Genomic DNA, 72,089 nt, shown 5'->3' on the forward strand with positions numbered 1-72,089 from the left:
TTAGGGGTAGGTTTAAGGCAGAGGAGGAGGGACTACATTTCCTGGAGAGTGGTGAATCTATGGAATTCTTTGCCCAAGGAAGCAATAGAAGCAGGCATATTCAAGACACAGTTCGATGGGATTTTGGATTGTAGGTGAATGTAGAGTAGTCAGGATAATGCTGGTAAGAGGAGCTGAGATGATGGATAGATCAGCCATGATCTTAAAGAATGGCGGAGTAGGCTCGATATCCAAATGGCCTCTTTCTGCACTGCAGGGATTTTATGATTGCTTCATATGGTGTATATCTGATATTCGCTGTTGTACAAGCTGCATGGCTATGATTTTTCACCTTCTAATATAGTAATGGAATTACATCCTGTATTTCTTGTATTCATTTTTATTTAGCAGGTCAGCAGGAAATCTTTCAGCAACTTTACTGGCTTTCTTTCCTGAAGCAGCCTTGACATTTCATTTTCATTTCCTTGATTCAAATCCATTTCCAGCAACTTTGTAGGAAGGTTGTTCCAGGTCATTGTCACCTGAATGAAGTTTTCCTCTTTATATACTTAATGCTATCTGGCTGAATGAGGGTTTTCAGGTTTCTGTGTCATGGATAATATATGATCAGCAGGTATCTGGCAATCTAAGGAATTGTCACCGATGTTATGTTCATTTGACTGTACTGACTGTGACTTATTTCGTGATTTTATTTGCAGGAAGACATGGGGAAAGAAATCTGAAACCAAAAGATACATCAGCTTCTGACAGAGTCACTTGATTCATTGGGACTTGAATTCCAGTCGAGAAGAAATGTTTGCTTTTGTCTGCTTGGACACTGGTGTGGCAGGAAGAATACTGATACACCCGAATGAGGGAGATTCAGTGTGGTTCCGTGAAAAGTACAGTACTTCACACCCTTTACTCAGCTTGGAGGATCAAAGAGGCCGTTCACTCGCTCTCTGTGCGGGAAGGGCTTCACCCGCTCCTCCCACCTGCAGAGACATCAGTGAGTTCACCTCCCATCGTAGGGGGATTGAAGGAGCTTTGGCCGAGTGCCATTCTCGACTGCATTAATAATCCAGTTCTGGGGACTCCCGGGTTTGAATCTCACCATAGCAGATGGCGGATTTGGAGTTCAGTCAGAAATCTGGAGTTCAGAATCTCATTATGAAACCATTTTCGGGAAAACAAACACCCCAATCTGATTCACTCATGCTTTAGGGGAGGAAACTGCCGTTGTGGGAAAGGATTCACTCAGTCGTCCCAGCTGCATCCTTTCCCTGGTCTGGCCTATATGTGACTCTAGACCACAACAGTGTGGTTGACTCTTGACAGCCCCTCTGCAAATGCGCGGGGGGAATCTTACTCGCATACAGGCTATGGGTTGCAATTGCTGAGTGAAGCAATACTTCCTCCAGGCTGAGGCTGCACCAAGGATAGAATTACAAAGGGACAACTCAGCTGACCAATAGTGAAGAAAGTGGGATGCAGGGGAGTGTGTGTGTGTGTGTTTAAAAAAAAAGCTACTTTTTGTGCACCTTTTTGCTGGGACGATCTGAAGCTGCAACAAAGTTGGGTCCCAACAAAAGTTACCTGAACTTCCCGTCGGACTCAGACATTGAAGGCTATGAGATTCAACAGGTTTTTCTTTTAAAGCTGCTAATTTCTTTCAATCTCCGGCGCGAGGTTTCCAATATCTTATATCAGAAGGAGCAGTGAATGTGTAGCTCGTATTATTAGAATTGTACATTTTTCAGGACTGATGGTTTATTGTTTCCTCAGCATTGTAAAGTTTACTGGCAGCAATGGGAGGGTGGGCTGTTTTCACTGGAAACATAGTTAAAAATCCAGTTATAGTCCAACAGGTTTATTTGGAAGCACTATCTTTCGGAATGTTGCTCCTTCGTGCAGCAGGATCATAAGACACAGAATTTGTAGCAAAATGATATATTGAACAAACCTCGACTGCTTTTAAGTTTTTCATCTTTAGAATGGGTTGCAGGTTTCAGTTCATTAGTATGTAAATCCCAAAACTTCTTTTAAGTTACAGTCTCGAGATAACTTCAGGTTTTACAAAGAGGTGCCATCTCAGCTCAGCCAATGCATGAAAGATATGAGGTTCGAGTCTGTCTTGAGTCAGACTGATTCTGTTTCCAAAGTAGGAATTTAGAAAATATTACATGGATTGACTGTCTGCAGATTGTGCACTTTTTGAGCAAAATAGAATGAATCTACAAACATAATTCTGCAAATGCAAATTCACCCCATAGTCTTATCTATGTGTGCATGCATGAGAGTGAGTGAGTGTGTGCATACACGTGAGTCTGGCTGAGAGAGTGTGTGTTTGCGTGTGTGCATGCTTGGTAAAGTGAGAGTGTGCAGGAGTATAAGTCTGTGAGAGGATCTGTGTGTGGGTGAGAGTGTGGGTGGGTACATGTGTTGTGCATCTGGGAGAGCGCGTATACCTGAGAGAGTGCCTGCGTGAGTATGTGAGAATGTATGGCTGTGTGTGAGAGACAGAGAGACAGAATGTGTACAGTGTAGGGGGTCACCTGTAATGTAACATGAACCCAAGGTCCTGGTGGAGGCCATCCTCATGGGTTCCAAACTTGCCTATCAGTCTCTGCTCGGCCACTGTAAATGATTAAGCAGTACACAATCGCTTCTCGGCCTTTTGGCTCGGAATATGTGTAGTTCCTGAGGACCAGAGGAAGAGATTCTGCTCGAGTGCTGTCGGTTCGACGCAGCAGACGTGTGCTGGCAGGGGAGAAACCGCGGGGATCGTGCTGCGAGCCGTTGGAGCTGCTGGAGACCATCGCTGGATCATGATTGGCCGTTGGAGGATTGTTGGGTTGTGCTTACCTGCTCTTGGTGGATCTTTATGCTGGCTTCGGCCTAACGCCAATTCAGGTACCAGCCAACCTCTGAGCTATGGCCTCAGCAGCCGCTCGCAGCCCAGGCCAGGGCATTCGCAACACAGTCAGGTTGACTGTGAAGAAGGTGAAGGAGCGCACACCGGTCGATCGGACGGTGTTTGTGAAGAAGATTTTGCTGGAGTGCTGTGGGTTCGAAGCAGCGGACGTGTACTGCCTGCAGGATTTCCCTGCGGTAGGCTATTTCAATGTGACCTTCAGGAGCGTGAAGAATTGCGAGCAGCTCCTGAAGGTCTTCAAGGAGAAGGAAGGGGAACCTCTGTTCTCCATCTTGTCGGCGGTCCCTTTGTGTGTGCTTCCTGCGCAGAGTCGGGTTGTAACAATCCAGATGTACAACCCTCACGTCCCAGCAGCAGATGTCCTGACCTTCTTGAGGAGATACGTCCAGGTCGAGAGAGAGAGTACCGATGTGGTCGATCCTTTCGGGATCTGGACCAGCAAACGACAGGTCAGGGTAACCCTGAGGGTCGATGCCAGTGGGAACATCCTCCACCCACCCTCCAGCTTTGCCATCGGAGGAAGCAGAGGTTACCTGACATACGCAGGGCAGCCAAAAGTGTGCCGAACCTGCGGGAGGTCAGTCCACATGGCGGCGGATTGCAAGGTGACCGTCTGCCGAAATTGCAAGCAGGAAGGTCACCTGACCAAGGAATGTAAGGAGGCCAAGAACTGTAATCTGTGCGGAGAGGCGGGCCACATGTACAAGGCCTGCCCAAGACGAGGGGCCGCCACCTACGCACAGATGGCCGGAGGTGGCAACACGAGCTGTGGACCGCCCAAGACCAGCAAGGTACCACAAAACAGCACGGGAATGGTGTCTGGAGGCAACCAGAAGGAAGGGCGGGCTGTAGCAGAGCAGACGGCAGACAGCGGGGAGGTGCAGCAGCCGATCCAAGCTCCTGCAAGACAGACGGAGGAAATGGAAGAGAAGGGACCAAAGGAAGCAGAGGATTGGATTACTGTGAAAAGCAGGAAGAGGAAACCTCCCAAAGCCACCCAGCGAGGGGGGAAGCGACACCTACGCGACGAGGACACATGCAGCTCTTCCGACGGTGAGGATGGGCGCAAGGCGGGTCGTCACCAGAGGAAGAGACAGAGCGCCGCTGGGAAAAAGGATGGCAGCACCGCCCAAGCAGGAAAAGACAATCCCTCTGAGGGGACGGGCAAAGGCCTCCCCCCACCCAGTGAGAACCAAGAGGTACCCACCGGCCCACAGCTCCAGGTAACTGGGAGCAGTGGTCCTGTGACAGCCCCGCTGTCAGATGGAGAACTGGACCATGCGGACCCTGGGCCCGACCCGAAGACACCAGAGCGGGGAAATGGCTCCAGCGTGGAGCCAGACAGCTACCTCAGCACTGGGATGGTCCAGCAGTTTGCCGTCACCATGGGAATGCACACAGCTACCCCAGAGAGGCAAGACCAGCAGCAAATGGACACTGTTAACCTTGTAAACTGTTAAAATGGGGATAAGAGTTGCCAGCATCAATGTGCGTAGCATCAAATCGGCTACGCGATGTGTTTCTACGATGGCCTTCCTGGCCAACGTTAAAGCTGACGTCCTGTTCCTGCAGGAGTGTGGGATACTGCACCTCAGCAGCTATAGGAGATGGTCGAGCTTATGGGCCCATGGGCCGTCAGTTTGGTCGGGGGGCAACAATAGCCGTGTCTCCGGCCTGGGTATCCTGTTGAGAGGAGGCGACTTCACCATCTCCGAGGTTAAGGAGGTGGTGGGCGGGCGCCTCCTCGTCGCCGACATCATGTACAGGAATGCTCCCCTGAGACTGATTAATGTGTACGCCCCAGTGGGTAAGAGTGAACGGTTGGCCGTCCCGCAGCAGCTTCCACTGTTGCTGGCTACGTCCAGGCCGGTCATTCTGACCGGAGACTTCAACTGTATCATTGATGCAGATGGACGATCCGGCGGAGGGGACAGTAAACTGGACACCACGTCCAGAGCCCTGATGGACACGGTAAAAGATGCCAAGCTGCACGACGTCTTCAGCGCCCCTGCAGACGGAGCGCAGCGTAGATACACCTTGTCACGGGCAGACGGGTCTATCCGCTCAAGGATAGATTACCTGTTTGTGTCCCGAACACTCTCGGTCAGATCCACCGACGTCAAGCCAGTGTTCTTCTCCGACCACTGCCTCCTGCTGGCCGACTGTCACCTACAGGATGAGCAGCGGGCTGGTAAGGGAACGTGGAAGCTGAACACCAAGCTGTTGACCCCGGGAAACATTGAGGAGCTCAAGAGGGACTACGCAGGTTGGAGAACCGTGAAGCCCCTCTTTTAGTCCCCAGCAGACTGGTGGGAAACAGTAAAAGGGAACATCAAGAGGTTCTTCATCCTCAAAGGTGTTCAGGAGGCGAGAGAGAGGCGGGGAAAACTGTCCCAGCTCCAAGAAAGTATGCAGAACCTGCTCCTGCTACAGACCATGGGGGTGGATGTCACGGAGGACCTCAAGGAGGTGAAGGGCCAGTAAGCCTCGCTCTTTGCTTTGGAGGCCTCCAAGATAATCTTCCGGTCCAGGGTCCCCTCGGTGGAGCAGGACGAAAACGTGCTCACGTTTCTTCTTCCAGAAGGTGCACAAAGAGAGCTCTGTGCTCAGCAGCCTGAAGGAAGAAGATGGCTCGCTAACGTCATCTCAGGCTGACGTCATGAGGATCAGTAAATCCTTCTACGCCAGTCTGTATGACGCGAAGCCGACCGACAGCGCAGCCTCCCAGTCGTTCCTGTCCTCGATCACGGAGGTCTTAGACGACAGAACACGGGAGAGGCTGGACCAGCCGCTATCTCTGGACGAGCTGACCAAGGCTCTTGAGTCCTTCGAAAAGAATAAAACTCCCGGAAGCGACGGCTTACCGGTCGAGCTCTATTCCGCTCTGTGGGACTTGATTGGCCAGGACCTGCTGGAGGTGTATGTCAGTATGCTTCGGGCAGGTACCATGAGTGAATCCATGAGGAAAGGCATCATCACCCTCGTCTACAAGCGGAAGGGGGAGAGGGAGGAACTCAAAAATTGGAGACCAATCTCACTGTTGAATGCAGATTACAAAATTCTGTCAAAGGTAATCGCCAACCGGGTCAGGTCTGCTCTCGGGTCGGTGATTCACCCTGACCAAACCTGTGCTGTGCCGGGCAGGAAGATCGCTGAGAGTCTCGCACTCTTCAGGGATACGATCACCTACGTGCAGGACAGAGGGGTGGACACCTGCCTGATCAGCCTGGACCAGGAGAAAGCCTTTGACAGGATATCACACAGGTATATGAGAGATGTTCTCTCCAAAATGGGCTTTGGGGAGGGAATCTGCAATTGGATCAGACTGCTCTACACCAACATTGTCAGTGCAGTCTCAATCAACGGGTGGGAATCAGATAGCTTCCCAGTCAGATCTGGAGTCAGGCAGGGCTGCCCCCTCTCTCCTGCCTTGTTTGTGTGTTGCATAGAGCCATTTGCCGAGTCCATCAGGAAGGATGCGAGCCTGAGAGGTGTGGACTATTCCTGGCAGCGGGGGCCTACAGGTTAAGGCCTCCCTGTACATGGATGACGTCGCTGTTTTCTGCTAGGATTCGCTGTCCGTGCGCAGACTCATGTGCATTTGTGACCAGTTCGAACGGGCCTCGGGAGCCAAGGTAAACCGAGGCAAGAGAGAGGCCATGCTCTTCGGGAACTGGGCCGACCAATCCTCGATCCCCTTCACCGTCAGGACCGACCACCTGAAGGTGCTGGGTATTTGGTTCGGAGGGGCTGGGGCGTGCACCAAGTCTTGGGAGGAGCGTATCAGCAAAGTGAGGCAGAAACTGGGCAGGTGGAAGCAACGGTCGCTCTCCATCGTGGGAAAAAACCTGGTCATCAGGTGTGAGGCACTGTCATTGCTATTATACGTGGCACAGGTCTGGCCTATTCCCAGAACCTGTGCCGCTGCAGTCACCCGGGCCATCTTCCAGTTTATATGGAGGTCAAAGATGGACCAGGTCCGAAGGGACTCACTGTATAAAGATCTGGGCAACGGAGGAAAAAATACACCCAATGCCACCCTCACCCTGATGGCTACCTTTGTGTGTGGCTGCATCAAGCTGTGCGTGGATCCCCGGTACGCAAACACCAAGTGTCACTACGTACTGAGGTTCTACCTGTCCCCGGTGTTGCGAAGGATGGGCCTGGCCTCGCTGCCGCGGAACGCTCCGAGTAGTTGGACCGTTCCGTATCACCTGTCCTTCGTGGAGAAGTTTATAAAGGAAAACACCTTTGACCACAAGTCCATCAGGAAATGGTCAGCACGTAGTGTCCTTGAGACCCTTCGGGAAAAGGAGAGGGCGGATCCTATCGAGCGGTTCCCTGAGCAGACTGTCAAAGCAATTTGGCAGAATGCCTCATCGCCAGAACTTTCCAACAAGCACCAAGACATGGCTTGGCTGGTGGTGAGAAGGGCTCGGCCTGTGAGATCCTTTATGCACGCCCGGACTCTCAGCCGCACCGCATGCTGCCCTCGAAGCGGCTGCGGGGGGGACGAGACTGTCACACACCTCCTTCTGGAATGTGCCTATGCAGAGGAAGTCTGGAGAGGAATGCAGTGGTGTTTGTCGAGGTTCGTCCCGAGCAGCGCCGTGACGCGGGACTCCGTGCTCTACGACCTGTTCCCAGGGACACACACCGAGACGAACATCAACTGTGCCTGGAGGATCATCAACTCGGTGAAGGACGCTCTCTGGGTGGTCCGAAACCTGCTGATCTTCCAGCTGAAGGAGTTGACCCCGACTGAGTGTTGCAGACTGGCACATTCCATGGTCCAGGACTACGTGTTGAGGGACGCGCTGAAGCTTGGGGCAGCTGCCGCCAAGACGCGGTGGGGAAAGACCACAGTGTAAAGTCTGCCTGCCTAACGAAGAACAGGGGGCCCATGCAGTCATTTGGGCTCTGCTGACGCCTCAGCTAATCATATGGGCATATGATTGAAAAATGTACAGACCTGTATAAAAATGATAAATTCTGATCTCTGTATGTACATGTTTACATATGTATGGCATGACCAATTGTACAGACCATCAAATTATTTTATGAATAAAGTATATTTTTGAAATAAAAAAAAGGAGAACCAGACTCCTTTCGGGTCCTCCAGGGTTTGCAATTGGTCAGTCGCCAAGTATGGTTCATTCTTTGTGCGACGTTCGGGCCGTTGGCCAAAAGGACTTGGAACACAGCGACATCACCGGTCGGCGCTGCGATTTCTATGGCTCCTTCACGACGCCCCGCCCTCCATCGTGAACGTCACAACGCGGGACGAGGCCAGTTTCAGAGGGAAACTCCCTCCCTCTGGGTAACATCTGGGAGCAAATCAATGTCCCCCCTTTCCATTCCTCATCCTGGTTTGGAGATGGGGAGTGAGAGGGGGAGGGGTAAAACCATTCAGTTATAGCAGCTGGATAAAGAGGAAGTGAATCAAATGGAAAGGGTTTCAGATTCTCTCTGTCTCTCAAGGCTTTCAGGTCCGCAAGGCATTTATCAGGACTGGTACTTGAGAAGGGACAGAGATCTATCTAGTGTTATTAAATGGTTATATATTCAATATGCTAGTCTCCGAGATTCAAATACAATTATATGTTGTATTTTTGTCCTTTAGCTATGTTATATACTTCCAATTATAGAATTATTGAATGGAACAGTAAGTGACCATTGGACAGAGACCTCCCAATTCATATACTCAATACTCTGACCAATATAGGGCTACTTTCTCTGGAGTGTCAGAGGGTGAGGGGTGACATTATACAGGTTTATAAAATCATGAGGGGCATGGATAGGGGAAATAGACAAGGTTTTTTTTCCTGGAGTGGGGGAGTCCAGAACTAGCAGGCATAAGTTTACGGTGAGAAAAGGGACCTCAGGGACAACTTTTTCACGCAGAGGGTGGCATGTGTATGGAATGCGCTATTAAAGGAAGTGGTGGAGGCTGCTACAGTGACAACATTCAAAAAGGCATCTGGATGGGTATATGAATAGGAAGGGTTTGAGGGATATGGGCCAAGTGCTGGCAAATGGGACTAGTTTAGGTCTGGATGTCTAGTCAGCATGGACAATTTGGAATGAATGGTCTGTTTCCATATGTACATCTCCATGATTCTAAGACTCTATGACTCTCCCTAGAGCTCAAACCCTCCAAGCCTGGCAACATCCTTGTACATCTTTTCTGAGCCCTTTCAACTTTAACATCCTTTGATAGCAAGAAGGCCAGAATTGAACACAATATTTCAGAAGTGGCCTCACCAATTTGGGATAACTGGTCAGCATGTATGAGTTGGACGGAAAGATTTGTTTCCATGCGGTCAGGTTCTATGACTCTATGGTAGGGATATAACCCATGTCTGCATTCCCTTCTCCATCCTGCCAATTGTGGTGTGGCTCAGACTCTGGGAACATCAGTGGGTCACACAGACCATGACAATTTCAAAAATACCTCCAAAAGCCACCAGAATTGTAAGACATTATCAGAAACTCTAATTTTTCCAATTTGTCCAACCTTCAGTACTGGACAAGCATTCTCTGTTTCCCATGTTATCGTCCTGACAGCCTCCTGGGGAAGGGACAAACTGGAGCCAATCTTTCCATGGGATAGACTTTTTCACAGAATAAAACATGACAGGTATACATCTACCGACTCCACTGCATGTTCCAAATCAGTAAGTGTGTCTTAATAGGTGCTCAACTGACAAGTGAATGTAAGCACTCTTGAGTACTAATAGTCGAGAGTGCGCTGCTGGAAAAGGACAGCAGGTCAGACAGCATCCCAGGAGCAGGAGAATCGATGTTTTGGGCATAAGCCGTTCATCAGGATCGATGTTCAGGCAGAAGCCCTTCATCAAAATCAGCTATTCCTCAGAACTGCCTATGGAACCATCTGATCTCAGATGGACCCCGGACCACATTCAGCCCAACACAGTTTGAACCTGAACAGGATACCCAGTACACACTACAAATTCGAAACTTTCAGCAACAATTCTCTTTCTGGATCCTCTGCTCCATGCTATCAGCCATGCACCGCCACCTACTCTACCTGCAGTCTGTCCCGCCTCAGCAATACTACCCTTCCTCTTGAATACGAATACAAGTCACACCCATAAAGAATCCAAACATGCTCTACTTGACTGGATTGGTGTCTGAGCAGATGGGATGACTGACTAAATCCCTTTCCGCACACGGAGCAGGTGAAAGGCCTTTCCCCAGTGTGAACCCGCTGGTGTCTCTGCAGCTGGAATAATCTGTGAATCCCTTACCATACACAGACCAGGAGAACGGTCTATCCTCAGTGTGGATGCGCCTGTGCGCCAGCAGGATGGATGAATGGCTAAACCCTTTCCCGCAGACGAAGCAGGTGAACAGCCTCTCCCTGGTGTGAATGTGCAGGTTTGTCTGCAGGTCAGAGGAGTTAATGGATCCCTTCCCACACTCGGACCAAGTGAATGACCTCTCCCCGGTGTGAACCTGCTGGTGGGTCACCAGGGTGGATAAATGAAAAAACGCCTTCCTGCACATGGAGCAGGAGAACAGTCTCTCCCTGGTGTGAACCCGAAGGTGCATAAGCAGGGCAGACAAATTAATGAATACCTTCATGCAGACAGAGCAGGAGGATGGTCTCTTCCCTCGTATGGACCTATTGGTGGATCAGCAAGGCAAATGACTGGGTGAATCCGTTCATGCACTTAGAGCAGGTGAACGGCCTCTCTCTGGTGTGAGCCGGCTGGTCGGTCACCAGGGTGATAAATAAATGAACTCCTTCCCACACAAAGCAGATGAAAGACCTCTTCCCCGTGAAACTCTGCCGGTGGATCACTATTTTAGATAAATGAATGAAGCCCTTGCTGCACATGGAGCAGGCGAACGGCCGCTCCCCGCTGTGACCGTGGCAATGACGTTCAAGCAAAGATGGAATTTTGAATTCCTTCCCACAGTCCTCACATTTCCACGGTTTCACTATGATGTGGGAATCCATGTCTCTGTCCAGCTTCAACAACTGTTTGAAGGATCACTCACACATGGAACGTGTTAAATCTCTTGCCACTGCCATTCATCAGGCTTACTTTCCAATTAAGAAGATCATGCATGTCCTGCTGTGGCCTTAACTTCATTTGCTAACTGTACTCAATAACCTTTCATTCCCTGTCTCTCAAAATTCAGTTTAATTCAGCCTTGAATACATTCAAAGAGCCAGTCTCTATTACTCTCTGTGTGGGAGCATTGCAATAAAGAAGAGAGAATAAATTCCTCATTCTGCCTGATATGGGAAAGCCCTTATTTATAATCTGCGTCATTGAGTTCTAGATTCTCTGACAAGGAAGCATTTTATCGGCATCTACACTGACAAGCTTCCCCCCCTCCCCCCAGAAAGTGCCGTACTCACATGTTGGACAATGGAAGGAAGTTGCCGTCTGGAGTGAAGCTCTATCTTCATTCAGTTTCAGTGTAAAACTCCCTCCTCTAGGCAACATCGAGGAGCAACGCAATGTCTCCCCTTTTCCATTCTTCATCTTGGGAGGGAGAGATGGGGGAAAACTGTTCACTTATGGCAACTGCAGTGAATCTAGGGAGGGACAAGACTCTGCAAAGGTGCTCAGATGCTCTCTGTCCCTCTTAAATGTATTTTCACTTTTTTCCTTAATTTGACACATTCATTTGAATACAATTTGCATCCTAGAAATGGATTGCTTCTTTCCTCAGGTACACAATTAAAAGTGTAGTTTCTCATAGAACTGAGCAGCATTTAAGGGATTAGCACATTGATATAAAAAGTACATATGTGTTGCTTCATTTTGTGTATATCTAATATTATTCACTGTTGTAAAACTTTCATGGCTAATATGTTTCACCTAATAACATTCTATATTTATTGTCATCTTTTTCATTTAATAGGATAGAAGGAAGTCATTCAGCAACTTAAATGGCTTTCTTTTCTCAAGCGGCCTTGATATTTCATTTTCATGTCCTTGATTCAGCTCCATTTGCAGCATCTTTGACAGCATCTTGTTCCAGGTCATTGTGTATGGAGGAAAGCTTCACTTAGGTGATTCTTAAGGCTGGCTGGCTGGCTGCATGACAGTTTTCAGGTTTTGGTGTCCTGGATAACATGTGATCAGAAGGCATCTGGCAGTTTGCAAGAATTTGGTGCCTATGCTATGTTAATTTAACAGTACACTTACTTTGTTAATTTTTCTGAAGGATATCAAGTGGAAGACATGCAGAAAGGAATCTGAAATCAAGTGTAATACCAACTTCTGACAGAGACACGTGATTTATTAGAACTTGAATATCAGCAGTCATTTAAATCAAGAATGAATGTTTGTTTCTGTGTGCTTCCGAGATCTTGGACACTGGTGTGGCAGGAAGAACATAGTGGAATAGATACCCAAGTGAGGGAGATTCTGGGCATTGACTGAAAAGCGCTTTACCGAATTACTCAGCTTGGGGTATCAACATCACACCACTAGAGACTGTGTATCTGTTCTGTTTGCTATTGCAGCTGGCCGGCAAACCCAGAGCAACGCCAGGAGAACCCAAGCTCAAAAATGAAAAACAAACTATGGAAATGTGGGGACGTTAGGAAAGGATTCCCTTCCCTTTCGGCACTTGAAATCCACAGATGCTTTCACAACGGGGAGTGGCCCTTCACCTGCTCTGTGTGCGGGTAGAGATTCATTGATTCTTCCACCCAACTGACGCACCAGGGGGTTCATACCAGAGAGAGGCTGTTCACCTGCCCTGTGTGCGTGAAAGGCTTCAGTCAGGTGTGCAACCTGTGAACACTCCAGCGGGTCCACTTGGGGGGAGAGGGCATTCACAGCCCTGCGTGTGGGAGGTGGTTTGCTCAATTAGCTGCTCTGCTGATCCACCAGCAGGTCCACACTAAGGACAGGCCATTCACCTGTTTTCAGTGTGGGAAAGAGTTCATTGACTCCTCCTACCTGCGCAAGCATTGGTGAGTTCGTGTGTCATCGCAGAGGGATTGAAGTAGCGACAGTCTCGTGCTATTATTGGCTGGATGATTAACCCAGTTCTGGGGACTCCCGGGTTCGAATCGCGCTGTGGCACATGGTGGAATTTTAATCCGGTCAGAGGTCTGAAGCTTAGAATCTAACGATGAAATCACTTTCGGGGGGGAAAGGCCATCTGATTCACTAATGTCTTTTATCGGGAAGGTAAATGTCATCCTTTACCTGGTCTGCCCCACACATGACTCCAGACCCGCAGCAGTGAGTTTAACTTTTTACAGTCCTCGCTCCCGCCGGGCAAGAAATGCTGGTCTAACCAGTGACACCCTAATCCCACAGAGTCATGGGGTTGCACAGCACTGAAACAGATCCTTCGGTCCAACTTGTCCGTACTGACCAGATATGCTAACCCAATCAAGTCCCATTTGCGAGAATTTGGCGGCGTAAAATTTCCAAAGGGTTTACGACGCATGCTCCTCGGTGTCAGCAAGCACTACGCATGTGTATTTGTGCCAGCAAAGTATCGCGCATGCGCATAGTTCTCCGCGGAAGAGCCGCGCGACTATCTTTTACGGACCAATGGAGAACCCTGGAGGACCGGAAGGAGTCTGGTCCTCCTGCCAATTAGAGCCCCGCTATTGTCGAAATGTGGAAGTTGGACGATGAGATTCTGAGGGTAAAAACAATGACAGCAGTTGCTGGAAACCAGATTCTGGATTAGTGGTGCTGGAAGAGCACAGCAATTCAGGCAGGATCCGAGGAGCAGCAAAATCGACGTCTCGGGCAAAAGCCCTTCGTCAGGAATAAAGGCAGAGAGCCTGAAGCGTGGAGAGATAAGCTCGAGGAGTGTGGGGGTGAGGAGAAAGTAGCATAGAGTACAATGGGTGAGTGGGGGAGGGGATGAAGGTGATAGGTCGGAGGTGGGGAGGAGGGTGGAGTGGATAAGTGGAAAAGAAGATAGGCAGGTAGGACAAGTCATGGGGACAGTGCTGAGCTGGAAGTTTGGAACTCGGGTGAGGTGGGGGAAGGGGAAATGAGGAAACTTTTGAAGTCCACATTGATGCCTTGGGGTTGAAGTGTTCTGAGGCGGAAGATGAGGCGTTCTTCCTCCAGGCGTCTGGTGGTGAGGGAGCAGTGGTGAAGGAGTCCCAGGACCTCCATGTCCTCGGCAGAGTGGGAGGGGGAGTTGAAATGCTGGGCCACAGGGCGATGTGGTTGATTGGTGCGGGTGTCCCGGATATGTTCCCTAAAGCGCTCTGCTAGGAGGCGTCCAGTCTCCCCAATGTAGAGGAGACCGCATTGGGAGCAACGGATGCAATAAATGATATTAGTGGATGTGCAGGTAAAACTTTGATGGATGTGGAAGGCTCCTTTAGGTCCTTGGATGGAGGTGAGGGAGGAGGTGTGGGTGTAGGTTTTGCAATTCCTGCAGTGGCAGGGGAAGGTACCAGGATGGGAGGGTGGGTTGTAGGGGAGCGTGGACCTGACCAGGTAGTCACGGAGGGAACGGTCTTTGCGGAAGGCGGAAAGGGGTGGGGAGGGAAATATATCCCTGGTGGTGGGGTCTTTTTGGAGGTGGTGGAAATGTCGGTGGATGATTTGGTTTATGCGAAGGTTGGTAGGGTGGAAGATGAGCACCAGGGGCGTTCTGTCCTTGTTACGGTTGGAGGGGTGGGGTCTGAGGACGGAGGTGCGGGATGTGGACAAGATGTGTTGGAGGGCATCTTTAACCCCGTGGGAGGGCATATTTAACGACATGGGTCTCCAAAGAAAGAGGCCATCTGGTGTGCCCGGTTCTACCTCTTTCCCAAGATCCACAAGCCTGACCACCCTGGCCAACCCATTGTCTCAGCATGCTCCTGCCCCACTGAACTCATCTCTACCTACCTCAACACTGTCCATATCCACCCTAGTCCAAGAACTCCCCACAAACGTTCGAGATACCACCCACGCCCTCCACCTCCTCCAAGACTTCCATTTCCACGGCCCCCAACGCCTCATCTTCACCATGGATATCCAATCCCTCTACACCTTCATCTGCCATGACCAGGGCCTCCAAGCCCTCCGTTTTTTCCTCTCCCGACGTCCCCAACAGTACCATTCCACCGACACTCTTATTCGTTTGGCCGAACTGGTCCTCACCCTTAACAATTTCTCCTTCGAATCCTCCCACTTCCTCCAGACCAAAGGGGTAGCCATAGGCACACGTATGCGCCCCAGCTATGCCTGTCTCTTTGTTGGCTACATAGAACAATCGATCTTTTGTAATTACACCGGCACCACTCCCCACCTCTTCTTCTGCAACATTGAAGACTGCATTGGCACCACCTCATGCTCCCGCAAGGAGGTTGAGCAATTCATCAACTTCACCAACACATTCAACCCTGACTTTAAATTTACCTGGACCATCTCTGACACATCCCTCCCCTTCCTGGACCTCTCCATCTCCATTAATGACGACCGACTTGACACTGACATTTTTTACAAACCCACTGACTCCCACTGCTACCTGGATTACACCTCTTCCCACCCTACCTCTTGCAAAAATGGCATCCAGTATTCCCAAATCCTCCACCTCCGCCATATCTGCTCCCAGGAGGACCAGTTCCACCACAGAACCACACCAGATGGCCTTCTTCTTTAGAGATCGCAATTTCCCTTCCCACATGGTTAAAGATGCCCTCTAACGCAACTCGTCCACATCCCGCACCTCTGCCCTCAGACCCCACCGCTCCAACCATAACAAGGACAGAACGCCCCTGGTCCTCACCTTCCACCCTACCAACCTTCGTATAAACCAAATCAACCGCCGACATTTCCCCACCTCCAAAAAGACCTCACCACCAGGGATATATTTCCCTCCCCACCCCTTTCCGCCTTCCGCAAAGACCGTTCCCTCCGTGACTACCTGGTCAGGTCCACGCCCCCCCTACAACCCATCCTCCCAACCAGGCACCTTCCCCTGCCACCGCATGAACTGCAAAACCGATGCCCACACCTCCTCCCTCACTTTCATCCAAGGACCTAAAGGAGCCTTCCACATCCATCAAAGTTTTACCTGCACATCCACTAATCTCATTTATTGCATCAGTTGCTCCCAATGTGGTCTCCTCTACATGGGGAGACTGGACGCCTCCTAGCAGAGCGCTTTAGGGAACATCTCCGGGACACCCGCACCAATCAACCACATCGCCCTGTGGCCCAGCATTTCAACTCCCCCTCCCACTCTGCCGAGGACATGGAGGTCCTGGGCCTCCTTCACCGCTGCACGTCTGGAGAAGAACGCCTCATCTTCCGCCTCAGAACACTTCAACCCCAAGGCATCAATGTGGTCTTTAACAGTTTCCTCATTTCCCCTTTCCCCATCTCACCCTAGTTCCAAACTTCCAGCTCAGCACTGTCCCCATGACTTGTCCTACCTGCCTATCTTCTTTTACCACCTATCCACTCCACCCTCCTCCCCGCCTCCGAACTATCACCTTCATCCCCTCCCCCACTCACCTATTGTACTCTATGCAACTTTCTCCCCATCCCCACCCTCCTCTAGCTTATCTCTCCACGCTTCAGGCTCTCTGCCTTTATTCCTGATGAAGGGCTTTTGCCTGGAGCGTCGATTTTGCTGCTTCCCGGATGCTGCCTGAAATGCTGTGCTCTTCCAGCACCACTAATCCAAAATTATGAGATTCTGAACTTGTTGGTGTTGCTTCTATTTCTGAATGAAGATTGAGCTTTACCCCAGACTGCAACTTCCTTCCTCTATCGAACATCTATGAGTAAAGCACTCTCTTTTCTCACCCCTTTTTATACTTTTTTTCATTCTGGGCTTTAGTTGTTTATTTGCAGCAACTGCATGGAAAGGTAGTGAATCCAGGGAGGGGGCAGATTCTGGAAAATTTGGTACAAGTCAGTGTCTCAATCGGCAAACACGTGCCAAATTCTGTACCACAATGAGAAGTTATACCCTTTGCATTGAAAAAAGGATAGAAAGTGAGGGAAGAGAGGAGTGGGAGTTGTATTTTTGATAAGGTATAGTATTCCTGCTGTAGTCTGGAAGGATATTCCTGGGAGTACATCCAGGAAGGTGATTTGGGTGAAGCCTGGAGATAAAAAAGGTATGATCACATTGGGATTGTATTATAGACCATGTAATAGTCAGCAGGAACTGCAAGAAGTATCTGCAAGAATAATAGGGTGGCTATGGTAGGGAATTTTAACTTTCCAAACATCGACTAGGACTGCTTTGTGTGAAAGGTTTAGATGGAGCGAGTATTGTTAGAAAGGAATTTAAGGGGCAACTTTTTCACGCAGAAGGTGGTGCATGCAAGGAAAGAGATGGCAGAGGAAGTGGTGGATGCTGGTCCAATTACATTTAAAAGACATCTGGATGGGTCTGTGATTAGGAAGGGTTGATAGGGATGTGGGCCCAATGCTGACCAAATGGGATTAGATTAGATTAGATATCTGGTTGGCATGGACAAGCTGGACTGAAGGGGCTGTTTCTGTGCTCTGACTCTGGCTTGCCATTAACATTTGCCATATGTAGGTGTCAATACCTTGAGGTCTCATTCCAACCACCACCACCACCACCACCCCCCCCCCCCCTCCACACACACACCTCCCTATCCCAGATTGACAGTGATGAATATTGTGGTGTCTTAGAGTATTTGAAAATCTGAAGACGGAAGTTTCAAAATAAACAGATGAAGGGCTTATGCCTGAAACATTGGCTCTCCTGCTCCTTGGATGCTGTGTGACCTGCTGAGCTTTTCAAGCACCGCCACTCTTCGACTCTGACTCTCCAGCGTCTGCAGTCCTTACTTTCACATCAATGTCTGACAGTCACTTAATGCATCGGGATCACAACAATTTTCGAATGTGATTCTGTGAGAAGGAGCAAAGTTTTTTGGTTCTTGTTTCAGTACATTTTCAGCATTTATGGGACTGGATGAGAGACCCTACTGTTGCAGCACACTGAGTGTGGAGTCTGAAACAAGTTATACGGCCTGGGAAGAGGAATCACGGTGGTGAGGGGGCTGTACGCACCTTTTGTGTATGGCTGAATCTTTTGCCACGGAGAAACATGAGGAATCCCGCCCCATGGAGAAACCATGGAAGTGTGGCGACTGCGGGAAAGGCTTCCGTGTCCCATCTGCCCTGGAGACTCATCGACACAGTCACACTGGGGAGAGGCCCTTCGGCTGCCTGGAGTGCGGGAATGGCTTCACCCGCTTCTGCAACCTACTGGTCCACTGGCGGGTCCACACTGGGGAGAGGCCATTCAGCTGCCCTGAGTGCGGGAAGAGGTTCACTAGCTCCTCCCACCTGCTGACCCACCAGCGGATCCACATCGGTGAGAGGCCATTCCCCTGCCCCGAGTGCAGGAAGGCCTTCAGTGAACCCTCATAAAGCACAGGCGGGTCCACACAGGGGAGAGGCCCTTCAGATGCCCCGAGTGCGAGAAGGCCTTCAGCCATTCCTCCGACTTGCTGGCCCACCGGCGAATTCACACGGGCGAGAGGCCATTTGCCTGCCCAGGGTGTGGGTGGAGGTTCACGGTGTCCTGCAACTTGCGGGGGCACCAGCGTTCTCAACAATTGGATTCCGCCGGTGATCCTGCTGTGGGTCACCCCCAGGACTGAACCTCCTGCCTGTTCTGACAGTGGGTGCGGTGGTAGAGTCAGTGGGCTTTTTTTGTTCGTTTTGTGCTGGACTGCATTCCCCCCCGCTCCCCCCCCACCCCCCCCGTTGGATTTTGGAATCCAAAGTCGGCAAGCAGTCGGCTGGGAAAACACAGCAAGCCAGACAGCACCAGAAGATGGAGGAATGAGCATTAGCCCTTCTTCTACCAAAACGTTGACTTCTCTCTCAGACATGATTTACCAGGATGTTGCTGGGGGTTGGAGGATTTGAGCTGCAGGGAGAGGCTGAATAGACTGGGGCTGTTTTCCCTGGAGTGTCAGACGTGGAGGGGTGACCTTATAAAGGATTACAAAATTATGAGGGGCATGGATAGGGTAAATAGACAATGTCTTTTCCCTGGAGGTGGGGAAGGAGCAGTGCTCCAAAAGCTTGTGTCTTCAGATAAACCTGTTAGACTCTCACCTGATGACATGTGACTTCTGACCTTGATCCAGCCCGATCCAACACCAGCACCTCTGCATCAGCGTTGACGAATGAGATCGGATTTTATTTGGCATGATTTAGTGAGATGCTCATCTGGAAACTCAACTGTCAGAGCAACAAAGAGACACGAGTCATAGAGTCTGACAGCACAGTGACAGGCCCTTTAGCCCAAACTGGTCCACGCCAACCAAAACGTCCATCAACACGAATCCCATTTCCCTACTCTTGGCCCATACCCTTCTAAACCTTTCCTATCCATGTATTTGTCCAAATTCTTTTTAAATGTAGTTAATATACCCGCCTCAACCACTTTCACTGGCAGCTCATTCCATATGCACACCACACTGCGTTTAAAAAAAAAGTTACCCCTCAGGTTACCTGTTATTCTTTCCCCTCTAACCATAACCTGATGTCCTCTAGTCCTCGTTTCCCAACTCCAGGAAAAAGACTGAGTGCATTCACACTATCCATGCCTCTCATGATCTTGGACACTTGTATAAGGTTCCCCCCTCAGTCTCCTATGCTCTAAAGAAGGAAGTCCTAACTTGTCAAACCTCGCCCTATAACTCAAACCCTTGAGTCCTAGCAATATCCTTGTAAATTTCTTCTGCAATCTTTCCAGTTTAATACCATCCTTGTTATAGTAAGGTGACCAAAACTGAACACAATACTCCAAGTGTGGCCTCATCGATGTCTTTGATAACTGCAACGTAGCTTCCCAACTGTTATACTCAGTGCCCTGACTGATGAAGGCCAGTATGCCAAAAGTCTTCTTCACTGTCCTGTCTACCTATGTTGTCAGAAATATAGGACTTGCTCCAAACTGTATTCACAATCCAACTGATGGGACAGGAAACTGCTTCCTTTCTTGAGACTAGTCTCCCAGTGGGAACTTGCTGGCTGACTGTCTGATGTACAGAACCTTACAGTGCTCCATTGCCCTCAGTTATCTGGAAGGGGTCCACACGCAAGCGCCCAAGGTGATGCTCGAAACCTTTATCATCTCTTTGGGATTAATCACCATTCGATGCTCTTTAATCATACAGTACGGAAACAGTATGACTCCAACCAGTCCATGATGCCCCATTAAACTAGTACCACCTACTTGCTCCAGGCCTGTATCCAGTAGTAATAGTCAGAGATGCACAGCACAGAAACAGATCCTTCAATCCAACTTGTCCATGCTGATCAGATATGCTAACCCCATTTTGTCTCAGTGTATTTTGAGATTTGTAGCTCGGGTTGAGGTTCTGGATGTAGGTTTGCTCACTGAGCTGCGAGGTTCATTTCCAGACGTTTCGTCACCCTACTAGGTAACATCTTCAGTGGGACTCATGTACATTGCTTCACCTGAGGCCCAGTGACGATGTTACCTAGTAGGGTTACGAAATTTAGATTAGATTAGATTACATGAGATTACATTACAGTGTGGAAACAGGCCTTTCAGCCCAACAAGTCCACACCGACCCGCCGAAGCGCAACCCACCCATACCCTCTACATTTACCCCTTACCTAACACTACGGGCAATTTAGCATGGCCAATTCACCTGACCTGCACATCTTTGGACTGTGGGAGGAAACCGGAGCACCCGGAGGAAACCCACGCAGACACGGGGAGAATGTGCAAACTCCACACAGTCAGTCGCCTGAGGCAGGAATTGAACCCGGGTCTCTGGTGCTGTGAGGCAGCAGTGCTAACAACTGTGCCACCGTGCCGCCCATTTCTGGAAATAAACCTCCCAGCTCAGCGAGCAAACCTACATCCAGCTCATTTTGACCCATTTACATAGAAAAATACAGCACAGTACAGGCCCTTTGGCCCTCGATGTTGCGCCGATCCAAGCCCACCTAACCTACACTAGCCCACTATCCTCCATATGCCTATCCAATGCCCGTTTAAATGCCCATAAAGAGGGAGAGTCCACCACTGCTACTGGCAGGGCATTCCATGAACTCACGACTCGTTGAGTAAAGAATCTACCCCTAACATCTGTCCTATACCTACCACCCCTTAATTTAAAGCTATGCCCCTCGTAGTAGCTGACTCCATACTTGGAAAAGGTTCTCATGGTCAACCCTATGTAAACCCCTAATCATCTTGTACACCTCTATCAAGTCACCTCTAAACCTTCTTTTCTCCAATGAAAACAGCCCCAAGTGCCTCAGCCTTTCCTCATAAGATCTTCCTACCATACCAGGCAACATCCTGGTAAACCTCCTCTGCACCCGTTCCAATGTCTCTACATTCTTCCTATAGTATGGCGACCAAAACTGCACACAATACTCCAGATGCGGCCGCAGCAGAGTCTTTATATCTCTCTAAACTCTTTATATACTTACACACATGAGCATGCCTTTTACATGTTGACATTGTACCAGCCCTTCACCGCTTTCATTGGCAGCTCATTCTGTACACACATCACCTTCTGTGAAAAGGTTGCTCCTCAGGTCCCTTTCGCCTCTCACTTAAAACCTGTTCCCTCTTTTTCTGGACTCCCCCAAACCCAAGAAATGTCCTTGACTTTTTACCCTATCCGTGTCCTTCATGGTTTTATAAACCTCTATAAGGCAAACCCTCAGCTGCTGACACCCCAGGGTAGACAACCTCAGCCTATTCAGCCTCTCCCTTTCCCTCCAAACCTTTGCTATTCACGTACTTATCCAAATGTTGTAATTGTACCCATGTCCACCACTTCTGTGTAAAAGAATTGCCCCATGTCTGTTTTTCAATCTCTCTCGTCTCTGTGAGAAACTTACCACTTTGAGATCCCTTTTAAACTTTTCTCCTTTCACCCTAAAACTGCGCCTTCTCGTTCTAAACTCTCCCACCTTGAGGAAACTACCTTGCCTATTTACGCTATCAACGCCCTTTGTGGATTTTATAAACCTCTATAAGCTTAGCCCTCAGCAACCAATGCTCCAGGGAAAATAATCCCAGCCTATTCAGCCTCTTCCTCCCTCAAACACTCCAACACTGGCAACATCATTGCAAATGTTTTTTGAACCCTTTCAAGTTTCACAACTTGTTACAAACATGTCGACTTTACTCGTCTGATGCGGGAGAACTTTCTGCACAATGTGGTCTGTCTGAAAGCACACTCCCCTGTGCTACAACAGAGCTACAGTGACTCTCAAAATCCTGACAAACTCAGTTATCAGTCAAAGATTCATCCGGAGAAGCCTCTCAATCACATCTGTAAATGGAGAAAGTGTGTTTAATAATGAGTTGTGAATAAAGACTGCATTAATCTTTTATTGTGAGTTTTACTCCTCCATTCAAAACATATCTTACAAATCTGGTCACAAGTAGCTTATGCCATTCGTTTTAAGATGAGGTGAACTTAAGAGGCATTGTTTACAATTGAGAGCTCCTTGACACACAAAGAGCTGAAATCATCTCTGCGCCACTATTATCAAATTGGAATTAAGGCTGGATCGGCTGGGATATTTTTCTGCCAGAGCAGAGAAGGTTGAGAGGCGATGTTTATAAAACCACGAGGTGAATAGATAGGGTTAATGATAGTTGCCTCTTCCCAAGGATGGAGGATTTCAAGATCAGGGGACACATTTTTACAGTGAGAGGAGAGAGAGTTTGAAAAACAGACATGGGGCAAATTTTTTACACAAAGGTGGTTCGTGTGTGGCATGAACTTCCAGAGGAAGTGTTGGAGGCTGGTACAATTACAACATTTTAAAAGTATCTGGATGGGTTTATGAGCCAAATGCTGACACATGAGACGAGATTAATTTTGGATTTCTGGTCAGTATAGACGAGTTGGACTGAGGGGTCTGTTTCCCTGCTGAGTATGTCTCCGCCTCTATAACAAGACACATAAGGCCCTCGGGTTCACACACAAATAAACTGTCAGTAACATTGAGTCTCGGAGTTAGGTTGAGTCAATGTGGTAATTTTTGAGGCATACAAATGTACCTCAGGGAGACACACCCTCAGAGGAAAGGGGCGGAGACACGCCGCGATTGCGAACCTCTCCACCAATCACAAAACTTGCAGTCCGTGCAGCATGTAAGGGGCGTGTCTCCGAAAGTCGGCCGCCATTGGTCAGGTGAAGTAAGGTGCGCTCTGATTGGAGGGAGCGCGGAGACGGAAAGAAGAAGAAAAACAAAGATGGCGGCGCGAGGCTGCGGTTTTCTCATCGACTCAGCGGGCGGTTTCTGACGGAGAGAGGGGGGCAGACAGGCATCGTTTACCTCAGAAAATACCTTTAAAATACATTTCAAATTAAAGCCGGAACTTTTCAAACAAAAGTTGTGAAGAAAAGGAGACAGTCCCCGGTGGGGTTTATTGTTTATTTTTGTATAATTCCCGGGGCCCGGGAAGGGGGAGGTGACGGTTACCGGGTGAACGAGAAAACAAATTAAAAATGTCGGCGGTGGAGGAGAGAGAGCCGGCGCCCGCGGCTTCTTCGGCGGCGGCCGGAGCCCAGGAGCTCAACAATCCCCCGGAGCTGGAGGAAGGTCCGAGCTCCAAAAAGCGGGGGGTCCGGCTGGAGGCTGGATTTGCTCAAGGCTTGTATCTATTAACTTATTTAAATGGTACCTACTGTATGGGGCTATGGTTTACATTAAAACCGGAGGATCATGTCAGAGTGTTTGCTTATATTGAGCAGTTGTAGTTGGTAAAATACACTCCGTGGAGGAGCACCTTCTATGATGCTGCATTTCTTGCCTTCTGCCCTTCCCCCATTTGTTATCTCCCATTTGATTTTACATTTTATTTGGTCAAATTTAATTTCACAATAATCGGACATGGTATTCACTGTGTGCTATCAATTTGTTTGTTGGAATATTGTAAGACAAAATTAATGGTGTAATTTCATTTCTGATGTCAGAGTTTGACATTGAATGTGCAGATGTGAATACCAGTAAGTTGTGAAAATAAATCAAGAACTCATGCTTTCAACAAATGCAGTTCACTGATATTAATGGCTTTGTCTCATTTCGGGGTGCTGATTCAAGTCTGACCAACAGACTCTTTCATCCCGTCATCCAACTTAATTAAAGTCTGATAGAAAATAACTCTGGCAGGCTAAAATTTATACAATTATTTATAAGATTTATTTACGTGTCCGTTGTGCTTGACGTGGTCTCCTTTGCATTAGGGAGACTGGACTTGCAGAACGTTTCGGAGAACACCTCTGGGACAAGCGAAGTAAATGATCCACTGTCCTGTGGCTGAACACTTTAACTACCCCTCCCACTCAGGTAAGGCATGTGTGTCCTGGGCTGCCTCCATCGCCAAACTCTAGCCACCTGACACCTGGAGGAAGAACACTTCATCTTCCATTATGGGATCATCCAACAATTGGGATCAGTCTAGATTTCACCAGTTTCCTCAATTCCACCCTCCCCCTCCCCCTTAACAAGCTTTATGGGATAGTTAAGTATGGGATCAGAAAAAAAAATGCATTTTCATCTTATACTTTGGTAAACATGGTAACTAGACTTAGTCTACAATAATCTATAAAGAGAAAAGGATCATAAGTCACGGTAATGGAAAAATTGATAAGGAATGAAAGGGGGAATGCTAGCTAAGATACAGTGGAAATGGGGGGAATTTCATGCAAAACTAATTTAGAGGTATGTGGGAAAATATAGACACTGCAGTACTGAACATGACAGCAAACTGTCCTTTTCAGAAAGGTGCATTTGCAAGACGTCAGACAGACATGCATAAAATTCCTACAGTGCAGAAAGAGGCCATTTGTCACATTGAGTCTGCACTGACCCACCAAAGAGCATCCCATTCAGAATCACCCCTTGCCCCTGCATTTACCATGGCTAATCCACCTAGCCTTCACATCATGGAGCAATTTAGCCTGGTCAGTCCACCCACCCTCCATATCTTTGGACTGTGGGATGAAACGCCTGTAGACAGGGAGAACATCCAAACTCCACACAGTCGGTCACCTGAAGTTGGAATTGAACCTGGGTCCCTGGCGTTGTGAGGTAGCAGTGCTAAGCACCGTACTACCCCAATATGTTATAAAATTTGAATAAACCCACTAAGTTGTAAATTTGTTCGTATGAAGAAATTACTGCAAATGATTGGAAGCAATAGTCCAAATGAAATCTTTTTGAGTGTGATCCAAAACGTAATTCTAATCTAATGATTGAAAATGCTTCGACCTCTGGAATGGTCTGCGAGAGTATGTGTTGGAATTAGATTCAATTATGGCATTCAAAAGAGAGTTGGATCATTAAACTGAAAAGTAAAGTAATTGCAGTGTTCGGTGAAGAGAAGTACTAGGTTCTGTGGTGATTATAATGTCAGTTAGGTGGATCGCACAGAATATGAGTTCCTTGATTGGGGCTGTTAACCTGGTCCAATCGGGGAGCCCTGGCTGACAGAAACAGCCATGTCAGAGGTTCTTTTCACTCTGAGCAAACTGGACCAGTGTCAAGGTTTCTGCACATGTAAATAAAGGGTAACATGGTGACACGCCTCTGTGGGGTTGTTTCAGGTACAATCCCCATATTTCCAGGCTGGCTGTCTCCCATTGGATAGTTGACATGTGAATCTCCTGGTCAAGGAGGCGCATGTCTGGGGATTGACCAATAGGAAGCCCAGAAGGACTGGAAGGTGCCTGCTCCTCCTACCAATCAGAGTTCCCCACCCCCTCCCCATGTCTAAAAGCAGAAGTTGGACCATGAGCTTCTGAAGCTGCTGCTGCTCCTCTCTCAATGAAGATTGATCTTCACCTCAAAGTGCAACTTTCTCCCTCTGTCCAATATTTGTTGGTACAACACTTTTTTTTCGAAGGATGCCATCTTTTCTGATCATCACAGTTAAAGGGGTATTTTCCATTTGATATTCAAAGGGACGGTCAGTGAGGAAGGCAGGGTCATGTCTTGTGTTATTGTGTGGTATGTGTGAAAGCTGCAACAAGACATCTCAACTGCGATGCTCAGTGCTCTGACTGATGAAAGCAAGCGGGCCAAAAGCCTTTCCTGTCTACCTGTGACTCCACTTTCTAGGAGCTATGAACCTGCACCCTAGATCTCTCGGTTTGAATACTGCATGTGAAACAGATTCGATGCTTATTGGTAGACATTATTAGTTGGTGCTTATCTCGACTATTTCAGTACCTTATCTCGATACATAATTCCTGGCTCTCTAATCGTATACTTTTGTTATTCTTTTCTGCCTTTAATATAGCACTGAATCTATTTCACATGCAGTGTCTCCAACCAAAAACTTCGAGACACTGCATGTGACACTGCAGTGTCTCGAAGAAGTCCTAGAAAGTGGAGTCATGGGTAGACAGGGAGGTGAAGAAGACTTTCAGCATGCTTGCTTTCATTGGTCAGAGCATCGAGTATAGGAGTTGGGACATCTTGTTGCAGCTGTACAAGATGTTGGTAAGGAGTACAGCATGCAATTCTAGTCACCCTACTGTTGGAAGGATATTACTAAGTAGAAAGGATGCAGAAAAGATTTACTGGGATGCTACTTGGCTGGAAGGTTGTTATAAGGAGAGGCTGGATAGGCGAGGACTTCTTTTTTCCCCAGGAGCACAGGGGACTGAGACGTGATATAAAATCACGAGAGGCATAGATAAGGTTGACAGCCAAAGCTTTTTCCCCATGTGGGGGTCTAAACTTAGAGGACATAAGTTTAAGGTGAGTGGAGGAGAGATATAAATGGGTCCAGAGGGGCAAACGTTTACACGGAGAGAGTGGAGAATGTCTCGAACAGATTGGCAGAGGTGGTGGTGGAAGCGAATACAATTCTGTCGTAGAGTCATGGAAACAGACCCTTTGGTCCAACCCGTCCATGCTGACCAGATATCCCAATCCAATCTAGTCCCACTTGCCAGCACCGGGCCCATATCACTCCCAACCCTTCCTATTCATATACCCATCCAAATGCCTCTTAAATGTTGCAATTGTACCAGCTTCCATCACATCCTCTGGTAGCTCATTTCATACACGTACCACTCTCTGCGTGAAAAAGTTGCCCCTTAGGTCTCTTTTATATCTTTCCCCTCTCACCCTAAACCTATGCCCTCTAGTTCTGGACTCTCCGACGCTAGGGAAAAGACTTTGCCTATTTATCCTACCCATGCCCCTCATAATTTTGTAAACCTCTATAAGGTCACCCCTCAGCCTCCGACGCTCCAGGGAAAACAGCCCCAGCCTGTTCAGCCTCTCCCTGTAGCTTAGATCCTCCAATCCTGGCAACATCCTTGTAAATCTTTTCTGAACCCTTTCAAGTTTCACAACATCTTTCCGATAGGAAGGAGATCAGAATTGCATGCAATATTCCAACAGTGGCCTAACCAATGTCATGTACAGCCGCAACATGACCTCCCAACTCCTGTACTCAATACTCTGACCAATAAAGGAAAGCATACCAAACGCCGCCTTCACTATCCTATCTACCTGCGACTCCACTTTCAAGGAACTATGAACCTGCACTCCAAGGTCTCTTTGTTCAGCAACATTCCCTAGGATCTTACCATTAAGTGTATAAGTCCTGCAAAGATTTGCTTTCCCAAATTGCAGCACCTCGCATTTATCTGAATTAAACTCCATCTGCCACGTCACAGCCCATTGGCCCATCTGGTCCAGATCCTGTTGTAATCTGAGGTCACCCTCTTTGCTGTCCACTACACCTCCAATTTTGATGTCATCTGCAAACTTACGAACTGTACCTCTCATGCTCGCATCCAAATCATTTATGTAAATGACAAAAAGTAGAGGGCCCAGCACCGATCCTTGTGGCACTCCACTGGTCACAGGCCTCCAGTCTGAAAAACAACCCTCCACCACCACCCTCTGTCTTCTACTTTTGAGCCAGTTCTTATCCAAATGGCTAGTTCGCCTTATATTCCATGAGATCTAACCTTGCTAATCAGTCTCCCATGGGGAACCTTGTCGAACGCATTATTGAAGTCCATATAGACCACATCTACTGCTCTGCCCTCATCAATCTTCTTTGTTACTTCTTCAAAAAACTCAATCAAATTTGTGAGACTTGATTTCCCAAGCACAAAGCCATGTTGACTATCCCGAATCAGTATTTGCCGTTCCAAATACATGTACTTCCTGTCCCTTAGGATTCCTTCCAACAACTTGCCCACCACCGAGGTCAGGCTCACCAGTCTATAGTTCCCTGGTTTGTCTTTACCCCCCTTCTTAAACAGTGGCACCACGTTTGCCAACCTCTTGTCTTCTGGCACCTCACCTGTGACTATCGATGATACAAATATCCCAGCAAAAGGCCCAGGAATCACTTCTCTAGCTTCCCACAGAGTTCTTGGGTACACCTGATCAGGTCCTGGGGATTTATCCACTTTTAACCGTTTCAAGGCATCCAGCATTTCCTCTTCTGTAATCGGGTCATTTTGCAAGATGTCACCATCTATTTCCCTACAGTTTATATCTCCCCCATTTTTTGTGGCTCCACACAAACGCCCCCTTGCTGTTCTTTGAGGGGCCCTATTCTCTCCCTAGTTACCATTTTGTCCTTAATATATTTGTAAAAACCTTTTGGATTCTCCTTAATTCTATTTGCCAAAGGTATCTCGTGTCCCCTTTTTGTCCTCCTGATTTCCCTTTTAAGTATACTGCTACTGCCTTTATACTCTTCTAAGGATTCACTCTATCTATCCCTGACATATCTTTCCTTCTTTTTCTTTATCAAACCCTCAATTTCTTTAGTCATCCAGCATTCTCTGTACCTACCAGCCTTCCCTTTCACCCTGACAGGAGTATACTTTCACTGGATTCCCATTTTCCAGCCGTCCCTTTACCTGCGAACATCTGCCTCCAATGAGCTTTCGAAAGTTCTTGCCTAATACCGTCAAAATTGGCATTTCTCCAATTTAGAACTTCAACTTTTAGATCTGGTCTATCCTCTTCCATCACTATTTTAAAACAAATAGAATTATGGTTGGTGGCCCCAAAATGCTCCCCCACTGAAACCTCAGTCACCTTCCCTGCCTTATTTCCCAAGAGTAGGTCAAGTTTTCCACCTCCTCTAGTAGGTACATCCACATACTGAATTAGAAAATTGTCTTGTACACAATTAAGAAATTCCTCTCCATATAAACCTTTAACACTATGGCAGTCCCAGTCGATGTTTGGAAAGTTAAAATCCCCTACCATAACTACCCTATTATTCTTACAGATAGCTGAGATCTCCTTACAAGTTTGTTTCTCAATTTCCCTCTGACTATTGGGGGCTGTATAATACAATCCCAATAAGGTGATCATCCCTTTCTTATTTCTCAGTTCCACCCAAATAACTTCCCTGGATGTATTTCCAGGAATATCCTCCCTCAGCACAGCTGTAATGCTATCCCTTATCAAAAACACCACTCCCCCTCCTCTCGCCTCCCTTTCTATCCTTCCTGTAGCATTTGTATCCTGGAACATTAAGCTGCCAGTCCTGCCCATTCATGAGCCATGTTTCTGTAATTGCTATGATATCCCAGTCCCATGTTCCTAACCATGCCCTGAGTTCATCTGCCTTCCCTGTTCGGCCCCTTGCATTGAAATAAATGCAGTTTAATTTATTAGTCCGACCTTGTCCCTGCTTGCCCTGACTGTTGACTCACTTCTGTTCTCAGCTGTACCCGTCTCAGATCGATCTCTTTCCTCACTATCTCCTTGGGTCCCCCCCCCCCCTCCCTCCCTCACCTTGCTAGTTTAAATCCTCCCAAGCAGTTCTCGCAAATTACCCTGCCAGTATATTAGTCCCCTTCCAATTTAGGTGCAATCCGTCCTTCTTGTACAGCTCACTTCTACCCCAAAAGAGATTCCAATGATCCAAAAATGTGAATCCTTCTCCCATACACCAGCTCCTCAGCCATGCATTAATCTGCTCTATCCTCCTATTCCTGCCCTCACTAGCTCGTAGCACTGGGAGTAATCCAGATATTACTACCCTTGAGGGCCTCCTTCTTAAATTTCTGCCTAACTCTCTCTAATCTCCCTTCAGAGTCTCAACCTTTTCCCTTCCAATGTCATTGGTTCCAATGTGGACAATGACCTCCTGCTGGCCCATCTCCCCTGTGAGAACATTCTGCACCCTCTCTGGGACAGCCTTGATCCTGGCACCAGGGAAACAACACACCATTCTGCTTTTTCTCCACTGGCCACAGAACGTCTGTCTGTACCTCTGACTACAGAATCCCCTAACACGATTGATCTCTCATTGCATTAGAGCCCGTCTCAATACCAGAAACTTGGCTGTTCATGCTACGTTCCCCTGAGAATCCATCACCTCCTACATTTTCCAAAACAGCATACCTGTTTGAAATGGATATATCCACAAAAGACTCCTGCCCTTGGTGCCGACCTCTCTCACGCTCCCTGGAGTGAACCCATCTATGTGACTGTATCTGAGACTTTCCCCCCTTCCTATAACTGCCATCCATCACATACTGTTGCTGTTGCAAATTCCTCATTGCTTCTATCTGTCTGTCCAACCGATCCACTCAATCTGATAAGATTAGCATCCAACAGAATTTATGGCAGATATTATCCGCAGTAACCCTTAAACTCTCTTTAAACTCCCACATTTGACAAGAAGTATATGTCACTGCAAAGGACATTTTTGCTCCTTCACAATCTACAGACCCAGAAAATAATACCGTTTTATTCCTCTACAAACACCGCTCCAGGTTAAATTAATAGCTATGGCTTATATTTTATGTTTAATCAAAAGACTTGTCTCCAAAAACACATAATCAAGAAAGAATCCACTATACTCACTACTGCAGCTTTTCTCTTGAGACAGACTTAAAACAACAATTAACTTATCTAATTCTGTGCTGTGAACTTCGCCCAACTGTTCCTCCAAGATTAGTTGTGAATTTCACTGTTTGTTATTTTCCCAGATGCACTTCGATGTCCAGCGATACACGAATTCAAACAGTCATTGAAGAAACATTTAGACAGATACATGGATGGGAGGGGTATGGAGGGATATGGCCTAAATGCAGGGAATGGGACTAAATTAATTGTGAAAACGAGGCATCATAGGAACTGTTTCCATGCTATAGACCTCTATGACTCAATTTCAAGACAGAGGGTTAGAATCGTAGAATCCCTACAATGGGGAAGCAGGCCATTCGGTCCACCAAGTTGCCACTGACCCTCCAAAGAACATCCCACTCAGATCTACCCCAACCCTGCATTTTCCATGGCTAATCCCCTGAGCTTGCTTATCCCTGGACACTGGTAATTTAGCATAGACAATCCACCTAACCTACACATCCCTGAACACTATGGGTACTTCTGCACGGCCAATTCACCCTAACCTGCACCTCTTTGACTGTGGGAGGAAACCGATGCCGACACTGGGGTAATGTTCACACCCCACATGAACATTGCCCAAGGCTGGAATTGAACCTGGTCCCTGGTGCTGTGAGGCAGCAGTGTTAACCACTGAGCCATTGTGCTGCCCCATGGTTATTATGATACTAAAGGTTTTAATTTCATATTTTAAGTTAAGAACAACACCTGTGCCCCCTGTAACCCTGCAAGTTTATTTTTGTTTCAAATACCCATTCAGTTTTGAAATCATTGATCCTTTGACTGGTGGGGAGAGTTTCAAAGAGATTTACCAGATGTTGTTGGGGATGGAGGGTTTGAGCTATGTGGATAGGATGGATCGGTTGGGACTCTTCTCACTGGAGCTTCAGACATTGAAGGTGACCTGGTAGAGGTTTATAAAATCTTGAGGGGTATAGATAAAGTGAATGAGGTGTATTTTCCATAGGCTGGGGGATTTCAAGACTATGGGGCACATTTTTAAGGTGAGAGGAGACAGAAGTGGCAAAGGTCTTTTACACAGTGGTTCATGTGTGGAATGAACTGCCAGAGGGAGTGGTGGTGCTGCTACAATTATAACATTTAAAAGGAGAGGTGTGGGGGGGATATTGGGTCAGCAGCAGGCAAGTGGGACGAGTTTAGTTTGGGATTATGTTCAGCATGGACTAGTTGAACCGAAGGGTCTGTTTCCATGCCTTACAACTCGAGGAGTCATTCAGGTTACGATGGTCTGACTATCCAGATAACGCATGTGCTCACATCCCTATTAGTCTCTGATAAAATGTTACGGTATATAAGATAACAGAATGTAAAGGAAGATCTTTTGGTTTTGGGAATGTGTAAACCAGAATTGTCTGTTCTAAATCTCTGCGCTGACTTTCATAATCTCTTTATACAGGTTACAAGAAGGGAAGGATCTACAGAGAGAAGTCTGAAAGCAAAAGTCATTTCAGGTCTGAAACAGACACTCAACTCGCCATGATCTGAAGATCACAAGTCTCTGGACCTCAAATGTGAAACATTTATCTATTCTGTTGGCTTCAAAGGTTTTTAAACATCAGTGCGATTGGAAATGCATGGAGTGTGAGAACACGCACAGATGTGTGTGAAAGTGTTCGACTGACCATCAGAGGAAGTATTCCCAGGAACACTACCTGAGTGAGAGTCTTCCTGTGTACTTGGCTGTGGAAGGAGCTTGAACCAGTTAGACAGATCGAATCCTCACTGCACAATTGTTACGGACCAGACCGGATCCCCGGACAAATACTTTAAGAAGGTAGCCGTGACCCTCATTTTTTCTCATTTTAAAGCCATATGTGAAATGTGGCTGCTGGCCGTTAAGCAAAACATGATTTGCTTAAAGGCTGTCATTAAAATACAGCTAAAGAGAGGAATCTAGGATAATTCTGCAGACTGGAAACTTAATAGACACAGAGTAACTGTTACTAACTAACTATTCCGATACAGTAACATCCCTTTAAACACACCCTTTTTGGCAAAAAGGCGAATTCCAACACACATTTTCACATCGTGTTCTCCAGAAGGAACAAACCAACGAGCAAATTCAGAGAGAGTAGCAGCCAAGAGACACTCACTGAAGCTTCCAACTCCTCCTGCTTAAGGCAAAAATCTAAAATAAAAGTAGGAAATGTAGTCGAGGGTGCTGGACACACCCAAGCTGCTCCCATTGGTCTGTTCTGAATGTTGTGGTTGTGCTAGCCTCCGCCACTTCCTCTAATGGCACGTTCTGTGTGCGCACCACCCTCTGGGTTGGGGGTGGAGGTTGCCCATTGGGTCCTGTTTGTGTCTTTTCTCTCTCATCTTGGACCTATGCCCCATGGTTCTGGACTCCCCCATTCTTGGGGGTGGGGGGGATCCTTAACTATTCACCCTACCCACACCCCTCATGATTTTGTAAACCTCTATAAGGTCACCCCTCTTCTTGTAAATCTCATTAATGCAAAGCCAAAGATTCATCAATGTCCAACTGACAGATGTCCAGCTCCCAAAATAGTCTCTCATATTAATTTCCATCAGAAAGTGGTGATGCCAAGACAATGTCTTGCTCCCTCTGAGGTAAGGACTTGGCCACTTCATCCGGCCGATAGTTGTATGAATCGTAGAAGAAACATGGAATCTCTACAGTGCAGAAACAGGCCCTCAGCCCAACAATCCATACTGAGCCTCTGAAGAGTAACCCACCCACACCCATTCTTCTACCCTATTGCTCTACATTTACCCCTGACTAATGCACCGCACCGACACATCCCTGAACACTATGGGACAATTAAGCATGATCAATTCACCCTAACCAGCACATCTTTGGATTGTGGGAGGGAATGAAGCAACCAGAGGAAACCCACACAGACACTGGGAGACAACTTGGAAACTCCACACAGACAGTTGCCCCGAGGGAGGAATCGAACTCTGACTCAGCCAGCAATTAAGACCCTGGCAATTTCCACTTACTTCCAGCCTCTTGTCTCAAAAGTGACTGGAATTGAAAGATTCCATCTGAAGTTTTATTTCTCTTCAGTTCCGACCTTCCCTGTCGGTCAACGAATCTCTGTTTCCTTTGTCACAATTCTGACAACCTTACAGAGGGGAGGGAGCAACTGGAGATTTATTTTCAGAGTCTAGATTTATTTTCAGAGCAACTCCAATTCACGCTGTGTCAGTCGGTTTCCCTTCGTATGACCAACCTTACCCATGTCGTCTTTTCCCCAGAGATGGAGAATTGAAGATTAGAGGGGTTGGATTTGAGATGTGAGGGGAAAGACTTAGGAAGGACCTGAGGGGAAACGTCTTCATGTAGAGGGTGGTGCAACAGTTCTGGTCGCCACGTTACCAAAAGGATATGGGCGCTTTGGACAGAGTGCAGAGAAGATTTATGAGGATGTTGCCTGGTGTGGAAGGTGCTAGGTATGAAGAGAGGTTAGGTTTGTTTTCATTAGAAAAAAAGGAGATTGAGGGGGGACCTGATTGAGGTTTACAAAATCATGAAATGTATAGACAGGGTGGATAGAGATAAGCTTTTTCCCAGGGTAAAGGTCATGCTTTCAAGGTGAGAGGTGGAAAGTTTAAAGGGGATACATGCGGCAAGTACTTTACACAGAGGGTGATGGGCACCCGGAACACATTGCCAGCAGAGGTAGTAAAGGTAGGCATGGTAGATTCATTTAAGATGCATCTAGGCAGATGCATGAGTAGGTGGGGAGCAGAGGGATACAGATGCTTAGGAAGTGGGCAACAGGTTTACACTGTAGGTTTGATCGGCTCAGGCTTGAAGGGCTGAAGGGCCTGTTCCTGGGCTGTAAATTTTCTTTGTTCTTTGTATGTGGAGTTGGCTGCCAGAGAAAGTGGTTGAGACAGATACAATAACAACGTTTAAAAGGCATCTGGATGGGTTTTTGGATCATAGAATTATAGCATCTCTACAGTGTGGCAACAGTCCCTTTGGCCCAAAACATTCACACTGGCCTTCTGAAGAGTATCTCACCCAGACCCATTCCCCTATTACTCTCCATCTTCCTCTATAAGAGTACCCTTCAGTTTCCAGAGAAAAAAATCCCAGTCTATCCAACCTCTCCCTATAACTCAATTTTTCCAGACTCGGTAGCATCCTAGTAAATCTGTTCTGCACCCTTTCTAGTTTAATAATTTCCTTTCAATAATAGGGTGACTAGAACTGAAGGCAGTATTCTGAAAGTGGTCTCACGAAGATCTTATAAAGCTGCAACAAAATGTCCCAACTCAATAAATACTGAGAAACTGGACATTGGTAATCAGAAACAAAAACAGAAGTTGCTGGAAAAGCTCAGCAGATCTGGCAGCATCTGTGGAGAGAAATCAGTTAACATTTTGGGATCAGTTTTGAGGGGCACCAGACCCAAAACGTAAACTCTGATTTCTCTCCATGGGATGCTCCAATGCTCAGTGCTCTGACCAATGAAAGCAAGCGTGCTGAAAGTCATCTTCACTGCCCTGTCTACCTCTGAGTCCACGTTCAAGGAACTATGCACCTGCATCCTCTAGCTCACTTACAATTTAAATGTATGTCCTGCCCTGGTTTGACCCACCAAAATGCATTGATCTAAATTAAACTCCATCTGCCAATCTTCAGTCCATGGCCCACTTAGAGTCATAGAGTAAGACAGCATGGAAACAGACCCTTTGGCCTAAACTGGTCCATGGTGCCCACCCAGCTAGTTCCAATTAGAGTCATAGAGATATACAGTACAGAAGTGATCCTTCAGTCTAACTCATCCATACTTACCAGATATCCTAACCTAATCTAGTCCCATTTGCCAGCACTTAGCCCATATCCCTATAAGCACTTCCTTTATTCATATACCCATCCAGATGTCTTTTAAATGCTGCAGTTGTACCAGCCTCCACCACTTCCTATGGCAGATCATTCCAAACACGCACCACCCTCTGCTTGAAAAGGTTGCTCCTCGGGTCCCTTCCTCTTTCACCCTCTACCTATGCCCTATAGTTCTGACTTTCCCACCGCAGGGAAAAGACCTTGTATATTTACCCTGTCCATGCTCCTCATGATTTTATCAACCTCTAAAGTCACCCCTCAGCCTCCGATGTTCCAGGGAAAACAGCCCTCTGATTTTGGTGCAGCATCTTGTATAGTTTCAGCTGACCTCAATGTATTTCCAATGAAGTTAATCATTTCACTGAATGATAAAGAGATGGACAGGATTGTGGTCTGGCCCCGGACCTTTGTGACGTTTCCAGACTCTGATCTCCCTCCTTGAGGCTTTTTCACACTGGATCCTGTATTCATGTAACATTTACTGGCTGCATCGTGGCAACCGCCAATTCATTGGATACTTGCCCATCGCTTCAGGAACCTTTTAAATTCCTCATTAAAGACGATCCAAATGCATATTGATCTTTGATCAGTTCCATCAAATTTATGGTTACACCTACTGTTAGAATTCTTTAGCTAATAAGTTGTTGCTTCCCATGTTTACCAGTCACCTCTATCTTTATCCTTGGGTGTCTTATGATGTATTCATTCACCTCACATTCCAATGTCTGCTAATTTCTGTATCAATGATTCGTTCCTCTCCGTATGATATGGGGCTGCTTTCACTATCTGAAACTGGTTGGAATCTTTTCTTCTAATGCTTTAATGTTTTTTTTTGTTGTGCAGGTAGATCTGTAACTACTAAAGGACCTATATCTATAAATACTTGAAGGATCTTAGAGTCATAGAGATGTACAGCACAGAAACAGACCCTTTGGTCCAACCTGTCCATGCCGACCAGATATCCCAACCCAATCTAGTCCCACCTGCCAGCACCCGGCCCATATCCCTCCGAACCATTCCTATTCATATACCCATCCAAATGCCTCGTAAATGTTGCAATTGTACCAGCCTCCACCACATCTTCTGGCAGCTCATTCCATACACGTACCACCCTCTGCGTGAAAAGGTTGTCCCTTAGGTCTCTTTAATATCTTCCCCTCTTACCCTAAACCTATGCCCTCTAGTTCTTGACTCCCCGACCCCAGGGAAAACACTTTGTCTGTTTATCCTATCCATGCCCCTCATAATTTTGTAAACCTCTATAAGGTCACCCCTCAGCCTCCGACGCTCCAGGGAAAGCAGCCCCAGCCTGTTCAGCCTCTTCCGATAGCTCAAATCCTCCAACACTGGCAACATCCTTGTAAATCTTTTCTGAACCCTTTCAAGGTTCACAACATCTTTCTGATAGGAAGGAGACCAGAATTGCACACGATATTCCAACAGTGGCCTAACCAATGTCCTGTACAGCCGCAACACGACCTCGAAACCCCTGTACTCAATACTCTGACCAATATAGGAAAGCATACCAAATGCCTTCTTCACTATCCTACGTACCTGTGACTCCACTTTCAAGGAGCTATGAACCTGCACTCCAAGGTTTCTTTGTTCAGCAACCTAATCTAAATATCAGAACAGATTGATTAAATAATTAAAGAGTCGACAGAGTTATTATCGTTTTACTTGTCAGAACTATCTTAAGCAAACATTTTTCCCAAGATGTCTAACTCCTGTCAACTATGTTCCGCTGCATTAATCACGGCTAGTTATCTGTGTCCTGCTCAGTTATGGGCAGTCAGAACAGGAAAAGACCTTGGCTATTCACCCTATCTGTGCCGCTCATCATTTTATAAACTTCTGGAATTGTCTGAAGACAAGTATCTGTGATGCTGGAGATCACTGGAGGAGGCCAAGATGGATCATCCACTTGGTACTTCTGGCTGAAGATTGCTGTGAGTGCTTCAGCCTGGTTTTTTTGTGCTGATCTGCTGGGCTCTTCCATCATTGAGGATGGGGATATTGGTGGAGCCACCTCCTCCAATGAGTTTGTTAATTGTCCACCACCATTCACTACTGGATAGGGTAGGACTGCAGAGCTTTGATCTGATCCATTGGTTGCATTATTGTTATTCACAATTTATAAGAATGATTTGGAGTTGGGGACAATGGGTCACAGGTCAAAGTTTGCAGAGGACTGTGAAACTTTGCAGAGGAACATAGATATTTTGAGTGAGTGGGCAAAGGTCTGGCAGATGGAAAACAATGTTAATAAATGTGAAGTCATCCATTTTCATGGGAATAGCAGTAAAAAGGACTATGACTTAATGGTGAGAAGTTGCAGCATGCTGCTGTGCAGAGGGACCTGGGTGTCCTTGGACATGAATCAGAGGGTTGGTCTGCAGGTGCAACGAGTAATTAAGACGGCAAATAGAATTTTGTCCATCATTACGAAAGGGATTGAGTTTAAAAAGCGGGAGTTTATGTTGGCCGTTCCGACAATCAAGTTTACGCCATTCCCTCCGAAGAACGTTTCTCACAGATCCCCCTCCCACCCTATCCAGTCATTTCTGCTGGTGGGTGAGACCTGGACTAGGGGTATTGGCCTCAATATGAGGGGGAGTAGAATTCGGACAGAGATGAGGAGAAACTGTTTTTCCGGGAGAGTACTGAATCTTTGGAATTCTCTGCCCAAGGAAGCAGTAGAGGCAGCTTCATTAAGTATATTCAAGACACAGCTGGATGGGTTTTTACATAATAGGGAAATTAAGGGTAGTCGGGATCATGCAGATAGGAGCTGAGACAATGAATCGATCAGCCATGATTTTAATGAATGGCAGAGAAGGTTCAATGGGCCAAATGGCCTACTGCTGCTTCTATTACTATGAAACTATAACCCTACATTTTCCATGGCTAACCCATCTAATCTGCACATCCCTGGACACAATGGGCAATTTAGCATGGCCAATCTAAATTGAGGCTTGTGAGCATTGTAGTGATGTGAATAATGAACGTCAGAGAATGATAGAAAGGGACAAGGAGGATAAATGTACCAGCACTCAAAATTGGATTCTAAAAATCACAAAACTTGAAACTAAAGAGTGTGTCTGAATGTGTGCTGCATTGTCACAAAACTGAATGAATTGACTGCACACGTTGAAGAGAATAATTATGATCGGAGACTCTTTACAGCGATGTGGCTTCAGGATGACAAGGATTAGATCCTGAATATTGAGGGGGTGCCATTCAAGTCAAATGGGAAGCTAGGTAAAGGTAGAGAGTTGGCACTGCTCATCAAAGCACTGATAACATGGTAGTGTGGTGTCAGCTTGGATTTAAGGTCCTGATTTCTCGTCCTCTGTTGATCTCCCTGTTCCCACAGAGGAAGATGTCAGCTGTTCTCAGCTCTGCTGAAGCTCTGACCTTCACCCCCACCCCCACCCCCCAGCCCTAACACCTTCTGGAACAATAAAACATTCAGTCGATCAAGGCCCATTCCACAATCTCCCAGCCTTAGGTCGCTTTTAAATCTTTGCCCTCTCACCCTAAACCAATGCCCTCTGGTTTCAGACTCCCCCACCCTGGGGCAAAGATGTTACCTATTTCCCCTATCCGTGCCACTCATGATTTGATAAATCTCGATCAGTTCACCCTCTGCTTCTGACGGCCCAAGGGCAACATCCCCGTCCTATTCAGTCTCATTTTATACCACAAACCCTCAAACCCTGGCGACATCCTTATCAATCTATTGGAGTTTCACGATGTCTTCCTATCCTTTCGGAGGGAGACCAGAATCAAATGCAACATTCCAAAGGTGGCCTAACCAATGTCTTGAACAGCTGCAACTTGACCTTCCAACTCCTATACCCAATGCACTCAGTGGGTCAAATGGCCTCTTTCTGCACTGCAGGTGTTTTATGACTTTAATTGATATAATATGTAGATTTATATTAAATATAAATATGGTGTAAGTCTGATATTCACTGTTGTACAAGCTGCATGGCTATGATCTTTTACCTAATATAGTAATGGAATTACATGCTGTATTTCTTGTCATCAATTTTATTTAATAGGTGAGCAGGAAGTCATTCAGCAACTTTACTGGCTTTATTTTATCAAGCAGTGGAGTTTAATTTAGATAAATGTGAGTTGCTGCATTTTGGGAAAGCAAATCTTAGCAGGACTTATACACTTAATGGTAAGGTCCCAGAGAGTGTTGCTGAACAAAGACACCTTGGAGTGCAGGTTCATAGCTCCTTGAAAGTGGAGTCACAGGTAGATAGGATAGTGAAGGCGGCGTTTGGTCTGCTTTCCTTTATTGGTCAGAGTACAGGAGTTGGGAGGTCATGTTGCTGCTATACAGGACATTGGTTAGGCCACTGTTGAAACATTGCGTGCAGTTCTGGTCTCCTTCCTATCGGAAAGGTGTCGTGAAACTTGAAAGGATTCAGAAAAGATTTACAAGGATGTTGCCAGGGTTGAAGGATTTGAGCTATGGGAGAGGCTGAACAGACTGGGGCTGTTTTCCCTGGAGCGTCGGAGGCTGAGGGGTGACCTTATAGAGGTTTATAAAATCATGAGTGGCATGGAAGGATGAACAGACAAAGTCTTTTCCCTGGGGTCGGGGAGTCCAGAACTAGAGGGCATAGGTTTAGGGTGAGAGGGGAAATATGGAAAAGGACCCTAAGAGGCAGCTTTTTCACTCCGGTACGTGTATGGAATGAGCTGCCAGAGGAAGTGGTGGGGGCTAGTACAATTGCAACATTTAAAAGGCATCTGGATGGGTATATGAATAGGAAGGGTTTGGAGGGATATGGGCCGGGAGCTGGCAAGTGGGACTAGATTGGGTTGGGATATTTGGTCGGCATGGACAGGTTGGACTGAAAGGTCTGTTTCTGTGCTGTACATCTGTATGACTCTATGATGTTTCATTTTCATATCCTTATTCAGTTTCATTTCCAAGTCATTGGAACCAAATGAAGTTTTCCTCAATACACACTTAAGGCTATCTGGCTGGCTGATGTGTCCTAGATAATATGTGATCAGCAGGCATCTGGTAATCTACAGGAGTTGTCATTTTTTTTAGATTACTTAGTGTGGAAACAGGCCCTTCAGCCCAACAAGTCCACACCGACCCACCAAAGCGCAACCCACCCAGGCCTATTCTCCTACATTTACCCCTACACCTAACACTACAGGCAATTTAGCATGGCCAATTCACCTAACCTGCACATTTTTGGACTGTGGGAGGAAACCGGAGCACCTGGAGGAAACCCACACAGACACGGGGAGAATGTGCAAACTCCATACAGTCAGTCGCCTAAGGCGGGAATTGAACCCGGGTCTCTGGCGCTGTGAGGTAGCAGTGCTAACCACCTTGCCGCCCACATTATATTTATTTCACTGTACTGACAGTGATCACTTATTTTGTGAATTTCGTTGCAGGAAGACATGAGGAAAGAACCAAATGTTACATCAACCTCATGGAGCCACTTGATTTATTGGGAAAGGAAATCAAGGAAATCGTACCAAACATCATCTTCACTGTCCTATCTACCTGCAACTCTGAAGGAATTATGAATCTGTACTCCAAAGTCTCTTTGTTCAGCAACACTCCCTAGGACCTTACCATTAAGTGTATAAGTCCTGCTCTGATTGGTTTTTCAAAAATGCAGCACTTCGCATTTATCTGAATTAAACTCCATCTGCCACTCCACAGCCCATTGGCCCATCTCATCAAGATCCTGTTTTAATCAGAAGTAAACTTCTTCGCTGTCCACTATACCTCCAATTTTGGTGTCCTCTGCAAACTTACTCTACCTATGTTCATAGCCAAACCACTTATATAAATGATGAAAAGTAATGGACCCAGCACCGATCCTCGTGGCACACACTGGTCACAGGCCTCCTGTCTGAAACGCACCCCTCCACCACCACTCTCTGTCTTCTACCTTTGAGCTAGAACTTTGAAAAAAATTATTCTGAGGTCAAAATGCCTCCCCTCGTTGTGGTTCTGTTTGCCGAGCTGGTAATTTGTGTTGCAGCCGTTTCGTCCCCTGTCTACGTGACATCCTCAGTGCCTGGGAGCCTCCTGTGAAGTGCTTCTGTGATCTTTCCTCCGGCATTTATAGTGGTTTGTATTTGCCGCTTCCGGTTGTCAGTTCCAGCTGTCTGCTGCAGTGGACAGATACAAATCACTATAAATGCCGGAGGAAACATCACAGAAGCGCTTCACAGGAGGCTCTCAAGCACTGAGGATGTCACCTGGTTAGGGGACGAAACGTCTGCAACACAAATTCCCAGCTCGGCGAACAGAACCACAACAACGAGCACCCGAGCTACAAATCTTCTCCCAAACTTTGAATGCCTCTCCTCTTCTTCTCCTGCTCCCAGTATGCTGGCTGTAGCCAGCCAGCTGAGAGTCAGTCCTCAACGGAGGAGATTGGCATTTTCTTTTACTGAGGTGACTAAATCTCTTGGTTAAACTTTTTTTAAAATCCCCTCACTTATTTTTTTCCCCAGCACCCATGTGTGTGTGGAGGTGTGAGATAGCAGATACATTCAATTTTGCTCAAAGCACACAATCTGCAGGCAGTCAATCCATTTTTTATTTGGAAGTAGAACCAGTCTGACTCAACATTAGGAGACAGGCAGGCTCTAACCTCACACCTTAAATACATTCTCTGAGCTGAAATGTCACCTTCAAATTACATCGAGAACGTTCCTTATAAGTAGTTCTGGGATTTACATATTAATGAACTGAAACCTGCAACCCATTCTAAAAGATGAAAGACTTGACAGCAATCTAGATTTGTTCAATTCAGTTGTATGACACAGAATTTGTACCAAAAAATTACAATGTCTTGTGATCCTGCTCCACAGCTACCTGATGAAGGAGCAGCACTTCGAAAGCTAGTCCTTCCAAATAATACCAGGTTATGTTCCAATACGTTTGTCTGATTTTTACCTTTGTTTCTCGTGAACACAGCCCACACTTTCTGCTGCAGGCAGTAACCTTTACAATGCTGATGAAATGATGCAGTACCTGCAGAGATGAAAAACTTAACAGTTTTAATTTTAATTCTGTCTTATGATCCTGCTCCACAGCTACCCGATGAAGGAGCGGTGCTCCAAAAGCCAGTACTTCCAAATAAACCTGTTGAACTATAACCTGGTGTTGTGAGACTTTTAATCTTTGTTTCTAGTGAATACAGCCCACATCTCCCACTGCTGCCAGTAACCCTTACAATGCTGATGAAACAATGAACCCAAACTCCTGAAAAATTTATAATTTCTCACAATTCTGCCACTCGTTCACTTCTGATCCAGGACATTGGAAACTTAGTGCTGGAGGTTGAAAGAAATGAGTAGCTTTAAAACAAAAACTTGTTGAATCTCTCAGCTTTCAATGAGAGTCTGAGTCTGACGGTGAATTCTGGTAACCTTTATTGCAACCCTGCTTCATTACAGTTTCAATTTTTCCCAGAAAAAAGGTGCACGAAAAGTAGCGTTTTTTAAAAAAACAGTTCAAGGTCAAAGCGCACACACTCCCCATCCCCCACTTTCTTTACTATTGGTCAGCACCAAATTATCCCTTTGTAACTGGATCCTTGGAACAGCCTTCACCTGGAGGAAGTATTGCCTCACTCAGCAGTTTCAGCCTACACTCTGTATACAAGTTAGTTTCTCCAGCTCATTTGCAGGAGGGAGGTGCAATCATGAGTCAACCACACTGCTGTGGGTGTGGAGTCACGGGTAGGCCAGACCGGGTAAAGGATGCAACTGGGATGACAGTGAATCCTTTCCTGCAAAGGTAGCTTCATTCTCTAAAAAGGACTTGAGTGAATAAGATGGGAGTTTTCTTCCCCTGAAAATGGTTTCATCATTTGATTCTGAACTCCAGATTTCAAATGCACCATCTACCATGGTGGGATTCAAACCTGGGAGACCCCAGAACTGGGTTGATTGTCTAGTCGAAAATGGTACTTATCCGTCATTCCTTCAATTTCTCTGTGATGGCACGTGAACTCGTTGATGTCTCTGGAAGTAGGAGGAGCAGGTGAAGCCCTTCCTGCATTTGGAGCAGGTGAATGGCCTCTCCCCAGTGTGGATCCGCTGGTGGGTCAGCAGGTGGGAAGAATTGGTAAATCCCTTCCCACACTCAGGGCAGGTGAATGGCCTCTCCCCTGTGTGGACCCGCTTATGCTGCCGCAAATTGCTCAAATGATTGAATCCTTTCCCACACACAGAGCAGGTGAATGGTCTTTCCCCTGTGTGGATCCGCTGGTGGTTCAGCAGGCTGGAAGAATCAATGAATCCTTTCCCACACTCTGGGCAGGTGAACGGCCTCTCCCCCGTGTGGAGCCGTTCATGCTTCCTCAAGTTGCTCACACGACGGAAAGCCTTCCCGCACTCTGAGCAACCGAACGGCCTCTCCCCAGTGTGGACCCGCTGGTGGGTCAGCAGTGCAGATGAATGCGTGAACCCCTTCCCGCACACCAAGCACGTGAACGGCTTCTCTCCCGTGTGGACCCACTGGTGCGCCCGCAGGTTGGAAGAATTTGCGAATCCCTTCCCACACACTGAGCAGATGAACGGCTTCTCCCCGGTGTGAACGCGTCTGTGAATTTCTAGCACTGCGGGGGAAGGGAATCCTTTCCCACAGTCCCCACATTTCCACGGTTTCCCCATGGGGAGAGTGTTCCTTGTGTCACTCTGGGTTTGAAATTACAAACAGAACGGGTACACAGTCTGTCCCCACCGTGAGGGGTGTGTTTTTGATTCCCCCAAGCTGAGGAAATGGTTTGAAGCACTTTTTCACAGTCAGCACACTGAATCTCCCTCACTCCCTCACTTAGTATTCTTCCTGCCACACTAGTGTCCAAAACCTCTCAAGCAGACCAAAGCAAACATTTCCTCTCAACTTGAATGGCTGCTGATATTCAAGTTCCAATGAATCAATGAGCTCTGCCAGAAGTTGATGTATCAATTGCTTTCAAATTTCTTTCCGCATGTCTTCCTGCAAAAATAAACTCACAAAATAAGTGATCACGGTCAGTACAGTTAAGTAAAGATACATTGATGGCAATTCCTGTAGATTGCCAGGTGCCTGCTGATCACATTATCCAGGTCACAGAAACCTGAAAACCCTCATGCAGCCAGATAGCCTTAAGTGTGTATGGAGGAAAACTTCATTTAGGGGACAATGACCTAGAACAAGCTGCCTACAAAGGTGCTGGATCAAGATATGAAAATAAAATGTCAAGATTGCTTGCAGAAAGAAAGCCAGGAAAGTTGCTGAATGAGTAAGGTGAGGGATAGGTCCCAGGGAAATAGTGAGGAAAGAGATTAACCCGAGATTCGTACCGTTGGGAAAGGGAGTGAATCAAACAGTCAGGGCAGGAAGGAATAATGCAGAGAACAACGTAGGACTGAAGTTATACTGCATTTACATCAACGCAAGAGACCTAACAGGGAAGGCAGATGAAATCAGGGTTCATGGTCAGAAACATGGGACTGGGACATCATAGCAATTACAGAAATGTGGCTCAGGGATGGACAGCTCAATGTTCCAGGATACAAATGCCATAGGAAAGATACAGGGGGGACAAGAGAGGTGCGGAGTGGTGTTTTGATAAGGGATAGTATTACAGCTGGACTTAGGGAGGATATTCCTGGGAATACATCCAGGGGAATTATTTGGGTGGAACTGAGAAATAAGAAAGGGATGATCACCTTATTGGGATTGTAATATAAACCTCTAATAATCAGCAGGAAATTGAGATACAAATTTGTAAGGAGATTTCAGTTATCTGTAAGAATAATAGGATGGTTATGGTAGGGGATTTTAACTTTCCAAACATTGACTAGGACTGCCAGCGTTCAGGGTTTAGATCAAGAGGAATTTGTTAAGCGTGGACAAGACAATTTTCTGAGGCAGTATGTGGATGTTCCTACCAGAGAAGGTGCAAAACCTGACCGACTTTTAGCAAGTAAGGCAGGGCAGGTGACTGAGGTGTTAGTGCTGGACCACTTTGGGAAAGGGACAGACCGGATCTAAAAGTTGAAGTTCTATATTGGAGGAAGGCTAATTTTGATGGTATTAGGCAAAAACTTTCAAAAGTTGTTTGGGAGGCAGATGTTCACAGGATGGCTGAAAAATGGGAAGCCTTCAGATATGAGATAATAAAAGTCCAGAGACAGTACGTTCCTGTTAGGGTGAAAGAAAAGGCTAGTAGGTGTAGGGAATGCTGGATGACTAGAGAAATTGAGGAGTAGGCTAACAAGAAGGAAGCATATGACAAGTATGGACAGGACAAATCGAATGAATCCTTAGAAGAGTATAAAGGTGGTAGGAGTATGCTTCAGAGGGAAATCAGGAGGCAAAAAGGGACATGAGATAGCTTTGGCAAATAGGGTTAAGGAGAATTAGAAGGGTTTATATAAATTAAGGACAAAAGGGTAATTGGGAGAGAATAGGGCCCCTCAAAGATCAACAAGGCAGCCTACGTGTGGAGCCGGAGTAGATGAGGGAAATACTAAATGAGTATTTTGCATCAGTGTTTACTGTGAAGGAGGACATGGAAGATATAGAATGTGGGGACATAGATGGTGACGTCTTGAAAAATGTCCACATTACAGAGGAGGTAGAGCTGGATGTCTTGAAACACATAAAAGTGGATAAATCCTCAGAAGCTAGGTAAGTGACTCTTGGGCCCCTTGCTGAGATATTTGTATCATCGATAGTCAGAGGTGAGGTGTCGGAAGACTGGAGTGGCTAACGTGGTGCCACTATTTAAGAACGGTGGTAAGGAAAAGCCAGGGAACTATAGACCAGCGAGCCGGACATCAGTGATAGGCAAGTTGTTGGAGGGAATCCTGAGAAACAGGATTTACATGTGTTTGGAAAGGCAAGGACTAATTAGGGATAGTCATCATGGCTTTGTGCTTAGGAAATCAATCAAACAAAGTTCCTCATGGAAGACTCATTAGCAAGGTAAGATCTTATGAAATACAGGGAGAACTAGTCAACCGGATACTGAACTGGCTTGAAGGTAAAAGAAAGAGGATGGTGGTGGAGAGTTCCTTTTCAGTCTGGAGCCTGTGACCAGTGGTGCCACAACGATCGGTGCTGAATCCACGACTTTTTGTCATTTATATAAATGATTTGGATGTGAACATAGCAGGTATAGTTAATAAGTTTGCAGATGACACCAAAATTGGAGATTCAGTGGACAGCGAAGAAGGTTGCCTCTGATTAAAATAGGATCTTGGGCTGAGGAGTGGCAGATGGAGTTTAATTCAGATAAATGTGAGGTGCTGCATTTTGGAAATGCAAATCAGATCAGGACTTATTCAACCTCAATGTCATGGAGATGTACAGCATGGAAACAGACCCTTCGGTCCAACTTGCCCATGCTGACCAGATATCCAAAATTTATCTTGCTGCATTTACCAGTCCATCTCTCTCTCGACCTTTCCTATTCAAACACCCATCCAGAGGCCTTGTAAATGTTGTCATTGTACCAGCCTCCACCACTTCCTCTGACAACTCATTCAATACATGCACCACCCTCTGCATGGAACTTTACATCGTTCCCCTCTCATTCTCAACCTCTGCCCTCTACTTCTGGACCCCCCCTACCCCAGGAAAGAGACCTTGTATAGTTATTCTATCCATGCCCCTCATGAATTTACAGTAAGATCACCCCTCAGCCTCCAACACTCCAGGGAAAGAAATCTATTCAGCCTCTCCCTGTAGCTCAAACCCTCCAACCCTGGAAACATCCTTGTAAAGCTTTTCTGAACCTTTCCATCCTTGCTACTCAAATACTAATTTTACACAGAGGGTGGTTCGTGTGTGGAATGAACTTCCTGAGAAAGTGGTGGATGCCGATAGAATTAAAAGACATTTGTTTCAGTACATGAAAAGGAAAGGTTTAGAGGGATACAGTCCAAGAGCACGCAAGAGAGACTGGTTTAATGTGGGATTATGGTTGGCATGGACTGGTTGGACTGAAGGTCTGTTTCCATGCTGTATGACTCTATGGCAGGCTTTTAGTCACAGGTAGACAGGACAGTGAAGGTGGTGTTTGGTACACTTCACAGGACATTGGTTAGGCCACTTTTGTAGTATTGCATGCAATTCTGGTACCAGTGATCCCACCCTGACACGTCATGCACTAGAGATAATGACTAAAATTGACTGGGTCACAGAATAAAATCATAAAACCCCTGCAGTGCACAAAAAGGCTATTTGGTCCATTGAATGCATTGGGTATAGGAATTGGGAGGTCATGATGCAGCTGTACAGGACATTGGTTAGGCTACTTTTGGAATATTGTATTCGATTCTGGTCTCCCTGCTACAGGGTAGGAAGGATGTTGTGAAACCTGAAAGGATGCAGGACATATTGATAAGGATGTCGCCAAGGTTGGAGGGTTTGTGGTATAAAGAGAGGCTGTTTCCTTGGTGCATCAGAGGCCGAGGGATAACCTTGTCAATGTTTATAAAATCATGAGGGGCATGAATAGAATAAATAGGGAAGCATACTTCCCCAGGGTGGGGGTGTCCAAAACCAGAGGTCATAGGTTTAAGGTGGGAGGGGAAAGATTTAAAAGTGACCTAAGGGTCAATGTTTTCACACAGAGGGTGGTGCCTTTATGCACTGAGCTGCCAGAGGAAGTGGTCAGTACAATTACATTTAAAAGGCATCCAAATGGGTATGTGAATAGGAAGGTTTGGAGGGATAAAGGCCAAATGCTGGCAAATGGGCCTAAATTTACATAGGATACCTTGTCTGCAAGGATGTGTTGGATCGCAGTCTATTTCCGTGCTGTGTGTTTCTATGTCTATTTGATAACAGATGCTTTATTTCTGTTGATGCAAATATTTTTATCATTCGTGCCTGGGTGGTAATACTTAGAGTCATAGAGATGTACAGCATAGAAACAGACCCTTCGGTCCAACCTGTCCATGCCGACTAGACATCCCAACACAATCTAGTCCCACCTGCCAGCACCTGGCATAGATGTAAGGGAGCGAGAATTCCTCAATTAGGGCACTATAAGAACCCTGGGAGACACCGATTTCTGGTTTACGACCTAACGAGCAAACATTAAGTACAAGCACCTATTTATTCTCAATTTTGTTTCACTTTTCTTGTTTTATTCCCTGCTACGATGATTCTCTTTGTCTGGATGGTTGACAGGCTGGGAGATTGTGAGTTGGGTCATGATTGACTGAATGTTTTATTGTTCCAGAAGGTGTAAAAGGTGGGGGGGGGGGGGGGGGGGGGGGTGTCAAGGCTTCAGCAGAAATCCTGCAGAGCTGAGAACAGATTGACACTTTACTCTGTGGAAACAGGGAGATCAACAGACGGCAGAGAAATCAGGACCTGAAATCTGAGCTGACACCAGACTACCCTGTGATCAGTGCTTTGATTGGCAGTGCCTCTACCTTTACCTAGTTTCTCATTTGACTAGAATGCCACGTACCCCTTCAATATTCAGGATCCAATCCTTGGCACCCTGAAGCCATGTCTCTGTAAGGAGTCTCAGATCAAAATTATTCTGTTCGATGTGTGCAGTCTATTCATTCACTTTTGTTATGATGCAGCACACATTCAGCCATACAGTCTTCAGGTTCAATATTTGTGATCTTTAGAATCCAACTTTGATTGCTGGGACATTTACTCTCCTTGTCCCTTTCTATCATACTCTGATGTTCATTTTCACATCACTACATTGTTCACCTGCCTTGATTTGGACTGGCCATGCTAAATTGCCCAGGGATGTGCAGGTTAGCTATGGGAAATGCAGGGTTATAGTTTCATAGTAATTGAAGCAGGAGTCGGCCATTTGGCCTCTCAAGCCTGCTGTGCCATTCATTAAGATCATAACTGATCTATCCATCGTCTCAGCTCCTCCTACCTGCATTTTCCCAACTACCCTTCATTCCCCACCATGCAAATACCTACTCAACTGTGTCTTGAATATTCTTAGTGAAGCTGTCTCAACAGGTTCCATAGGCAGAGAATTTCATGGAGTCACTACTTTCCGGGAAAAGCAGTTCCTCCTCATCTGTGTCTTAAACCGATTCCCTCTAATCTCGAGGCCATGACCTCTAGTCCTAATCTTACCCACCAGAAGTTACTGGATTGGTTGGTGGTGGTGCTGGTGGGGTGGGGGCGGGGTGAGGGGGAAGCATTTCGGAGGGACCAACGTGGACTTGAGGGGCTGAACAGCCTACTTCCACACTGTAGGACTTCTATGATTTACCGCACTTATTTTTGCCTTGGATCACAGCTCCCAGAACCTCCCAGCTTCTTCAAATTAAAAGACAAGTCCCATTCTGCCCTCTCGTATGTGTATTATTTAACTGCTTTATCATTTCTCGTGAATATCGCCCACACCTCTCACTGCTGCCAGTAATGATTAGATTAGATTACTTACAATGTGGAAATATGCCCTTCGGCCCAACAAGTCCACACCAACCCTCCAAAGAGCAATACAATGCTGATGAAACAATGCAATACCTGCAGTACTGAAACCCGTAAGGCTTCTAACGATACCAGTTACTGACTCACTGCTCCTTCTGATGCACAGCATTGGAAATACAATGTTGAAGGCTGAATGAAATGAGCAGTTTAACTCAAAAATCCACCTAACCCTTCACTAGGCTCCCCGCTCAGCCCACTTTACTTACTGCTGGTAAACCTTAAACCACTTCATCCCCACAGTGCAATGAATTCCCAATTTCCACCGAAATCCTAGACGTACCCATGTACTCAGTTGCTTTCTCACAATTGAAAGATTTCATTGTAACTTCTTCTGCTTCCAGTAAAGGCAAAACATCTTTGAAAGCTGCTCTCAAAATTCAGTCTTCACAATCACACTTCTGCTTTCACGGAAGATGATTAGAGTCATACAGCACAGAAACTGAGCCCTCAGTCCAACTCATCCATGCCGGCCAGATATCCTAAATTAATCTAGTCCCATTTGCCAGCATTTGGCCCGTATCCCTCTAAACCCTTCTTATTCATGTACCCATCCAGATGCCTTTTAAATGTTGTAATTGTAGCAGCCTCCACCACTTCCTCTGGCAGCTCATTCCAAACATGCATTACCCTCTGTGTGAAAAAGTTGCCCCTCAGGTCCGTTTTAAATCTTTCCCCTCTCACATGAAACCTATGCCTTCCGGTTTTGGATTCGCCTGCCATGGGGAAAAGATTTTGGCTATTCACCCTATCCATACCCCTTATAAAATTCTGTAAGGTCACCCCTCAGCCTCCGATGCTGCAGAGAAATTATCCCTGGCCTATTCAGCATCTCCCTATAGCTCTAACCCTCCAGCTCTGCCAACATCCTTGTAAATTTTTCCTGAACTCTTTCAAGTTTCACAACATTGTTCCATAGGAGGGGCCCAGAATTGCACACACTATTCCAAAAGTGGCCTAACCAATGTCCTGTGCGGCCATGACAATGACCTCCCACCTCCTATATTCAATGCTCTGACCAGTAAAGGAGAGCGTACCAAATGCCTTCTTCACTATCCTGTCTCCCTGCAATTCCCCTTTCAAGGAACTAGAACCTGCAAGGTCTCTTTGTTTAGCAACATTCCCCATTAACTGTGTAAGTCCTGCCCTGATTTGTCTTACAAAATGCAACACCTCATTTATCTAAATTAAACTCATTCTACCACTCCTTGGCCCATCAGCCCATCCTATCAATTCTAATTTATATTGAACTTTCTTTCCTCTCTCAGCCCAGAAAAGCTGAAAAATCTCCATCCAACCCACACTCCCTCCGTTCTGACTTTGCTGAACGTAATTCCTACTGTACCTCAACCTGAAGGGTCTGGTTCATGCTGATCAACAGGCCCACACTCGGGACGGGGGGCAGGGGGTGGAATCTAGTTGATACAGACAGAACACTGAATGGCCTGGACAGAGTGCACATGGGGAAAATGGTTCCATTGGTAGGAGAGACTAGCACCTGAGGGCACAGCATTAGAATAAAAGGAAAACCTTTTAGAACAAAGATAAAGAGAAATCATTTCAGCCAGAGAGTGGTGAACATGTGGAAGTGACTGCTACAGAAGGCTGTGGACGCTAGTCACTGAGTATATTTAAGATGGATGTAGATAGGTTCTTGAGTATCAAGGGGGAAATCGAGGGTTACGGGGAGGAAGTGGGAAAATGGGATTGAGAAACTTACCAGCCATGATTTAATGGCAGAGCAGCCCCAATGGGCTGAGACACCTAATTTATTCTCCTGTGTTTTATGGTCTCTTGCTTTTCTGGACACAGAGAAAGAATTGGGAGCAGGAACAGACTGTTTAGCCTGTCGAGCCTGCACCAACATAAGTGGATATGCAGATACCTACATCTAGGTGGATAGGCTGGAAATATTTCCACTGGAGCAGAGGAGGTTGAGAGGTGACCTTATCGAGGATTATAAAATCATGAGGGGTATAGATAAGGTGAATGGCGGATATCTTTTCCCTTGGTGGGGGTTCAAGATTAGGCAGCAAATTTGAAGGTGAGCGGAGAAAGATTTTAAAAAGGCATAACGGGCACTTATTTTTAAAAACACAAAGTGGTTTGTGTGTGAAATGCATGTCCAGACGAAGGGGTGGACACAGGTACAGTTAGAACATTTAAAAGACATTAGGATAAGTACATGAATGATGAAGTTGAATTCAGATAAATGCGAGGTGCTGCATTTTGGAAAAACAAATCAGTGCAGGACTTATACACTTTATGGTGAGGTCCTGGGGAATGTTGCTGAACAAAGAAACCTTGGAGTGCAGTTCATAGTTCCTTGAAGGTAAAGTCGCAGATAGATAGGATAGTGAAGGCAGTATTTGGTATGCTGTCCGTTATTGGTTAGAGCATTGAGTAAGGAGTTGGGAGGTGATGTTGCATCTGTACAGGACATTGGTGAGGCCACATTTGAAATATTGTGTGCAACTCTGATCTTCTTGCCATCAGAAGGATGTTGTGAAACTTGAAAGGGTTCAGAAAAGATTCACCAGGATGTTACCAGGTTTGAAAGATTTGAGCTCTTGGGTGAGGCTAAACAGGCTGAGGGTGTTTTCCTTGGAGTGTCAGAGGCTGAGGGGTGACCTTACAGAAGGGCATGGATAGGGCAAATAGACAATGTCTTCTCTGTGAGGTGGGGTGTCCAGAACTAAAAGTTCAGGGTGAGAGGGGAAAGACATAATAGGGGAGCTTTTTCACAAGAGAGTGGTGCGTGTATGGAATGACCAGCCAGAGGAAGTGGTGGAGGCTGGTATAATTACAGCATTTAAAAGGTGTCTGGATTGGTCTATAAATAGGAAAGGTTTAAAGGCTTATGGACCAAGTGCTGGTAAATAGGACGAGATTATGATAATTGATCATCATGGACTAGTTGGACTGAAGGGTCTGTTTCTGTAACCAATCTATACTGGTCTTAAAACCATTTTTTTGCTTTCCCCCATAACCATCCACTTCTTTGTTGTTCAAAAATCAGATGAACTCAGCCTTGGACGTATTCAATGACGCCCTAATTGCAGGAAGGCATCCCCACCTCTCAGCTCAATTCCTCTTGCTAATACACCACTTGCCTTGCTTGCTGCATCTGTCTGACAACTGGCACTGATTGGTGTAGAATGACATCTACATCTGTACATCTGCACATCATTTCTGATAAAAGGTTCCTGCATTTACCCTGTGTTTTTCAATTGAGACATAGAACTGAACTAACTTTCCCAGAATCTGTCCCCTCCCTGGATTCACTCCATTTCGCTTCAATGTCTGCAAGTCAACAGCTGAACCCCGGAATGGAAAATGGTGTGAGAAAAGAGAACACTGTACTCACAGATGTTAGACAGAGGAAGAAAGTTGCAGTCTGGGCTGAAGCTCAATCTTAATTCAGAGAGAGAGAAGCAGTACCAACCTAAGAAGCACATAGTCCGACTTCCGCATCCAGTCTATAGGTTTGCTGTGATTGGCAGGAGGACCAGTCCCCATCCGGTCCTCCAGAGCGTCCCATTGGCTCACCAAAACAAGATCGTGGGGCGTTTCCCCGTGTCGCATGACCAACAAGCGAAGTTGCTGACACCGAGTAGCATGCGCAGTATGCAGATGCTGGTTATTACTGACAGATTTTCAAAGTTAAAAATCACACAATGCCAAGTTATAGTCCAACCGTTTATTTATTTATTTCCAATTTATTTGGAATCACTAGCTTTCGAAGCGCTGCTTCTTCATCGGGTGGTTGTGGAGCAGAATCATAATACACAGACTCTTTAGCAACAGGATTGCAGAGTCATGGAATGTAATATTAAACAAATTTAGCTTACCTCTATCATCTTTTAGAATGACCATGCTAGTTTCGATTCCTTCGTATGTAAATCCCAAAACTTTTTAAAAGTTATGTTCTCAAGATAGGTTTTAACAATAGGTGTCATCTCAATCAGATAATGCATTGAAGGTGTTAAGTTAAAGTCTGTCTGTGTCCCAATGTTACGTCAGACTGATTCTATTTCTATCGAGACGCATGTGTCCAAAAATGAGACAGATACTAAAGAGTAGTCCATGGTGAGTGTGATGGTGGGATGAAACTTGTTAATATCAGTGTCATTAGTTCAGTGACTCCTCGCCATGGGTCCAGAGGAAGACAGATCATCAATATATCTGGTGTATAATGTTGGTTGGAGGTCCTGTGCAGGAAAGAAAGACATAAGACTATGGGGTGAATTTGCATTTGCAGAAATATATTTGTAGATACATTCTATTTTGCTCAAAAAGTGCACAATCTGCAGGCAATCACTCCATGTAATATTTTATAAATTCCTACTTTGGAAATAGAACCAGTCTGGCTCAAGATAGGCTCAAACCTCACACCTTTCATGCATTGACTGAGCTGAGATGTCACCTCTTTTTATAAAACCTTCAGTTATCTCGAGACTGTGACTTTAAAGAAGTTCTGGAATTTATATATTAATGAACTGAAATCTGAAACCCATTCTAAACATGAAACACTTCAAAGCAATCTAGGTTCGTTCAATATATCATTCAATGTCCTTTTGCTACAAATACTGTGTCTTATGATCCTGCTCCACAGCTACCCAATGAAGGAGCAGCGCTCCAAAAGCTAGTACTTCCAAATAAACCTGTTGGACTATAACTTGGTATTGTGTGATTTTTAACTTTGTTTCTAATGAAAACAGCCCACAACTCCCACTGGTGCCAGTAAACTTTACAATGCTGAGGAAATGATGAACCTGCAGTCCTGAAAAATGAACAATTTCGAATAATACGAGCTACACATTGACTGCTCCTTCTAATATATGGCATTAGAAACCTCGCACTGGAGATTGAAAGAAACGAGCAGCTTTCAAAAAAAAACCTGTTGGATCTCATAGCCTTCCATGTCTGAGTCCTTCGGTAAGTTCAGGTAACCTTTATTGTGGCAAAAGTGAGGATTGCAGATGCTAGAGATCAGAGTTTGGATTAGAGTGGTGCTAGAAAAGCATAGCAAGTCAGGCAGCATCTAAGGAGCATGAAAATCGACATTTCGGGCAAAAGCCCTTCATCAGGAATCAGATTCCTGATGAATGGCTTTTGCCTGGAACGTCGATTTTCCTGCTCCTCTCATGCTGCCTAACTTTTATTGTGACCCACTTTGTTACAGCTTCAGATCTCCCCAGCAAAAAGGCATAGAAAGAGTAGCTTATTTGTATTTTTAACTGCTCAAGGTCAAAGCGTACACACTCCCCTGCACCCCACGTTCTTCACTGTTGGTCAACTGAGTTGTCCCTTTGTAATTGGATCCTTGGAACAGCCTTAACCTGGAGGTAGTATTGCTTCACTCAGCAATTGCAACCCATACCCTGTATCCAAGTAAGATTCTCCCTGCTCATTTACCGAGGGGCTGTCAAGCGTCAACCACACTGCTGTGGATCTGGAGTCACGTGTAGACCAGACCAGGTAAAGGATGCAGCTGGGACGACTGAGTGAATCCTTTCCAACAACAGCAGTTTCCTTCCCTAAAACATGAGTGAATCAGATAGGGATGTTTTTCTCATCATGAGGTTCTGACCTCCAGATTTTTGACTGAATTCCAATTCCACCATCTGCTATTCAAACCCGGGAGTCCCCAGAACTGGGTTATTAATGCAGTCGATAATGGCACTCGGCCGAAGCTCCTTCAATCCCCCTGCGATGGGATGTGAACTCACTGGTGTCTCTGCAGGTGGGAGGAGCGGGTGAAACCCTTCCCGCACAGAGAGCAAGTGAATGGCCTCTCTCCGGTTTGAACCTGCTGGTGGGCCAGCAGTGTAGATGACCGAGTGAACTCCCTCCCACACATGGAGCACTTGAATGGCTTCTCTTCCACATGAACACGCTGGTGCTTCTGCAGATGGCCCATCTCACTAAATCCCTGTCCGCAGGGTGAACAGCCTCTCCCCTTTCCTCCATGTGAACGCGTCTGTAGGTTTCCAGCATCGATAGGAAAGGGAATCTTCTCCCACAGTACCAACATTTCCACATGGGGGGGAAACTTTCCTTGTGTCACTCTGTGTTTCAAATTACAAACAGAAAGGGTACACAGTCTCTCCCCACCGTGAGTGGTAAGATTTTGATCCTCAAAGCTGAGTAAATGGTATGAAGCAACTTCCACAGTCAGCGCACTGGATTTCCCTCACTCAGGTGTCTCAGTATTCTTCCTGCCGCACCAGTGTCCAAAATCTCTCAAGCACACAAAAGGATACATTTCTTCTCTATGTGAATGGCTGCTGATATTAAAGTCCCAGTGAATCAAGTGGCTCTGTCAGAAGTTGATGTATCTTTTGGTTTCAGATTTCTTTCCCCATGTCTTCCTGCAAATAAAATCACAAAATAAGTGATCACGGTCAGTACAGTCAAATGAACATAACATCGGTGACAATTTCTGTAGATTGCCAGATGCCTGCTGATCATATATTATCCATGACACAAAAACCCAAAAACCCTCACGCAGCCAGGTAGCATGAAGTATACATTAAGAGGAAAACTTCATTAAGGTGACAATGACCTGGAACAACCTTCCTATAAAGGTGCTGGAAATGGAGCTGAGTCAAGGTTTTGAAAATGAAATGTCAAGGCTGCTTCAGAAAAGGAAGCCAGAAAAGTTGCTGAATGACTTCCTGCTGACCTATTAAATAAAAATGATTACAAGAAATACAGGATGTAATTCCATTATTATATTAGAAGGTGAAAAATCATAGCCATGCAGCTTGTATAACAGTGAATATCAGATATACACCATATGAAGCAATCATAAAATCCCTGCAGTGCATAAAAAGGCCATTTGGCCCATTGAATGCATTGGGTGTAGGAGTTGGGAGGTCACGCTGCAGCTGTGTCGGACACTGGTTAGGCCACTTTTGAAATATTGCATTCGATTCTGGTTTCCCTGCTATAGGACAGGAAGGATATTGTAAAACTTGAAAGGATGCAGGACAGATTGATAAGGATGTTGCCAGTGTTGGTGGATTTGTGGTATAAAGAGAGGCTGAATAGGAAGGGGCTGTTGCCCCTGGAGTGTCGGAGGCTGAGGGTGACCGGATAGAGGTTCATACAATCCTGAAGGGTGGATAGAGTAAATAGGCCAGAGTGGTGGTAGAGGCCGGTACAATTACAACATTTAAAAGGCATCTGGATGGGTGTGTGAATAGGAAGGGTTTGGAGGGATATGTGCCAAATGCTGGCAAATGGGTCACCAGATTTATATAGGATAGCATGGATGTGTTGGATCAAAAAGTCTATTTCGGTGTTGTATATTTCTATGTCTATTTTATAACAGATGTTTTATTTCTGTCGTTGAAAATATTGTTATAAATCATAGCTGGGTACTAATACTTAGATGTAAGGGAGTGGGAATTCCACAAGTAGGGCATGATAAGACGCCTGGGAGACCCCAATTCTGGTTTACTATCTAATGAACAACCTTTAAGCACGAGCACCAAATGTGCATTTATGTTTAATTTTGTTTCATTTTTCTTGATTTATTCCCTGCTATTTTTAAAGTACAGATTTGACATGGCCTAGGGAAGCCCTTATGGACTCAGACCCGTAAGCCTCTCTTTCTTGGTTCGTCTGAAAGATCGTACTCTTTGGAAGTTTGGAATAAAAACCTCTTACAGACAGTTTAGTTTAATTTTAGTCATCCCCTTTATTCACTAGTAGCATCACTGTTACAACGTAACACTGACACCTATATGCTAAACTAACTAGGTTCTAATAACCTAGGAGAGTAGGGTTGAAAATGTGTTGCTGGAAAAGCGCAGCAGGTCAGGCAGCATCCAGGGAACAGGAGAATCGACGTTTCGGGCATAAGCCCTTCTTCAGGAATGCCCGAAACGTCGATTCTCCTGTTCCCTGGATGCTGCCTGACCTGCTGCGCTTTTACAGCAACACATTTTCAGCTCTGATCTCCAGCATCTGCAGACCTTACTTTCTCCTCCTAGGAGAGTAGGGTACCAGCTCTTCAAGTGCCCCAGCAGGCTACTCCAATGTACTGATACAAAGTGGCTTCCTTTAGACAAAAGTTTACAAAAAACATTGCATGTTCTTAATTAGACAGATAACAGTGAAAGACAATAATTTGCAATGAAGAGAAGTTAATTGACAGATCTGTGTGTGCTTGACTGGTCACTCCTAAAGGCCTTGAGCTATCCATCAGGTGGGAAAAACAAATCCAACCGAGTTAGGCGTCTGGTGACGAGATAAGTTCCTATAAAGAAGTACCAGTCTAAATTAAGTGGGAGATGTCATAAGGTAACCTTGCACATCTCGCATGTCTGATACAATTGTTTTACAAAATGGCTTTTTAGCAAGGAGGGCAAACTTTTTACCATAAAATGGCTTCCTGACAGATTGTGTCAGAATCTCTTCAATGTTAGGTTTAGAATAATTTTAAGCTGGGAGCAGATTCCTGCTTTTTATCTTAAGCACAAAATTGTTCTGTACCTGAGGCTGAAATGTTACTGCAAGGTTGTATTTAAAATGATTAGTCTTGAATTAAACATGCCTTCTTTTCAAGTTTGTGATTCAAATAAGACATCAGATCTGAATGTTAGAATTGACAGTGGGGCAGTCTGTAAGGTCTGTAAAAACAGCAAGTAAGTTAAAGCTTTATCAATATTTCTTTTTACAGAGTTTGCATTTCATAACCAGAATTGGCTACTCAAAATCATCAAAAAGTCTCAAAATGCAATTAAATTCAATCCATAGCAGCTAAGCACTAAGAATTAATTTTCTACTGGATTCAACAGTCTCAGCACTAAAATAGTGATTCTCTCTAGTGTCCTTTTGAACTCTCAAGTCAGGGTTTTGTAACAGCAAAGATTTATTTTCTCTGTGACTGCCCTGCTTGCAAGGGGTATAAGAATCCATTATAATTGACAGCAACTGACCGTTAATTACAAAGTTTTTGATAGTACCAAGTTTCGTTTCAGGGTCAGAATCAAACACTGTCATTAATTTCACAAGGGAATGGCTGTGAATGTTATCACTTGGTGTCCTGTTCATACAGATTCACCGATGCTGAGGCAAACGTTCTTAATTGTCTTACAGCATCCTGTTATCACTTGGTAAGCCCAGGTGTCCCTATCTTTTTCATTCTTTAAGATGCCCCCCTTTTCTGAGCCTTGCTGCCTGTCTATTTTTTAGTGTTCTATAATTCAGCATTACATTTAGTCTAATGTTTAAAGACAAGTTTTCAGACTATAGACGTTCTCACTATGATGACTCTCGCGGTCTGGATGGTTGACAGGCTGGGAGATTGGGCCTTGATCGACTTTTATTGTTCTGGAAGGTGTAAAAGGGGCTCAAAATTTCAGCAGAAAGCCAGCTGAGCTGAGGACAGATGACACCTTACTCTGTGGGAACAGGGAGACCAACCGGAGAACAGAGAAATCAGGACCTGAAATCCGAGCTGACACCAGACTACCATGTTATCAGAGCTTTGATTAGCAGTGGCCACCCTCTACATTTACCTAGCTTCCCATTTGACTTGAATGTCATGTACCCCCTCGATATTCAGAATCCAATCCTTGTCATTCCTGAAGCCATGTCTCTGGAAGGAGTCTCAGATCATATTCTCTTCAACGTGTGCAGTCAATTCATTCACTTTTGTTACAATGCAGCACACATTCAGCCATACAGTCTTCAGGTTCAATTTTTGTGATTTGTAGAATCCAGTTTTGATTGCTGGGACATTTACTCTCCGTGTCCCTTTCTATCATTCTCTGATGTTCATTTTCCACATCACTACATTGCTCACCTGCCTTGATTCGGATTGCCCATGAGAAATGCAGGTTTATACATTCACAGCAATAGAAGAAGGAGTAAGCCACTTGGCCCATCGAGCCTACTCTGCCATTCTTTAAGATCATCTCTGATCTATCCATCATCTCAGCTCCTCTTTACCTGCATCATCCTGACTACCCTAAATTCACCTACCATACAAAATCCCATCGAACTGTGTCTTGAATATGCCTGCTTCTATTGCTTCCTTGGGCAAAGAATTCCATAGATTCACCACTCTCGAGTTCCTCCTCCTCTATCTTAAACGTACCCTTAATCTTGTTACCCAGTCTCACCCACCTGCAGAAACGACTAGATAGAGTGGATCTGGGTGGCTTGCTGTTTGGATAGGTCAGTGTGGACTTGATGGGATGAATGGTCTGCTTCCACGCTATAGGGATTCCAAGATTTACCACAGTTGTGCTTGCCCCAGACCACAGCACCCAGAACCTCCCACCTTTTGCAAATCGAAAGACAAGTCCTGCCCTGTTCTCTTGTATGTGTGTTATCTAACTGCTTAATGATTTCTAGTGAATACAGCCCACGCCTCTCGCTGCTGCCAGTAACCTTTACAAGCTGATGAGACAATGCAATACCTGCAGTACTGAAAATCATAAGGTTTCTAACGATACCAGTTACTGATTCACCGCTCCCACTGATGGACAGCATTGGAAATACAATGTCAACACTTCTGTTTTCCCTCAGTCCAAATTGTCCATGCTGACCAGATATCCCAAATTAACATAGTCCCATTTGCCAGCAATTTGCCCATATCCCTTTCAATTCTCCCTATTACCAGATGCCTTTTAAAATGCTGTAATTATACCAGCCTCCACCACTTCCTCTGGTAGCTCATTCCATACACACAACAACCTCTGCGTAAGAACGGTGCCTGTAAAGTTCCTTTTAAATATTTCCCCTCTCACCTCAGACCTATGACCTCTAGTTTTGGACTCCCCTACTCTGGGGAAAAGATTTTGGTTATTCACCCTATCCATGCTCCTTATGAACTTCTATAAAGTCACACCTCAGCCCCAATGATCCAGAGAAAACAGCCCCAGCCTATTCAGCCTCTCCATATAGGTCAAACCCTCCAACTCTGGCAATATTCTTGTAAATCTTTTCCAAATCCTTGCAAAGGTTCGCAACACTTTTCCTGTAGCAGGGAAACCAGACTGAATGCAGTATTCCAAAAGAGGCCTAATCAATGTCCGGTACAGCCGCAACATGACCTCCCAACGTCTGTACTGAAATGCACTGACCTATAAAAGCAAGTATACTAAACCTGTCTACCTGTGACTCCACTTTCAAGAAACTATGAACCAACACTCCAAGGTATCTTTATTCAACAACATTCCCCATTAAATGTGTAGATCCTGCCCTGATCTACCTTTCCAAAATCCAAATTTCAAAATGTATCATCCATGGTTGAATGGTGGAGCAGATCTGATCAGCTGAATGGCCTAATTTCTGCTCCTGTGTCATTTGGTCTCTTGCTATCCTGGACACAGAGTGAGAGAATTGGGAGCAGGAATAGGTCATTTGGTCTTTCCAGCTAGCACCAGCATTGAACAGTATATTCATAACTGGATATTAATATACCTGCATCTAGGTGGATAGGCTGGGACTTTTTTCACTGGAGCATTGGAGGTTGAGAGGTGACCTTAGAGAGGATTATAAAATCATGAGGGGTATAGATGAGGTGAACGGCAGGTATTCTTTCCCTAGTGTGGGGTTTCAAGATTAGGGAGCAAATTTTGAAGATGAGAAAATAAATATTTTATAAAGACATGAGGGGCACCTTTTTTTAAGACAAAGAGTAGTTCGTGTGAGGAATCAATGTCCAGAGGAGTTGCTGGATGCAGGTACAGTTACAATGTTTAAAAGACATTTGGATAAGTCCATGAATAGGAAAGGTTCAGAGGGATATAGGCCAATCATTGGCAGGTGGGACCAGTTTAGTTTCAGAACACAGTCAGCATGGACTAGTTCGACTGAGTGGTCTGTTTCTGTGCTGTATGACTCTGTAACTGTTCTGTACTGGTCTTAAAACCATTTTCTTGTCTTTCCCCATAACTCCTTTGTTCTTCAAAGTCAAATGAACTCAACCTGGAATACACTCCATGACCGACCTAACTGCAGGAAGACATCCCCACTTCTGAATTCAATTCCTCCTGCTGATATACCACTTGCTTTGCTCATTGCTGGCTGCACCTGTCTGACAACTGGCACTGACTGGTTTCGAAGGCTACTGAGGCCCCATTGTCCATCCACACATCATTCCTGATGTAGGCTCATGCCCGAAATGTCGACTCTCCTCCTCCTCCTCCTCCTCCTCCTCAGTTGCTGCCTTACCTGCTGTGCTTTTCCAGCGCCACACTTTTCAACTCTGATCTCCAGCATCTCACTTTCGCCACATCTCAACATATCACTACATAAACAATGCACCTCCTTTCTGCGTTTATTTTTTCACTGCAAAGACTAGAACTTCACATTGTGATACTGCATTTGCCATGTGTTTGCAAACTGAGACACAGACCTGGATCAACTTTTCCAGAGTTTGGCCCTCCCTTGATTCACTCTTTCAGTTGCTGCAAGTCAACAATTAACCCCAGAATGAAAAAGTGGTGAGAAAAACACTGTTGTACTCACAAATGTTAGACAGAGGAAGGAAGTTACAGTCTGGGGTGAAGTTTAACCTTATGCAGAGAGAAAAGAGCAGCAGCATGTACAGAGCTCAATGTCCAACCTCCGCATTTCGACAATGGCCGGCTCTGATTGGCAGGAGGACCAGATTCCTTCCGGTCCTCCAAGGTTCAAGTGTCCAAATGCGAATACGAGAGAAAAATGCCGAAGCCAATTTTTTTTGCCGAAATGTTTTTTCCCTGTGCCTCGACATTTTATTTCTTTTGCATTTTGACTGGCTGCTCAACGTTTCTGTCTTTTCCCCAGGATAGAGGTATTCCAAAACTAGAGGGTAAAGGTTTAGGGTGTGGGGGAAAGATTTTAAAAGATCTAAAAGACTAGGAATAGAACATTCACCCCTTACAGGGCGAAAGTGAGGACTGCAGATGCTGGAGATTAGGGTCGAGAGTGTGGAGCTGGAAAAGCACAACAGGTCAGGCAGCATCCGAGGAGCAGGAGACTCGACGTTTCGGGCAAAACCCTTCATCAGGAAATAGCCATGGGGAACTGCAGGGCTGTAGCGTAATCGTGTGAGTCGAAGTGGGATGCTGTTGGGAAGGTCGGTGTGAATGTGGGATGATATAGTTGCGCTACCTAAGCCACGCGTATATTGAGAAATGATTGCCCCAAGTCTGCTGTGGGAGGAGTGCGTTCCAGTTCGTGGGACACTGACACCCTGTCAGCGCTGTCTCTCTCTTCACATTCTGCCCCCCTGTCCATTTTCTCCCCACCCACTGCCCCCTGCCCTTTCTCTCTCCTCACACTGCGCCCCCTATTCTATCCCCCAACCCTCTGAACCCCAGTCTGACCCCTGTCCATTTCTCTCCCTTCTCCACCACCACCAGCGACCGCCCCCCATCCTTTCTCCTGCCTCAGCCCTCTTTGATCGCTGTATGAAGCCCTTCTAAGGAGAGAGAGAGAAAATGGTTGATGATGACTCTACCTGGGAAACAGGGAATGTGGGAAGTAGCTGATTTTTAAAATTGAGAAAACTCAAATCATATATTCAGAAGCTTCGTTAAAGTGTGGAAGAATGTTAATTTATTTTTAAAAAGCTGCAGAAATCTTTCTGAAACTTGCATTGATGTATTTGCACAACAAAAGACAGGCTGTAAGGAGTGAATGAGTGAATAAAAGACAAGTCCCACCTTGCCCTCGAGGAGAAAGTGAGAACTGCAGGTTATGGAAATCACAGTTGAGTGTGGTGCTGGAAAAGCACAGCAGGTCAGGCAGCATCCAAGGGGCAGGAGAATCGCCGTTTCGTGCATAAGCACTTGGCACTCGGCCACCGCTCCTTCCCTCCCCCTGTGATGGCGCGTGAACTCACTGGTGCCTCCCCAGGTGGGAGGAGCAGGTGAATCCCTTCCGGCACTTACAGCAGGTGAACGGCCTCTCTCCAGGGTGGAGCCGCTGGTGGGTCAGCAGTGCAGCTGACTGAGTGAAACCCCGCCCGTACATGGGGCACGTGAATGGCTTCTCTCCCTTGTGGACCCACTCGTGCGTCTGCAGATGGCAGATCCGACTGAACCCCTTCCTACACACTGAGCTGGTGAATGGCCTCTCCCGGTGTGAATGCGTCTGTGGGTTTCCAGCAGGGATGGGGAAGGGAATCCTTTCCCTCAGACCCCACATTTCCACGGTTTCCCCATTGGGGGAGCTTTACCTTGGTTGCTCTGGGTTTGAAATTACAATCAGAACGGGGACATAATCTTTCCCACCGTGAGGGTGAGACTTTGATTCCCCCAAGCTGAGTAACTGGTTTAAAACACTTTTCACAGTCAGCGCACTGAATCTCCCTCACTCGGTGTCTCAGTATTATTCCTGCCGCACCAGTGTCCAAAATCTCTCAAACAAACAAAGGGAAACATGCCTTCTTGATTGGAATGGCTGCTGATATTCAAGTCCCAATGAATCAAGTGGCTCTGTCAGACGTTGATGCATCATTTGCTTTCAGATTTCTTTCTGCACATCTTCCTGCAAAAAAAAAACAAAATAAGTGATCACTGTCAGTACAGCTAAATGAACATAACAAAGGTGGCCATTCCTGTAGATTGCCAGATGCCTGCTGATCACATATTACTCAGCACACAGAAACCTGAAATCCCTCATGTAGCCAGATAGCCTTAAGTGTGTATGGAGGAAAACTTCATTTCGGCGACAATAACATGGAAAAAAACTGCCTAAAAAGGTACTGGAAATGGAGCTGAATCAAGGATAGGAAAATGAAATGTCAAGGCTGCTTGAGAAAAGAAAGGCAGTAAAGTTGCTGAATGACTTCCTGCTGTCGGATTAAATAAAAAATGGTGACAAAAAAAGGACGTGACCCCATTACTACATTAGAAGGTGAATAATAATTGCAAAGAAACTTTTACAGCAGCCAACAATATCAGACATACACCAAATGAAGCAACATACCTCTACATTTTATATCAATGCGCCAATCCTTTAAATGCTGCTCAGTTCCATGAGAAATTAACCTTTTAATTGTGAACATGAAGAAAGAAGCAACCTTTTCCAGGGTGCAAACTGTAAACGTGCCAAACTGAGGAAATACACAAGGAAAATACACCCCACCTCCCCCTCCCGCCCCCTGCCCCACTTGCGGAGGATGGGGAATGGAAAGGGGGTGACATTGTTTTGCTCCCAGATGTTGCCCAGAGGGAGGGAGTTTCACTCTGAAACGGACAGGGCTGCATCCCCGTTGTGACGTCAACAATGGAGGGCGGGCCGAGCAGCTGTCCCGCAGTTGAGGCATTTGTGGAGGGGAGGGCACTTTGCAAACTCCTACTCTCCTCCAAGTCAAGCAGTTTGAGTTCAAGCAAAGCAATGGCTTTAATTTTAGGCTAGAAAACCTCCTCTGTGCCATGGGAACCCTCCTCCCTTGGGGAATGCAGGGATACAGATTCATAGTAACAGGAGGAGTAGGCCATTTAGGACAAATCCTCCAACCCTGGCAACATCCTTGTAAGTCTTTTCTGAACCCTTTCCAGTTTCACAACATCTTTCCGATAGGAAGCAGACCAAAATTACATGCAATATTCCAAAAGTGGCCTGACCAATGTTCTGTACAGTGGCAACATGAGCTCTCAATATCTTTACTCGATACTCTGAACAATAAAGCAAAGCATAACAAACGCCTACTTCACTATCCTATCTGCATGCAACTCTACTTTTAAGGAGCTATCAACTTGCACTCCAAGGTTTCTTTGTTCAGCAACACTCCCGGGGACCTTACCAATAAGTGTAAAAGACCTGTTCTGATTTGCTTTTCCAAAATGCAGCACCCCACATTTATCTAAATTAACCTCAATCTGCCACTCAGCTCATTGGCCCATCTGATCAAAATCCCGTTGTAATCTGAGGTAATCTTCTTTGCATCCACTACACCTCCAATTTTGGTGTCATCTACAAACTTGGTAACTACACCTCCAATGTTTAGATCCAAATCAATTGTATAAATGACAAAAAGTAGTGGACCCAGCACCGATACTTATTACATACCAGTGATCACAGGCCTCCAGTCTGAAAAGCAACCCTCCATCACCACCCTCTGTCTTCTGCCTTCGGGCCAGTTCTGTATCCAAATGGCTAGTTCTCCCTGTATGCCACGAGATCAAAACTTTCCCACCCGTCTCCCATGAGGAACCTTGTTGACCACCTTACTGAAGTCCATACAGATCACGTCCACTACTCTGCCTTCATCAATCCACTTTCTTACTTAGAGTCATAGAGGTGTAGAGCAGGCAAGCAGACCCTTTGTTCCAGCCCATCCATGCCAACCAGATATCCCAACCCAATCTAGTCCCACTTGCCAGCACCTGGCCCATATCCCTCCAAACCATTCCTACTCATATACCCATCCAAATGCCTTTTAAATGTTGCAATTGTACCAGCCTCCACCACTTCCTCTGGCAGCTCATTCCATACACGTACCACCCTCTGTGTGAAAACGTTGCCCCTTAGGTCCCTTTTATATTTTTCCCCTCTCACCCTAAACCTATGCCCTCTAGTTCTCTACTCCACCACCCCAGGGAAAAGACTTTGTGTATTTACCCTATCCATGCCCCTCATAATTATGTTAACCTCTATTAGGTCATCCCTCAGCCTCCGACGCTCCAGGGAAAACAGCCCCAGCCTGTTCAGCCTCTCCCTATAGCTCAAATCCTCCAACATTCTTGTAAATCTTTTCTGAACCCTTTCAAGTTTCACAACATCTTTCCGATAGGAAGGAGCCCAGAATTGCATGCAATATTCCAGCAGTGGCCTAACCAATGTCCTGTACAGCCGCAACATGACCTCCCAACTCCTGTAATCAATACTCTGACCAATAAACGAAAGCATACCAAATGCCTTCTTCATTTTCCTATCTACCTGTGACTCCACTTTCAAGGAGCTATGAACCTGCACTCCAAGGTCTCTGTTCAGCAACTCTCCCTCGGACCTTACCATTAAGTGTATAGGTCCTGTTAAGATTTGCTTTCCCAAAATGCAGCACCTCGCATTTATCTGAATCAAACTCCTTCTTCAGAAAACTCAATCAAGTTCGTGAGACATGATTTCCCACGCACAAAGCCATGTTGACTATCGCTAACCAATTCTTTCTTTTCCAAATGCACGTAAATCTTATCTCCCAGATTCTCTCCAACAACTAGTCTACCGCGGATGTTAAGCTTACTGGTCTTTCATTCCCTGGCTTTTCCTTACCACTTTCTTAAATAGTGGCATCACGTTAGCTACCCTCCAGTCCTCCGGCACCTCACCTGTGACTATCTATGATACAAATATCTCAGCAAGGGGCCCAACAATGCTTTCCGTAGCTTTCCACAGAGTTCTAGGGTACACCTGATAAGGTATTGGGGATGTACCCACTTTTATGCATTTCAAGACATCCTTCACCTCCTCCTCTGTAATGTGGACATTTTCCAATATGTCACCATCTATTTCCCCACAGTCTATATCTTCCATGCCCTTCTCCACAGTAAAAACTGACGCAAAATATTCGTTCAGCATCTCCTCCATCTACTGCAGCTCCACACATAATCCGCCTTGCTGATCTTTGAGGGGCCCTATTCTCTCCCTTGCTACCCTTTTGTCCTTAATGTATTTATAAAAACCCTTTGGATTCTCCTGAATTCTATTTGCCAAAGCTATCTCATGTCCCCTTTTTTCCCTCATGACTTCTCTCTTAAGTATGCTCGTATTGCCTTTTTCCTCTAAGGATTCACTCGATCCATCTGTCTATACCTGACATATGCTTCCTTGTTTTTCTTAACCAAAATCTCATTTTCTCTAGTCGTCCAGCATTCCCCAACCTACCAGCCTTTCCTTTCACCCTAACAGGAATATACTGTATCTGGACACTTGTTATCTCATATCTGAAGGCTTCCCATTTTCCAGCAGTCCCTGAACCTGCGAACATCTGCCCCCATCAGCTTTTGAAAGATGTTGCCTAATACCTGAATCTTCCTGCAATTTAGAACTTCAACTTTTAGATCTGATATATTATTTTCAATCACTATTCTAATGTTAATAAAATTGTGGTTGTTGGCTCTTAGGTTTTGCACCATCTCTAGTATATACATCCACATTGTGAATTAGAAAATGTCCTTATACACACTTAACAAATTCCTCTATTTGGCAGATAGGTAAATGGGCAGGAGTTATACCTTGGGTCCACTTTTCCTTCACTCCCATCAACCCTAACCCCATTCCCACCCCAATAGTCCAACGGCACTTTCCCCTGCAACTGCCGAATGTGTGACACCAGCCCATTTATCTGCTCCCTCTGCACTATCCAAGGGCTCAAACTTACCTTCCAGGTGAAGCGGCACTTTACCTGCACTTCCCACAACCCAGTCTACTGCATTTGCTGCTCACAATGTGGTCTCATCTACAATGGGGGAAACGAAGCGTAAACTGGGTGACTGCTTCGCAGAACATCTACGTTCTGCCCGCAAACAAGACCCTGAATTTCCAATTGCCTGCCAATTCCACACCCCACCCTGTTCCCTGGCCAACATCTCTGTCTCAGGTTTGCTGTATTGTTCCAGCAAAGCTCCGCACCGGCAGAACGAAGAGCACCAAATATTACACTTGGGGACCTTACATCCCTCCGGTCCCAATATCGAATTCAATAATTCTAGGGCCTGAACTCCATAATATCCTCGTCCCTACCACACACACCAAGCCTTGTTATCACATACTGGATTAGTGGTGCTGGAAAAGCACAGCAGTTCAGGCAGCATCCAAGGAGCAGTAAAGTCAACGTTTCAGGCAATAGCCCTTCATCAGGAATACAGGTTTCCAGCATCTGCAGTCATTGTTTTCACCTTGTTATCACATAGTCTGTGATTACACACTGCCTTTCTTAGACACGAATAGTCCCCAAAAACAGTTATTCACCCTCCCACGCAGATTGTTATCAACTCCCTTTCCTGTCCAACACTTCTTCCCTCTCTTTGGGCTCTGTCCTGATCTATCATTTACTGCATCCGCCTTCCTCCCACAATATTTTTCGCATATTAACCGACATTTTCCCCATCACTATCAGTTCTGTGGAAGAGTCACCGGCAACTCCTGTTTTTCTTGTTTCTGATAAACAGCGTCCGCAGTTCTTTCAGCTTTTTGTTGAGGTAGAGTTGGAAATTGTTTCGAGAGACACAAGGAGAGGGGGGAGAGACAGAACAGACATGAACTGTTGATCTCCGTTGTTACTCATAACGTAAAATCATTGTAGTGCGATCGCTTCCCTTAACCGTGAATAGAAGCGCGTCGGGCCTTGTGAGCTTGTAGCGCAACGTAAGCGCGTTTGACTCCCGATCCGAAGGTTGAGCGTTCACGTCATATCAAACTCACTGAAATTAACTTCGCCTAATCCAAATCAAGAAAAGCGTGAGCTCATTCCGGGAATCTGTTGAGTTAAGTCTTCTTTCTGGAAACTTTCGATCACACGCGTGAAGCTTTGCCATCAGTTTGATTTGTGAGCCCTGTGTCAGAGAGGTGGTGTGCCCATTGTTTGGGTAAATGCTCAGCTCCCCCAATGTGAGAAATAAAACTACCCAGTAACTCTCGCACGTCTGCTTATGCTAGAAGACCCAAAGGTGGAATCATACCCCGAGAACAAGAACAACCTGCCAAGGGTGCAGCGAAGTCCTGAAACAGCTGAGATTGCTCAGTACGGAATACATTGTACATTGCTCCCAGAATTACAAGCAGCAAAGAGTTTCAAGAACATCTGTTTCTCAATCTGTCTCCCTGCTCCCAGGACGCTGCTGTTTGTCCCGACCCCAGGGACCGGGCTCTCTCCACTGGTGGATAATTGAAACATTTTGTTTCTACTTGCAAGCTGCACTGGTGGAAGACAGAGTCCATTCGCTCTTCTGCTCTCTCTCTCTCTCTCTATCATTTGGGGTAGGAGACGTCAGTTACAGTAATGCGTAAGAAATGGGCAACTTTGAACTTGTTCCAAAGGTCCTGTTAAGGGAGAGACAGAGAGATGCTGTGCTGCCAGGACAAAGAGAAATTGACACCGGAGACTCTTCCCTCAGGTAAATTGGTATGAGTGCATTTTTGTGCAGCCTGCTTGGTGTGCAGAATTTGTCTTGACACAGCAATCCTGCAGAAAGTCTTTTGTTACACGGGCATTAGTTTCTTTCCTGCGGGAAGTGGACAAAAACAGCAAGTCACGTGTTTCAACTTCAGTTCATTGCCATCTGAGAGAAGAGGTTTCACACTTGAGATCAGAACACACCGACAGAGACCAGGACAAGACAACTCACAGCTCCACAAGCGTGCCACCGCAACTGTGTAAATTTGACTCGTGTATCGAAATGACATATTTAGTTCAGATACCCGAAGTTTTGGGAAGCAAGGTAAAGGAAAGGCAAGGGAAAGAGCAGAGCACCGTTGTACGGGAAAGTTGCGAAAGGTGACATTAAGCGAATTGCAGGGGATGGTTATGCTCCATCAACTGCACTCTCCCGCTGCACCAAAGCACATCCAGAGAAGAATTCAGCTTTTCCTCTGGTGCGTGACATGCACGTTCGGGAATGATGTCAAAGATGTTGCTGCGCGCACGTGTCATATGCTGTTGTGCGCATGTGTGGAGGCTGTGTCGAAATTCTCATATTCTGTTGGTCGAACTGTGATTTCACTCTGAATCACAACATGTATCACAGCGCAGATGGAAGCCATGCGGCCCACCTTTGCTCTGTTGGTTCGACATAGGAAGTAAACGAGTGTCTCCATTCGTATCATTCTCTTGGCTGAGAGACATAGACTCATAAGAGATGTACAGCATGGAAACACACCCTTCGGTCCATCCCGTCCATGCTAACCAGATAGCCCGATCCAATCTCGTCCCACCTGCCAGCGCCCGGCCCATATCCCTCCAAACCCTTCCTATTCATACACCCATCAAAATGCCTTTTAAATGCTGCAATTGTACCAGCCTCCACCACTTCCTCTGGCAGCTCATTCCATACACGTACGTGAAAAGGTTGCCCTTGAGGTCTCTTTTATATCTTTCCCCTCTCACCCTAAACCTATGCCCTCTAGTTCTGGACTCCCCCACCCCAGGGGTAGCCTATTTACCCTATCCACGCACCTCAAAATTTTGTAAACTTCTATAAGGTCACCCCACAGCCTCTGACGCTCCAGGGAAAACAGCCCCAGCCTGTTCAGCCTCTCCCTGTAGCTCAAATTCTCCAAACCTGGCAAGTCTGCACATTGTTACGTCGAACACGAAAACCGAATTCCTTCCTCTTTGTCAGTGTCAGACAGGGACTTACTGACCCTAACCACTCCCTGTACGAAAACGTTCTTCCTCGTGTCACTTTTACTTCTTTTCCTCGTGACTTTAAAATTCTGCCGAATCGTTGTGGATCCTTTCATGTGTGGGAGCATTTTCACAACATTATTTCCTGTTTCTAGGTCCCTCATGACTTGGAAAGCTTCGGTTCTCCGAGGAGAGCTGTCCCAATTTTTCAATCTACATTCATTGCGGACATTCCTCAAACACAGCACCACTCACGTCAACTTGTTCAACGCTATCTCCAACCATTTCACTTCCCTGTTCTCTGTCCCATTGGTACTCTAGGGAGCCGAACCTCGTTTCACGAAGGTGTTTTTTGAGAAAATTAACCACGCATTTTTGTACACGTCAAGTTAAGAAAGGCGGGCACATGCGGGATTTGAACACGGGACCTCTCGCAAGTCGGTGCAGTAAAAGACCTTAAGCGAGAATCATTCGCCTCGACCAACGAGCCAGACAGCAAACACGCACTCAACTCCCCACGCCTCTTGAGCGACCTGAGACTTGCTCAGTATGAAATACATTTGAGATTGCTCTGAGGATTGCAAGCGGCAAAGAGTTTCCCGAACAGCTGCTTCTCATCCAGTCTCCCTGCTGCTATTTCATTCCAC

At 46.0% G+C, this 72,089-nt stretch overlaps 1 protein-coding gene and 1 long non-coding RNA gene across 4 annotated transcripts; one reads left to right on the top strand and one right to left on the bottom strand.

The window, feature by feature from the left end:
• Nucleotides 1–23,295: 23,295 nt before the first annotated feature.
• On the top strand, nucleotides 23,296–42,811 carry LOC148144377 (uncharacterized). Of its 3 annotated transcripts, none has more exons than XR_015751438.1 (4): nucleotides 23,296–23,310; nucleotides 24,138–24,240; nucleotides 32,219–32,596; nucleotides 41,087–42,811. It is a non-coding gene; the product is annotated as an uncharacterized LOC148144377 (long non-coding RNA). The 3 variants fall into 3 exon arrangements; XR_015751437.1 differs by lacking the exon at nucleotides 23,296–23,310 and adding an exon at nucleotides 24,023–24,038; XR_015751436.1 differs by lacking the exon at nucleotides 23,296–23,310 and having other exon boundaries at nucleotides 24,091–24,240.
• An 831-nt stretch (nucleotides 42,812–43,642) lies between these two features.
• LOC148144378 (uncharacterized) lies at nucleotides 43,643–53,874 on the bottom strand. The gene is made up of 2 exons (XM_087974668.1): nucleotides 53,506–53,874; nucleotides 43,643–44,660 (listed from the first exon to the last, which is right to left on the bottom strand). Exon 2 carries the CDS (start codon nucleotides 44,330–44,332, stop codon nucleotides 43,643–43,645), a length of 690 nt encoding a protein of 229 aa, XP_087830794.1. The 5' UTR covers nucleotides 44,333–44,660; nucleotides 53,506–53,874.
• Nucleotides 53,875–72,089: the final 18,215 nt, after the last annotated feature.

Source organism: Chiloscyllium plagiosum, unplaced genomic scaffold (assembly GCF_037043375.1).
Source record: "Chiloscyllium plagiosum isolate Xiang-an unplaced genomic scaffold, Cpla_swu_hap1 HiC_scaffold_27, whole genome shotgun sequence".
In the NCBI taxonomy this organism is placed as follows: domain Eukaryota; kingdom Metazoa; phylum Chordata; class Chondrichthyes; order Orectolobiformes; family Hemiscylliidae; genus Chiloscyllium; species Chiloscyllium plagiosum.

What these genes read in the sequence shown, in the direction of transcription:
- LOC148144378 (XM_087974668.1), bottom strand. Translation starts at nt 44,332, where the DNA reads ATGGGGAAACCGTGGAAATGTGGGGACTGTGGGAAAGGATTCCCTTCC.